The sequence below is a fragment of the Salvelinus fontinalis genome, chromosome 27 (genome assembly GCF_029448725.1).
Source record: "Salvelinus fontinalis isolate EN_2023a chromosome 27, ASM2944872v1, whole genome shotgun sequence".
Lineage (NCBI taxonomy): Eukaryota > Metazoa > Chordata > Actinopteri > Salmoniformes > Salmonidae > Salvelinus > Salvelinus fontinalis.
In genome coordinates this window covers 39,821,179-39,893,267 of record NC_074691.1, presented here as the reverse complement: position 1 = coordinate 39,893,267, position 72,089 = coordinate 39,821,179, and the positions used below count along the sequence as shown (strand labels likewise).

Sequence of the window (72,089 nt, the reverse complement as noted above, 5' to 3'; positions counted from 1 at the left end):
TGTGCAGAAATTCTTTAGTTGTGCAAACCCACAGTTTGCCAATTGTATGCTCCCTCAACACTTGAGATATCTGTGGCATTTAGAGTGGCCTTTTGTTGTCCTCAGCACAAGGTGCAGCTGGACATGTTTGATGGTTTGACCTAACTGATAATGTAGACAATACCAACTGAAGGGAACTAACTGATAATGTAAACTATACCAACTGAAGGGAACTAACTGATAATGTAGACTATACTAACTGAAGGGAACTAACTGATCATGTAGACTATACCAACTGAAGGGAGCTAACTGATAATGTAAACTATACCAACTGAAGGGAACTAACTGATAATGTAGACAATACCAACTGAAGGGAACTAACTGATAATGTAAACAATACCAACTGAAGGGAACTAACTGATAATGTAAACTATACCAACTGAAGGGAACTAACTGATAATGTAGACTATACCAACTGAAGGGAACTAACTGATAATGTAAACTATACCAACTGAAGGGAACTAACTGATAATGTAGACTATACCAACTGAAGGGAACTAACTGATAATGTAAACAATACCAACTGAAGGGAACTAACTGATAATGTAAACTATACCAACTGAAGGGACCTAACTGATAATGTAAACTATACCAACTGAGGGACCTAACTGATAATGTAGAAAATACCAACTGAAGGGAACTAACTGATAATGTAGACGATACCAACTGAAGGGAACTAACTGATAATGTAAACTATACCAACTGAAGGGAACTAACTGATAATGTAGACTATACCAACTGAAGGGACCTAACTGATAATGTAGACTATACCAACTGAAGGGAACTAACTGATAACGTAAACTATACCAACTGAAGGGAACTAACTGATAATGTAGACTATACCAACTGAAGGGAACTAACTGATAATGTAGACTATACCAACTGAAGGGAACTAACTGATAATGTAAACTATACCAACTGAAGGGAACTAACTGATCATGTAGACTATACTAACTGAAGGGAACTAACTGATAATGTAGACTTTACCAACTGAAGGGACCTAACTGATAATGTAAACTATACCAACTGAAGGGAACTAACTGATAATGTAGACTATACCAACTGAAGGGAACTAACTGATAATGTAAACAATACCAACTGAAGGGAACTAACTGATAATGTAAACAATACCAACTGAAGGGAACTAACTGATAATGTAAACAATACCAACTGAAGGGAACTAACTGATAATGTAAACAATACCAACTGAAGGGAACTAACTGATAATGTAGACTATACCAACTGAAGGGAACTAACAGTAAATGGAATGATAATGTAGACTATACCAACTGAAGGGACCTAACTGATAAAGTAGACTATACCAACTGAAGGGAACTAACTGATAATGTAAACTATACCAACTGAAGGGAACTAACTGATAATGTAGACTATACCAACTGAAGGGACCTAACTGATAATGTAGACTATACCAACTGAAGGGAACTAACTGATAATGTAGACTATACTAACTGAAGGGAACTAACAGTAAATGGAATGATAATGTAAACCAGGGGTGTCAAACTCATTCCACGGAGGGCCTTGTGTCTGCAGGTTTTTGGTCTTTCCTTTCAATAAAGCCCTAGACAACCAGGTGTGGGGAGTTCCTAACTAATTAGTGATGTTAATTCATCAATCAAGTACAAGGGTGGAGCGAAAACCCGCAGACACTCGGCCCTCCGTGGAATGAGTTTGACACCTGTGATGTAAACTATACCAACTGAAGGGAACTAACTGATAATGTAGACTATACCAACTGAAGGGACCTAACTGATAATGTAGACTATACCAACTGAAGGGAACTAACAGTCCATTTTCAGTTGAACATGTGTGGTTATTAGGCCTACTGACTGTTGATACTGATAGTGGCTAATATTTAACATGATATAAACGGGAAACAGAGAAAGTCGAGTATCCTCTCTAACAATGGAGCCTCTCTGATTGTCTCTCTACAGGTCAGTGGATCCTCTCTTATTGTCTCTCTACAGGTCAGTGGATCCTCTCTGATTGTCTCTCTACAGGTCACTGGATCCTCTCTGATTGTCTCTCTACAGGTCAGTGGATCCTCTCTGATTGTCTCTCTACAGGTCAGTGGATCCTCTCTGATTGTCTCTCTACAGGTCAGTGGATCCTCTCTGATTGTCTCTCTACAGGTCAGTGGATCCTCTCTGATTGTCTCTTTACAGGTCAGTGGATCCTCTCTGATTGTCTCTCTACAGGTCAGTGGATCCTCTCTGATTGTCTCTCTACAGGTCAGTGAATCCTCTCTGATTGTCTCTCTACAGGTCAGTGGATCCTCTCTGATTGTCTCTCTACAGGTCAGTGGATCCTCTCTGATTGTCTCTCTACAGGTCAGTGGATCCTCTCTGATTGTCTCTCTACAGGTCAGTGGATCCTTTCTGATTGTCTCTCTACAGGTCAGTGGATCCTCTCTGATTGTCTCTCTACAGGTCAGTGGATCCTCTCTGATTGTCTCTCTACAGGTCAGTGGATCCTCTCTGATTGTCTCTCTACAGGTCAGTGGATCCTCTCTGATTGTCTCTCTACAGGTCAATGGATCCTCTCTGTCTCTCTACAGGTCAGTGGATCCTCTCTGATTGTCTCTCTACAGGTCAGTGGATCCTCTCTGATTGTCTCTCTACAGGTCAGTGGATCCTCTCTGATTGTCTCTCTACAGGTCAGTGGATCCTCTCTGATTGTCTCTCTACAGGTCAGTGGATCCTCTCTGATTGTCTCTCTACAGGTCAGTGGATCCTAACTGATTGTCTCTCTACAGGTCAGTGGATCCTCTCTGATTGTCTTTCAACAGATCTAACTGTAGAGAGACAGAGGGTTCATTGAAGAGCTAGAAGGAAACACGGAGAAGGAGAGAGCGAGAGGGAGGGTGAGATAGAGGGAGACAGAGAGAGGAAGAAAGGAGAGAGAAAGAGAGAGAGAGAGAGAAAGGAAGAAAGGAGAGAGAGAGAGGAGAGAAGAAAGGAGAGAGAGGAACAAAGGAAAAAGAGAGGGAGAGAGTGGGGAAGAAAAGAGAGGGAGAGAGAGAGAGGAAGAGAGAGAGGAAGAAAGGAGAGAGAGAGAGGAAGAAAGGAGAGAGAGAAATGAGAGAGAGAGAGACAGAAAGAGAGAGAAAGAGAGAGAGAGATATGAGAGAGAGAGAGAGAGAGAGGGGAAGAAAGGAGAGAGAGACAGAGAAAGGAGAGAGAAAGAGAGAGAGAGGGGAAGAAATGAGAGACAGAGAAAGGAGAGAGAAAGAGAGAGAGAACGAAAGGAGAGAGGAAGAGAGCTACCTTCTCCAGCAGGAGGAGTGCAACACTGAAAAGGAAACTCCCTTTCTTTTCTGCCCACTCCTTTAATAAAACGTTTGTTTTTTTCATCAACTAAAGCAGAACCAGATGAGGTACCTCAGCCATGCCCCGAGGTACCACTGTAGGAGTACGTCCACATTTAGTACACTTAGTTGGACTAATTCACTGTGAGTGGCTATGTGCTAATGACAACACACACACACACACACACACACACACACACACACACACACACACACACACACACACACACACACACACACACACACACACACACACACACACACACACACACACACACACACACCATGTCCAGGTATACTGGAAAGCCTTGTTGAGCTGGGTCTCCGTATGGCCTTAACCCTTCTCCTGCCACGTATGCTGTCAGTGAAGCAGCAGAGTAAAAAGACAGCACGGAGATCTGTCGTTTCCCACTGGCAGTTAACCCACTGTTCCCCCCCGGGACGCCGAAGACGTGGATGTCGATTATGGCAACCTTCCGCACCTCTCTGATTCCCGAGGGGTTGGGTTAAATGCCGAAGACACATTTCAGTTCAATGCATTCAGTTGTACAACTGACTAGGTATCCCCCTTTCCCTTTACAACTGACTAGGTATCCCCCTTTCCCTTTCCAACTGACTAGGTATCCCCCTTTCCCTTTACAACTGACTAGGTATCCCCCTTTACAACTGACTAGGTATCCCCCCTTTCCCTTTACAACTGACTAGGTATCCCCCTTTACAACTGACTAGGTATCCCCCTTTCCCTATACAACTGACTAGGTATCCCCCTTTACAACTGACTAGGTATCCCCCTTTCCCTTTACAACTGACTAGGTATCCCCCTTTCCCTTTACAACTGACTAGGTATCCCCCTTTCCCTTTTCAACTGACTAGGTATCCCCCTTTCCAACTGACTAGGTATCCCCCTTTCCCTTTACAACTGACTAGGTATCCCCCTTTCCCTTTATAACTGACTAGGTATCCCCCTTTACAACTGACTAGGTATCCCCCTTTCCCTTTTCAACTGACTAGGTATCCCCCTTTACAACTGACTAGGTATCCCCCTTTCCCTATACAACTGACTAGGTATCCCCCTTTACAACTGACTAGGTATCCCCCTTTCCCTTTATAACTGACTAGGTATCCCCCTTTCCCTTTACAACTGACTAGGTATCCCCCTTTACAACTGACTAGGTATCCCCCTTTCCCTATACAACTGACTAGGTATCCCCCTTTACAACTGACTAGGTATCCCCCTTTCCCTTTACAACTGACTAGGTATCCCCCTTTACAACTGACTAGGTATCCCCCCTTTCCCTTTACAACTGACTAGGTATCCCCCTTTACAACTGACTAGGTATCCCCCTTTCCCTATACAACTGACTAGGTATCCCCCTTTACAACTGACTAGGTATCCCCCCCTTTCCCTTTCCAACTGACTAGGTATCCCCCCCTTTCCCTTTCCAACTGACTAGGTATCCCCCTTTCCCTGTACAACTGACTAGGTATCCCCCTTTCCAACTGACTAGGTATCCCCCTTTCCCTATACAACTGACTAGGTATCCCCCTTTCCCTGTACAACTGACTAGGTATCCCCCTTTCCAACTGACTAGGTATCCCCCTTTCCCTATACAACTGACTAGGTATCCCCCTTTCCCTGTACAACTGACTAGGTATCCCCCTTTCCAACTGACTAGGTACCCCCCCTTTCCCTTTCCAACTGACTAGGTATCCCCCTTTCCCTTTCCAACTGACTAGGTATCCCCCTTTCCCTTTACAACTGACTAGGTATCCCCCTTTCCCTTTACAACTGACTAGGTATCCCCCTTTCCCTTTCCAACTGACTAGGTATCCCCCTTTCCCTTTATAACTGACTAGGTATCCCCCTTTCTCTTTACAACTGACTAGGTATCCCCCTTTCCCTTTACAACTGACTAGGTATCCCCCCTTTCCCTTTCCAACTGACTAGGTATCCCCCTTTCTCTTTACAACTGACTAGGTATCCCCCCTTTCCCTTTCCAACTGACTAGGTATCCCCCTTTCTCTTTACAACTGACTAGGTATCCCCCTTTCCCTTTACAACTGACTAGGTATCCCCCCTTTCCCTTTCCAACTGACTAGGTATCCCCCTTTCCCTTTCCAACTGACTAGGTATCCCCCTTTCTCTTTACAACTGACTAGGTATCCCCCTTTCCCTTTACAACTGACTAGGTATCCCCCTTTCCCTTTACAACTGACTAGGTATCCCCCTTTCCCTTTATAACTGACTAGGTATCCCCCTTTCCCTTTATAACTGACTAGGTATCCCCCCTTTCCCTTTACAACTGACTAGGTATCCCCCTTTCCAACTGACTAGGTATCCCCCTTTCCCTTTACAACTGACTAGGTATCCCCCTTTTCAAACTTTTTGACTGGTACTGTATATACACATCAATTACACAAAACACAAAAATCAAAACACAGCCACATGACACATCCTACTGGTCACAAACTGGAAACCAACGCATCCTACTGGTCACAAACTGGAAACCAACACATCCTACTGGTCACAAACTGGAAACCAACACATCCTACTGGTCACAAACTGGAAACCAACGCATCCTACTGGTCACAAACTGGAAACCAACACATCCTACTGGTCACAAACTGGAAACCAACACATCCTACTGGTCACAAACTGGAAACCAACACATCCTACTGGTCACAAACTGGAAACCAACGCATCCTACTGGTCACAAACTGGAAACCAACGCATCCTACTGGTCACAAACTGGAAACCAACACATCCTACTGGTCACAAACCGGAAACCAACACATCCTACTGGTCACAAACTGGAAACCAACACATCCTACTGGTCACAAACTGGAAACCAACACATCCTACTGGTCACAAACTGGAAACCAACACATCCTACTGGTCACAAACTGGAAACCAACACATCCTACTGGTCACAAACTGGAAACCAACACATCCTACTGGTCACAAACTGGAAACCAACACATCCTACTGGTCACAAACTGGAAACCAACACATCCTACTGGTCACAAACTGGAAACCAACACATCCTACTGGTCACAAACTGGAAACCAACACATCCTACTGGTCACAAACTGGAAACCAACACATCCTACTGGTCACAAACTGGAAACCAACGCATCCTACTGGTCACAAACTGGAAACCAACACATCCTACTGGTCACAAACTGGAAACCAACACATCCTACTGGTCACAAACTGGAAACCAACACATCCTACTGGTCACAAACTGGAAACCAACGCATCCTACTGGTCACAAACTGGAAACCAACGCATCCTACTGGTCACAAACTGGAAACCAACACATCCTACTGGTCACAAACCGGAAACCAACACATCCTACTGGTCACAAACTGGAAACCAACACATCCTACTGGTCACAAACTGGAAACCAACACATCCTACTGGTCACAAACTGGAAACCAACACATCCTACTGGTCACAAACTGGAAACCAACACATCCTACTGGTCACAAACTGGAAACCAACACATCCTACTGGTCACAAACTGGAAACCAACACATCCTACTGGTCACAAACTGGAAACCAACACATCCTACTGGTCACAAACTGGAAACCAACACATCCTACTGGTCACAAACTGGAAACCAACACATCCTACTGGTCACAAACTGGAAACCAACACATCCTACTGGTCACAAACTGGAAACCAACACATCCTACTGGTCACAAACTGGAAACCAACACATCCTACTGGTCACATTTCAACGTGATTTGTCAACGTATTGTGATGTGGAAAAATACATTGGATTTGAAAAAAGGCATCAACTGTTGTTTTGAGGGTGACATTTCAACTGTTGTTTTGAGGGTGACATTTCAACTGTTGTTTTGAGGGTGACATTTCAACTGTTGTTTTGAGGGTGACATTTCAACTGTTGTTTTGAGGGTGACATTTCAACTGTTGTTTTGAGGGTGACATTTCAACTGTTATTTTGAGGGTGACATTTCAACTGTTGTTTTGAGGGTGACATTTCAACCACAGGATTATGTTATCATTGTAACCAATTTTCAACATAGACAAACCTTTGGTTTTTTTTGTAGCTTTGAAACAACGTCATATCCACTATCAAAAAAACCCCAAAACACAATAGTCTGGGCAGCACCTCCTGGAGAGTTGATCTCTCCATTGGTCTCCTATTCAGGCTTATAACCAAGTCCTGCTTAGCTTCTAGAGTTTTTGTGGACTACCGTGAGAAGGATTTTTTGAGAGAACGTCATAGCCCTTTCCTGTAGTCAATGACCAAAAGTGTGATGTCTTATTTTGTTATATTTCAGTCTTTTGTGATGTATAGGAAATGTAATATTGGGATGCAAACTCGAAATGGAATACATTTCAACTCTGTATATGACATGGTCCAGGTGTCTTCTTTTTAAGCCAGTAACCATGTGTGTGAGGTTTATACTTTTGTTTCAAAGTCTTTTTTTTTTTTTTAAGACTACCCAGAATCACTGTGTGCTAAATCCCTGATTTAGCTGCAGTCTAAATAGATACACAGTATATGTTATATTCCTTTTCTTTTAGCCATGTAGACTCATCTTCTTTTTTTATAATCTGCTAAACCGTTACAATTATAACTGGCTATACTTATTTCACCTCTTACCATAACTAGATACTATTCTCAGTCTAAATTGACCATAATTAGTGCTTGTAAAGTTACTGCCATCAGAGGTATTATGAAGGTCAAAACTAGAGCTTTCAAATGTCTGATATTTAGAATTCAAGAAATAAGTTCTAGCAATATTTGTTTTATTCCCTTGCCTGTTTGCCTGTGAGCCAATGCCACAGATGTTAGAAAATTGAGACAAGACATTATGTGTGTAGTAAATCCGATGTGCATGATATTGGATGTGATTTAGTGAGAGTGTGTACGATGTCTGTATAAGAGTAAGACTATAATGTGTGATGTCCAAATAAATAATAACCAATTTGCATGGTTGTGTGTCTATGTGTGTAACATGTAGTGCGTATAGCCTTAATATTCATTATGATAATTGTAATCCATATCGTAGCACCGTCATAGTTGCGTCATAATTACCTTTTAACATCATTGAAAAACACATCCCAGCATTTCCATAGCAATTGACGTTTCACATGATCATGAAAGAGACCTTGCATTACTCTAGAGACGGCTTCACTACAGTACACATGTATTCCATACAATATGTTATTATTCTCCAATGTCCCTATTCTGATATCTTCCCCATGCTTGTTGTAAACATATATAAACTTGTAGACAAATACATAAAAAAGATAAACAAACAATAAACACATGAAATTATAAAACAGTTCTCGACCATAGAGGGAGAGAAGAGAAGAGAGAGAAGAGAGCGAGATCAGGTGTGTGTGTGTGTGTGTATAAGTCCGTATGTGTAAGTGAGCATGTCATTGAGTATGTGTGTGTTCATATCCACTTCATAGTGTTCAGATATTTTTACAGTTCCAATACTTTCTTTTTATCGTAACCTGAAGTCCCTGTAGAATTTAGTACAGTCACGGTGTTATGGAGCTGTCTCGGAATAGCTGTCCATCTATAAAGAGTGTGTCTACAATGAGAAAGGCACGCTTACCCTTCTCCCTTTGTTGCCTTTGTACCAGATACAGTATCTTACGACGTTCGTTCATCTCCCTTGGAAATTGGTAATTGAGACAGAATATGGTCCCTTTAAGCTCCTATCCCCTGATTTTGATCAGCTCCTTTTGTTGGTTGTGTTCAAATTTCTGGGACCCTTGTTCTTGTCGCTCGTAGATCCAAGTCTGTGTACTCGGTGGAAAGCCACCTTGTTTACAGTCTCTATAGGAAGTTTCAAGGCGGATTGCATGAATTCTATGATCGCGCCCTCTGGATTATTGGATGCGTCCTCAGGAATCTCTGAAAAATAAATGATTTTCACGCATGCTACGACTTTGTACGTCTGGTAGCGACTCCTTCATCACCCTGTTTTCCCTGAGTAGATAATCCATGTTGGAATCGTGGACTTTTACCTTGGCTGTGAGTGACTTGTTTTCTCTTTGGAGCGTGAGAATTACACTCAGGCTGAACTCCAAGCTCCCCCTCTGCCCTGCTACCTCCTCACACATCTTTTCCAGTGTTGCATGGATTCCAGCCAGAGCACTAGCCTCTACTTTAACGGTAAGTAAATCGTCCGTGTCTGTAGATTATTCTGTTTTTTGTTTTTGTTTAAAGTTCTTTTGTGAGGTAGTCGGATCTTTGCATGATGGAGTATGTTGTTCCTACATAGCGGAAAGCTGTTGGTACTCGTTTATTTCCCTCAGGATCGCCTTAGTATCTAGGTTGGCCCTTTATTGCAACCAGTTGTTTTACAAAAAGATAACAATAATTATGATGATGTATCTGAGAAATTAGTAATATGCCACAAGCCTGGACGGCAGTGAATGAAACAGTCTGTTATACAGTTAGCATATGTTTTGTGTTTGCAAATTTTATCTGCCTATCTACTCTGATTTCAAAGCACTCTCATCTGTGTGCAGAACTGATCACCTGGTACAATCTGTATTTAATGTGTCTGTATCTATAGTATCCTTGGACATCGTCACGGGCATCCCTTCGTCAGATGGCAACACCACAATCAAAAAAGATTTTCCAAAACCACCCATTTTATTCCCTTTCCTAAATTTCCCTCAGCTAAGGAGACGGCCCAGCTCATGGTGCAGCACGTCTTCCGGTTTTCTGTTTGTCTGTGGCCAGTTCGTCTTGTCCCATCAAGTCCTACCAGCGTGTTCCCTGTGTTTCCTGTGCTCTAGTTTTAGGGTTTTCTTAGTCTTCCCAGTTCTGACCTTTCTGCCTGTCATGACCCTCATCCTGACTGCCGTCCTGTCTTGTACCTGCCTGACTCTGATTTGGATTATGACTCTTTACCTGCCTTACCTTTTTCCTGCCCTTTGAACTATAATACACTCAGAGACTCATACTATCTGCCTCCTGTGCATCTTCGTCTTAGTCTGAGCTGTGATACCGGATGCATTGGACGCAACTTCCCCTTTTTGGACTTTAACAAGATGATGCTTCATCTTAACTCCTCCTCCACGTTTACTGGATTGGTTGAACAGTGCAGAAGAGAACTTCCCCCGACTGTTTTGTTGTCAGGACCAGATAGAAAGAAAAGACACTCAGGTACGTCAGGTACGTCAGGTTAGTATCTGTGTAATGTTGTAATGTTTTTTTGCACCATGGAAATTAGGGACCACAACGAAAATAATTCTCCAATTTTTTTTTGTGAAATCCTTGTAATGTTTTTAAAATGTACAGTGTGTGTATCAATCAATCAATCAATCCAACAATCAGACCACAGGGATGTTTGCTGTTTGTGTTTAGTTAACACAATACTGTGGAGCTGTACGGTACTGGTTACAGGAGAGAAGGAACCGCTCCCTCAACACTAGATCACAGGGTTGGTTAATGATGGAGACGCCACGTGTATCCACAGAGTTGGTTAAATCTGCCTTTTTCTACCAGGCCCCTGTCATGTGGAATAATCTCCAGGTAACGTTTCATTTGGATGTGTTGTCGTCTCTGGGTCAGTTGAGGAGAAAGGCTAGGGATTTATATATTGATACATGTGTTTGTTTTGTTTATGAGAGAGAGAGACAGAGACAGAGACAGAGACAGAGACAGAGAGAGAGAGAGAGAGAGAGAGAGAGAGAGAGAGAGAGAGAGAGAGAGAGAGAGAGAGACCCACACTATGTTATGACTTTATAAGTGAACATCTGGCCAAATTACACAACAAAGGGAATAGCCCTGGGTCATTCCATTTACTGTCAATAACCAAGGTTTTATGCTATCTTCTATATCCCATTCTCTATAAACGAGTCTCTATATCCTAGCCTCAATACCCTATATCTTCTATATCCTAGTCACTATATCATATACTATATTTCCTAGTCTCTATATCCTAGTCTCTATATCATATGCTCTATTTCCTAGTCTCTATATCCTAGTCTCTATATCCTAGTCTCTATATCCTAGTCTCTATATTCTCTATATCCTAGTCTCTATATCCTAGTCTCTATATTCTCTATTTCCTAGTCTCTATATCCTAGTCTCTATATCATAGTCTCTATATTCTCTATTTCCTAGTCTCTATATCCTAGTCTCTATATCCTAGTCTCTATATCCTAGTCTCTATATCCTAGTCTCTATATTCTCTATATCCTAGTCTCTATATCCTAGTCTCTATATCCTAGTCTCTATATTCTCTATTTCCTAGTCTCTATATCCTAGTCTCTATATCCTAGTCTCTATATCCTAGTCTCTATATTCTCTATATCCTAGTCTCTATATCCTAGTCTCTATATTCTCTATATCATAGTCTCTATATCCTAGTCTCTATATTCTCTATTTCCTAGTCTCTATATCCTAGTCTCTATATCCTAGTCTCTATATTCTCTATATCCTAGTCTCTATATCCTAGTCTCTATATCCTAGTCTCTATATCCTAGTCTCTATATTCTCTATTTCCTAGTCTCTATATTCTAGTCTCTATATCCTCTCAATCCAAGTCTCTATATTCTAGTCTCTATATCCTCGTCTCTATATTCTAGTCTCTATATCCTCGTCTCTATATTCGAGTCTCTATATCCTCGTCTCTATATCCTAGTCTCTATATCCTAGTCTTTTGCCTAGTCGCTATATCCTAGTCTCTATATGCTAGTCTCTATATCCTAGTCTTTTTATTCTAGTCTCTATATCCTAGTCGCTATATCCTAGTCTCTATATGCTAGTCTCTATATCCTAGTCTTTTTATTCTAGTCTCTATATCCTAGTCTATATATCCTAGTCTTTTTAATCTCGTCTCTAAATCCTAGTCTCTATATCCTAGTCTTTTTCATCTAGTCTCTATATCCTAGTCTCTATATCCTAGTCTATATATCCTAGTCTTTTTAATCTCGTCTCTATATACTAGTCTTTTTAATCTAGTCTATATGTCCCAGTCTCTATATCCTAGTCTTTTTAATCTAGTCTCTATATCATAATCTCTATATCCTAGTCTTTTTAATCTAGTCTCTATATCCTAGTCTCTATATCCTAGTCTTTTTAATCTAGTCTATATGTCCTAGTTTCTATATCCTAGTCTTTTTAATCTAGTCTCTATATCCTAGTCTCTATATCCTAGTCTTTTTAATCTAGTCTATGTCCTAGTCTCTATATCCTAGTCCTTTTAATCTAGTCTCTATATTCTAGTCTCTATATCCTAGTCTTTTTAATCTAGTCTCTATATACTAGTCTTTTTAAACTAGTCTCTATATCCTAGTCTCTATATCCTAGTCTCTATATCCTAGTCTCTATATCCTAGTCTTTTTAATCTAGTCTCTATATCCTAGTCTCTATATCCTAGTCCTTTTAATCTAGTCTCTATATCCTAGTCTTTTTAATCTAGTCTCTATATCATAGTCTCTATATCCTAGTCTCTATATCCTAGTCTTTTTAATCTAGTCTATATGTCCTAGTCTCTATATCCTAGTCTCTATATCCTAGTCTCTATATTCTAGTCTCTATATCCTAGTCTCTATATCCAAATCTTTTTAATCTAGTCTATATGTCCTAGTCTCTATATCTGTCACGTCCTTACCAGAGTTCTTATGTGTTGTGCTTGTTTTAGGGTTGGTCAGGACGTGAGCTGGATGGGCATTCTATGTTGTGTGTCTAGTTTGTCTGTTTCTGTGTTCAGCCTAATATGGTTCTCAATCAGAGGCAGCTGTCAATCGTTGTCCCTGATTGAGAATCATATATAGGTGGCTTGTTTTGTGTTGGGGATTTGTGGGTGGTTGTTTCCTGTGTCAGTGTTTGTGCCACACGGGACTGTGACGGTTAGTACGTTTGTTGTTTTGTGTTTTGTCTAGTTTTCTTGTCATTAAATCATGGAAACTTACCACGCCGTACATTGGTCCTCCGATCCTTCTCGCCTCTCCTCGTCTGAGGAGGAGGACGACTTAGACTGCCGTTACAGAACCACCCACCTAACTCGGACCAAGCAGCGTGGCTACGGGCAGCGACAGCAGCAGCAGCGGCCAGCTACAAAGGACTTCTGGACATGGGAGGAAATTTTGGAGGGAGAAGGACACTGGGCTCACATTGGAGAATATCGCCGCTCTCGGGAAGAGATGGAGGCAGCTAAAGCCCAGGAGCGGTGGTATGAGGAGGCGGCATGGAAGCGTGGCCGGAAGCCAGTGACAAAAATTTTCTTTTGGGGGGGGGGGGAGATAAAGGGTAGTGGGGCTAAGACAGGTAGGAAACCTGCGCCCACTTCCCATGCTTACCGTGGAGAGCGGGAGTACGGGCAGACACCGTGTTATGCGGAAGAGCGCACGGTGTCTCCTGTACGTGTGCATAGCCCGGTGCGGGTTATTCCACCTCCCCGCACTGGCCGGGCTAGATTGAGCATTGAGCCAAGTGCCATGAAGCCGCCTCCCGGGGGACGCAGTGGTCTAGGGCACTGCATCGCAGTGCTAACTGCGCCACCAGAGTCTCTGGGTTCGCGCCCAGGCTCTGTCGCAGCCGGCCGCGACCGGGAGGTCCGTGGGGAGACGCACAATTGGCATAGCGTCGTCCGGGGTAGGGAGGGTTTGGCCGGTAGGGATATCCTTGTCTCATCGCGCTCCAGCGACTCCTGTGGCGGGCCGGGCGCAGTGCGCGCCAACCAAGGGGGCCAGGTACACGGTGTTTCCTCCGACACATTGGTGCGGCTGGCTTCCGGGTTGGAGGCGCGCTGTGTTAAGAAGCAGTACGGCTGGTTGGGTTGTGCTTCGGAGGACGCATGGCTTTCGACCTTCGTCTCTCCCGAGCCCGTACGGGAGTTGTAGTGATGAGACAAGGTAGTAATTACTAGCAATTGGATACCACGAAAATTGGGGAGAAAATGGGATAAAAAAAATAAAAATAAAAATAAAAAAAAAGTGCCATGAAGCCGGCTCAACATATCTGGCCTCCAGTACGTCTCCTCGGGCCGGTGTACATGGCACCAGCCTTAAGTATGGTGGCCCCGGTTCGCCAACACAGCCCAACATTCAACCTTACCTGGTTGAATGCTCACCGTAGCCCGACCAGTGCGGGGAGGTGGAATAACCCGCACTGGTCGGGCTACGGGGAGCATTCAACCAGGTAAGGTTGGGCAGGCTCGGTGCTCAAGGGAGCCAGTACGCCTGCACGGTCCGGTATATCCGGCGCCACCTTCCCGCCCCAGCCCAGTACCACCAGTGCCTACACCACGCACCAGGCTTCCTGTGCGTCTCCAGAGCCCTGTACGCACTGTTCCTTGTCCCCGCACTCGCCCTGGGGTGCGTGCCCTCAGCCCGGTACCACCAGTGCCGGTACCACGCACCAGGCCTATAGTGCGCCTCGAGAGTCCAGTGTGCCCTGTTCCTGCTCCCCGCACTAGCCTTGAGGTGCGTGTCTCCAGTCCGGTACCACCAGTTCCGGCACCACGCACCAGGCCTACTGTGTGCCTCAGCAGGTCAGAGTCGGCCGTCTGCCCAACGCCGCCTGCACTGCTCGTCTGCCTAGCGCCGTCTGAGCTGCCTGCCTGCCCAGCGCCGTCTGAGCCATCCGTCTGCCCAGCGCCATCTGAGCCATCCGTCTGCCCAGCGCCATCTGAGCCATCTGTCTGCCCAGCGCCGTCTGTCCCGAGCCTTTAGAGCCGCCTGTCTGTCCCGAGCCATTAGAGCCATCCATCAGTCAGGAGACGCTAGAGCCGTCCGCCAGTCATGAGCTGCCCTCCAGTCATGAGCTGCCTTCCAGTCATGAGCTGCCCTCCAGTCATGAGCTGCCTTCCAGTCATGAGCTGCCCTCCAGTCATGAGCTGCCCTCCAGTCATGAGCTGCCCTCCAGTCATGAGCTGCCCTTCAGTCATGAGCTGCCCTCCAGTCATGAGCTGCCCTCCAGTCATGAGCTGCCCTGCAGTCATGAGCTGCCCTCCGGAGCTGCCACTAGTCCGGAGCGGTCTTTCAGTCCAGAGCTGCCTCTCTGTCCGGAGTTGCCCTTCAGTCCGGAGTTGCCCTTCAGTCCGGAGTTGCCCTTCAGTCCGGAGTTGCCCTTCAGTCCGGAGTTGCCCTTCAGTCCGGAGTTGCCCTTCAGTCCGGAGTTGCCCTTCAGTCCGGAGTTGCCCTTCAGTCCGGAGTTGCCCTTCAGTCCGGAGTTGCCCTTCAGTCCGGAGTTGCCCTTCAGTCCTGAGCTACCTCTCTGTCTTGAGCTACCTCTCTGTCTTGAGCTACCTCTCTGTCTTGAGCTACCTCTCTGTCTTGAGCTACCTCTCTGTCCTGAGCTACCTCTCTGTCTTGAGCTACCTCTCTGTCTTGAGCTACCTCTCTGTCCTGAGCTACCTCTCTGTCCTGAGCTACCTCTCTGTCCTGAGCTACCTCTCTGTCTTGAGCTACCTCTCTGTCCTGAGCTATCTCCTCTATCTAGGGGGGAACTTTGTGAAGGTTCCTAGACCAGGGTCGAGGGTCGCCACTCAAAGGACGCTAAGGAGGGGGACAAAGATAATGGTGGAGTGGTGTCCTCGTCCTGCGCCGGAGCCGCCACCGCGGACAGATGTCCACCCAGACCCTCCCCTTGAGTTTTAGGGGTGCGTCCAGAGTCCGCACCTCAGGAGGGGGGTACTGTCACGTCCTGGCCAGAGTTCTTATGTGTTGTGCTTGTTTTAGTGTTGGTCAGTATCCTAGTCTCCATATCCTAGTCTTTTTAATCTAGTCTCTATATCATTGTCTCTATATCATAGTCTTTTTAATCTAGTCTATATCTTAGCCTCTTATCCTCTCTCTACCAGGTCCCACTTGCTGTCCCATATTTGTGGTGTGTGTGTGTGTGTGTGTGTGTGTGTGTGTGTGTGTGTGTGTGTGTGTGTGTGTGTGTGTGTGTGTGTGCGTGTGCGTAGTGTATGTCTGTTTGTATGTGTGTGTGTGTGTGTCTCTATATCCTAGTCTCTATATCCTAGTCTCTATATTCTAGTCTCTATATTCTCTATACCCTAGTCTCTATACCCTAGTCTCTATATGCTAGTCTCTATATTCTCTATATCCTAGTCTCTATACCCTAGTCTCTGTATTCTCTATATCCTAGTCTCTATATCCTAGTCGCTATATTCTAGTCTCTATATCCTAGTCTCTATATTCTCCATATCCTAGTCTCTATATCCTTGTCTCTATATCCTAGTCTCTATATCCTTGTCTCTATATCCTAGTCTCTATATCCTAGTCTCTATATCCTAGTCTCTATATCCTAGTCTCTATATCCTTGTCTCTATATCCTAGTCTCTATATTCCAGTCTCTATATCCTAGTCTCTATATCCTAGTCTCTATACCCTAGTCTCTATATTCTCTATATCCTAGTCTCTATATCCTAGTCGCTATATTCTAGTCTCTATATCCTAGTCTCTATATTCTCCATATCCTAGTCTCTATATCCTTGTCTCTATATCCTAGTCTCTATATCCTAGTCTCTATATCCTTGTCTCTATATCCTAGTCTCTATATCCTAGTCTCTATATCCTAGTCTCTATATCCTAGTCTCTATATCCTAGTCTCTATATTCCAGTCTCTATATCCTAGTCTCTATATCCTAGTCTCTATATTCTAGTCTCTATATCCTAGTCTTTTTAATCTCGTCTCTATATCCTAGTCTCTATATCCTAGTCTCTATACCCTAGTCTCTATATCATAGTCTCTATATCCTAGTATTTTTAATCTAGTGTCTATATTCTAGTCTCTATATCCTAGTCTTTTTAATCTCTAAATCCTAGTTTCTATATCCTAGTCTCTATATCCTAGTCTTTTTAATCTAGTCTCTATATCCTAGTCTTTTTAATCTAGTCTCTATATCCTAGTCTTTTTAATCTAGTCTCTATATCCTAGTCTCTATATCCTAGTCTCTATATTCTAGTCTCTATATCCTAGTCTCTCTATTCTAGTCTCTATATCCTAGTCTTTTTAATACAGTCTCTATATCCTAGTCGTTTTAATCTAGTCTCTATATCCTAGTCGTTTTAATCTAGTCTCTATATTCTAGTCTCTATATCCTAGTCTTTTTAATCTCTAAATCCTAGTCTCTATATCCTAGTCTTTTTAATCTAGTCTATATGTCCTAGTCTCTTTATCCTAGTCTCTATATCCTAGTCTCTATATCCTAGTCTCTATATCCTAGTCTCTATATCCTAGTCTCTATATCCTAGTCTCTATATTCCAGTCTCTATATCCTAGTCTCTATATCCTAGTCTCTATATTCTAGTCTCTATATCCTAGTCTTTTTAATCTCGTCTCTATATCCTAGTCTCTATATCCTAGTCTCTATACCCTAGTCTCTATATCATAGTCTCTATATCCTAGTCTTTGTAATCTAGTCTCTATATCCTAGTCTTTTTAATCTAGTCTATATGTCCTAGTCTCTATATCCTAGTATTTTTAATCTAGTGTCTATATTCTAGTCTCTATATCCTAGTCTTTTTAATCTCTAAATCCTAGTTTCTATATCCTAGTCTCTATATCCTAGTCTTTTTAATCTAGTCTCTATATCCTAGTCTCTATATCCTAGTCTCTATATCCTAGTCTTTTTAATCTAGTCTCTATATCCTAGTCTTTTTAATATAGTCTCTATATCCTAGTCTCTATATCCTAGTCTCTATATTCTAGTCTCTATATCCTAGTCTCTATATTCTAGTCTCTATATCCTAGTCTTTTTAATACAGTCTCTATATCCTAGTCGTTTTAATCTAGTCTCTATATCCTAGTCGTTTTAATCTAGTCTCTATATTCTAGTCTCTATATCCTAGTCTTTTTAATCTCTAAATCCTAGTCTCTATATCCTAGTCTTTTTAATCTAGTCTATATGTCCTAGTCTCTTTATCCTAGTCTCTATATCCTAGTCTCTATATCCTAGTCTCTATATCCGAGTCTCTATATCCTAGTCTCTATATCCGAGTCTCTATATCCTAGTCTTTTTAATCTAGTCTCTATATCCTATTCTTTTTAATCTAGTCTCTATATCCTAGTCTCTATATCCTAGTCTTTTTAATCTAGTCTATATGTCCTAGTCTCTATATCCTAGTCTTTTTAATCTAGGCTCTATATCCTAGTCTCGATATCCTAGTCTTTTTAATCTAGTCTATATGTCCCAGTCTCTATATCCTAGTCTTTTTAATCTAGTCTCTATATCCTAGTCTCTATTATCTAGTCTCTATATCCTAGTCTTTTTAATCTAGTCTCTATATCCTAGTCTCTATATCCTAGTCTCTATATCGTAGTCTCTATATCCGAGTCTTTTTAATCTAGTCTATATGTCCTAGTCTCTATATCCTAGTCTCTATCTCCTAGTCTTTTTAATCTAGTCTCTATATCCTAGTCTTTTTAATCTAGTCTCTATATCCTAGTCTCTATATCCTAGTCTCTATATCCTAGTCTTTTTAATCTAGTCTATATGTCCTAGTCTCTATATCCTAGTCTCTATATCCTAGTCTTTTTAATCTAGTCTATATGTCCTAGTCTCTATATCCTAGTCTCTATATCGTAGTCTCTATATCCGAGTCTTTTTAATCTAGTCTATATGTCCTAGTCTCTATATCCTAGTCTCTATATCGTAGTCTCTATATCCGAGTCTTTTTAATCTAGTCTATATGTCCTAGTCTCTATATCCTAGTCTCTATATCCTAGTCTTTTTAATCTAGTCTATATGTCCTAGTCTCTATATCCTAGTCTCTATCTCCTAGTCTTTTTAATCTAGTCTCTATATCCTAGTCTTTTTAATCTAGTCTCTATATCCTCATCTCTATATCCTAGTCTCTATATCCTAGTCTTTTTAATCTAGTCTCTATATCCTAGGCTTTTTAATCTAGTCTATAAATTAGCCTCTTATCCTCTCTCTACCAGGTCCCACTTGCTGTCCCACATTTGTGGTGTGTGTATAGTGTGTGTGTGTGTGTGTGTGTGTGTGTGTGTGTGTGTGTGTGTGTGTGTGTGTGTGTGTGTGTGTGTGTGTGTGTGTGTGTGTGTGTGTGCGTAGTATATGTCTGTTTGTATGTTTGTGTGTGTGTGTGAGTGTGTAGTGGGATCTCTAGAGGGGAACTAGAGGGGACCACCCATGTTGGTTACAGTGTGGACAGGGTTACAGCATTACAGTTATTATGCACTACAGTAAATCATTCTGTCTGTGTGGTGTGTTTGTGTGTGTGTGTGGGTGGGTGGATGGGTGTGTGCATGTTTGTCATAGGGTGGTTCCTCAAATAATGGATTTTTTCAGCTTACAGTGTGGCAAATTTGGGGTTTAAAATTCAATTAAGCTGCTTTATTTTAGGTGTTTAGTGAAGGCAGGTCCTTTTTGAGTATACAGAATGTTAAGACTACACAAGGGTTAAACAGGAGAACGGCAAAATGACAGCAATCTGTAAGTTATTGAGAGATGACATCAGTTCTGTATGTGAATCCATGATAACAGTGAGGGAAATAATCTCGGAGAAACTGAAGATGGACCACAGGGCGATTAAGGTGGAGTGGAAAACCCACCGCCAGCCAGGGTGACAGGCCCAGGCCAATAGTGGTCACGTTTCTGACGTTCAAGGACAAAGTAGCTGTTCTGGAAAGAGTCAAGAACTTGAGAGGAACGTATATCTTCCTCAATGAGGACTATCCTGAAGCTGTGCGCCAGAAGAGGAAAGAACTTATCCTCTAACGAGCCTAAACCCAGCCATGAAAGCTGCCGGAGAGCGTGGTGACATTGCTTACATCCGCTATGACAGGCTCATTTTCCACGCTCCCTCCCAGAAAGATTGGAAGGGATGAGAGAGCCAAGCCTATGGGCTCGTAGCTTCAACCCCACAGCACACACAAACTGATTAATGGACCGCTGAATGTATATTTTCTTCTCTTACTTTGTTTGCTCTTTTCCATAGTATGTCTATCTCTGATAAGCTTCCCAGGAAAGGGCTGGAAATAGCCCATACTAATATGTAGCCTTAGCAATAAGATTCATTAAATCAATAACTTGCTAACATCAGATAACATTCATATATTAGCCATTTCTGAGACTCACCTAGATAAATAATTTGATGATAGTAGCAATACAATTACAAAACATCTTGTTTTTATAATATCATGCATAAACATGAATGTGTTGGAAATTCCTAATTATTTTCATTGTGAATTTACACACAGCACTGACACACAAACGTATCCCACCAGACATGCCACCAGGGGTCTTTTCACAGCCCCTAAATCCAGAACAAATTCAAGGAAGCATACAGTATTATACAGAGTCATGAGTCCATGGAACTCCCTTCCATCTTATATAGCGCAGGTGAACAGCACCTCTCCCTCATGTGAGCTACTTGTTGTGTGTATGTATTGACATGTACAGTACGTGTAACTAATAGACGCACACATAATGACTTTCTGAGAGGGGAAGGTCAATGAGCCATAAAGACTTTCTGAGAGGGGAAGGTCAATGAGCCATAATGACTTTCTGAGAGGGGAAGGTCAATGAGCCATAAAGACTTTCTGATTGGGGAAGGTCAATGAGCCATAATGACTTTCTGAGAGGGGAAGGTCAATGAGCCATAATGACTTTCTGAGAGGGGAAGGTCAATGAGCCATAATGACTTTCTGAGAGGGGAAGGTCAATGAGCCATAATGACTTTCTGAGAGGGGAAGGTCAATGAGCCATAATGACTTTCTGAGAGGGGAAGGTCAATGAGGATTGTCAGCTTTTGATCCACATTCCAACTCGAGGGATTACATGTACACAGCAATGGAGGCTGGTGGGAGGAGCTATAGGAGGACGGGCTCATTGTAATGGCTGGAACGGACTTAATGGAACGGTATCAAACCAATGGAAACCATTACTCCATTCTGATTGATTCCATTTCAGCCATTACAACGAGCTCGTCCTCCTATAGCTTGGTATATCCTAGTCTCCCACCAGCCTCCACTGGTACACAGTAAGACCTACAGCAGCCAATGGCCCATACAGCTGCCAACTAAAGCAGTCAAGAGGTCTCGCTTTTAAATTGTGTCTGTGTGTGTTTCTGTGTGTGTGTGTTTGTCCTGTTGTTATTATAACAAATACAATGATGTTGGCAGGCTCCAGACTCTTCCTGTGATTACATTTTTTATTTCCATCCTAGATTTGTAATGGTAGAAAATCCTTCAGGATACAAGGACAAATACCTGTTTATACCCTGCCTGTCCTGGAGTCTGCTCTCATATACGCACGCACGCACGCACGCACACACACACGCACACGCACGCACACACACGTACACACACACACACACACACACACACACACACACACACACACACACACACACACACACACACACACACACACACACACACACACACACACACACACACACACACACACACACACACACACACACACACAGCTCTGAAGACAACTCCCTGCTTATAGTGTCTGTGCAGTAGGTTACGATGGAGACTTAGGTTTGAATAACAGTCTGAGGAGGAGATGGAGCCCTCATCAACCGAGTTCATGTGTTTAGGAGTAGCAACCAGTGTTATCATTACCAAGAGGCTCATTGCCAAGATAACATTTACCAAGATAACCATTACCAAGAGGCTCATTGCCAATATAACATTTACCAAGATAACCATTAACAAGAGGCTCATTACCAAGAGACTCATTACCAAGATAATCATTATCAAGACAACCCTTACCAAGAGTACCCTTACCCAGAGGCTCATTACCAAGAGACTAATTACCAAGAGCCTCATTACCAAGAGCCTCATTACCAAGAGGCTAATTACCAAGAGGACCCTTACCAAGAGAACCATTACCAAGAGGCTCATTACCAAGAGACTCATTACCAAGAGACTCATTACCAAGAGACTCATTACCAAGAGAACCCTTACCAAGAGTACTCTTACCAAGATAACCAATACCAAGACAACCATTACCAAGAGCCTCATTACCAAGAAACTCATTACCAAGAGAACCACTACCAAGAGGGTCATTACCTAGAGAACCATTACCAAGATAACTATTACCAAGAGGACCCTTACCAAGATAACCATTACCAGAGACTCATTACCAAGAGACTCATTACCAGATAATCATTATCAAGAGGGCCCTTACCAAGAGACTGATTGCCAAGAAAACCCTTACCTAGATAACCATTACCAAGAGAACCCTTACCAAGATAACCATTACCAAGAGGCTCATTACCAAGAGAATCCTTACCAAGATAACCATTACCAAGAGAATCCTTACCAAGATAACCATTACCAAGAGGCTCAATACCAAGAAATAATTACCAATACAAACATTACTTAGAGGCTCATTACCAAGAGGTTCATTACCAAGAGGCTCATTACCAAGAGATTCATTACCAAAAGACTCATTAACAAGAGACTCATTACTAAGAGAACCATTACCAAGAGAACCATTACGGAGAGACTCATTACCAAGAGGCTCATTACCAAGACTCTCCTTACTAAGAGGCTCAATACAAAGAGAACCATTACCAAGAGGCTCATTACCAAGAGAACCATTACCAAGAGGCTCATTACCAAGAGGCTCATTACCAAGAGAACCATTACCAAGAGACTCCGTACCAAGAGAACCCTTACCAAGAGGGTTAATGTTCTCATCCAGTGGTATCATTACCAAGAGGCTCATTACCAAGAGGAGCATTACCAAGAGGCTCATTACCAAGAGAACCATTATCAAGAGGCTCATTACCAAGAGGATCATTACCAAAGGATCATTACCAAGAGAAGCATTACCAAGAGGGTCTTTACCAAGAGACTCTTTACAAAGAGGATCATTACCAAGAGGCTCATTACCAACAGGCTACTTACCAGGACGACTCTTACCAAGAGGACCCTTACCAAGAGGCTCATTACCAAGAGGGTCATTACCAAGAGGCTCCCTACCAATAGAACCATTACAAGAGGCTCATTACCAAGAGAACCCTTACCAAGAGTACCCTTACCAAGATAACCAATAGCAAGACAACCATTACCAAGAGCCTCATTACCAAGAAACTCATTACCAAGAGAACCAGTACCAAGAGGCTCATTACCTAGAGAACCATTACCAAGATAACTATTACCAAGAGGGCCCTTACCAAGATAACCAATACCAAGAGACTCATTACCAGATAATCACTATCAAGAGAGCCCTTACCAAGAGACTGATTACCAAGAAAACCCTTACCAAGATAACCATTACCAAGAGGCTCATTACCAAGATAATCCTTACCAAGATAACCCTCACCAAGAGAACCCTTACCAAGAGAACCCTTACCAAGAGGCTCAATACCAAGAGATAATTACCAATACAAACATTACTTAGAGGCTTATTACCAAGAGGTTCATTACCAAGAGGCTCATTACCAAGAGATGCATTACCAAAAGACTCATTAACAAGAGACTCATTACCAAGAGAACCATTACCAAGATAACCATTACGGAGAGACTCATTACCAAGAGGCTCATTACCAAGAGGCTCCTTACTAAGAGGCTCAATACAAAGAGAACCATTAACAAGAGCCTCATTACCAAGAGGCTCATTACCAAGAGAACCATTACCAAGAGGCTTATTACCAATAGGCTCATTACCAAGAGAACCATTACCAAGATAACCATTACGGAGAGACTCATTACCAAGAGGCACATTACCAAGAGGCTCAATACCAAGAGATAATTACCAATACAAACATTACTTAGAGGCTTATTACCAAGAGGTTCATTACCAAGAGGCTCATTACCAAGAGATGCATTACCAAAAGACTCATTAACAAGAGACTCATTACCAAGAGGCTCATTACCAAGATAACCATTACCAAGAGGCTCATTACCAAGAGGCTCCTTACTAAGAGGCTCATTACCAAGAGATGCATTACCAAAAGACTCATTACCAAGAGGCTCATTACCAAGATAACCATTACCAAGAGGCTCATTACCAAGAGGCTCATTACCAAGAGGATCATTAAAAAGAGGCTCATTACCAAGAGGGTAATTACCTAGACAACCATTAACAAGAGCCTCATTACCAAGAGGCTCATTACCAAGAGAACCCTTACCAAGAGGGTTAATGTTCTCAACCAGTGGTATCATTACCAAGAGGCTCATTACCAAGAGGCTCATTACCAAGAGAACCATTACCAAGAGACTCCGTACCAAGAGAACCCTTACCAAGAGGGTTAATGTTCTCATCCAGTGGTATCATTACCAAGAGGCTCATTACCAAGAGGAGCATTACCAAGAGGCTCATTACCAAGAGAACCATTATCAAGAGGCTCATTACCAAGAGGATCATTACCAAAGGATCATTACCAAGAGAAGCATTACCAAGAGGGTCTTTACCAAGAGACTCTTTACAAAGAGGATCATTACCAAGAGGCTCATTACCAACAGGCTACTTACCAGGACGACTCTTACCAAGAGGACCCTTACCAAGAGGCTCATTACCAAGAGGGTCATTACCAAGAGGCTCCCTACCAATAGAACCATTACAAGAGGCTCATTACCAAGAGAACCCTTACCAAGAGTACCCTTACCAAGATAACCAATAGCAAGACAACCATTACCAAGAGCCTCATTACCAAGAAACTCATTACCAAGAGAACCAGTACCAAGAGGCTCATTACCTAGAGAACCATTACCAAGATAACTATTACCAAGAGGGCCCTTACCAAGATAACCAATACCAAGAGACTCATTACCAGATAATCACTATCAAGAGAGCCCTTACCAAGAGACTGATTACCAAGAAAACCCTTACCAAGATAACCATTACCAAGAGGCTCATTACCAAGATAATCCTTACCAAGATAACCCTCACCAAGAGAACCCTTACCAAGAGAACCCTTACCAAGAGGCTCAATACCAAGAGATAATTACCAATACAAACATTACTTAGAGGCTTATTACCAAGAGGTTCATTACCAAGAGGCTCATTACCAAGAGATGCATTACCAAAAGACTCATTAACAAGAGACTCATTACCAAGAGAACCATTACCAAGATAACCATTACGGAGAGACTCATTACCAAGAGGCTCATTACCAAGAGGCTCCTTACTAAGAGGCTCAATACAAAGAGAACCATTAACAAGAGCCTCATTACCAAGAGGCTCATTACCAAGAGAACCATTACCAAGAGGCTTATTACCAATAGGCTCATTACCAAGAGAACCATTACCAAGATAACCATTACGGAGAGACTCATTACCAAGAGGCACATTACCAAGAGGCTCAATACCAAGAGATAATTACCAATACAAACATTACTTAGAGGCTTATTACCAAGAGGTTCATTACCAAGAGGCTCATTACCAAGAGATGCATTACCAAAAGACTCATTAACAAGAGACTCATTACCAAGAGGCTCATTACCAAGATAACCATTACCAAGAGGCTCATTACCAAGAGGCTCCTTACTAAGAGGCTCATTACCAAGAGATGCATTACCAAAAGACTCATTACCAAGAGGCTCATTACCAAGATAACCATTACCAAGAGGCTCATTACCAAGAGGCTCATTACCAAGAGGATCATTAAAAAGAGGCTCATTACCAAGAGGGTAATTACCTAGACAACCATTAACAAGAGCCTCATTACCAAGAGGCTCATTACCAAGAGAACCCTTACCAAGAGGGTTAATGTTCTCAACCAGTGGTATCATTACCAAGAGGCTCATTACCAAGAGGAGCATTATCAGGAGGGTCATTACCAAGAGGATCATTACCAAGAGGCTCATTACCAAGAGGAGCATAACCAAGAGACTCATTACCAAGAGGCTCATTACCAAGAGAACCATTACCAAGAGTGCCCTTACCAAGATAACCAATACCAAGACAACCACTACCAAGAGCCTCATTACCAAGAAACTCATTACCAAGAGAACCATTATCAAGAGGCTCATTACCAAGAGAACCATTATCAGGAGGGTCATTACCAAGAGGATCATTACCAAGAGGCTCATTACCAAGAGGAGAATAACCAAGAGACTCATTACCAAGAGGCTCATTACCAAGAGAACCATTACCAAGAGTGCCCTTACCAAGATAACCAATACCAAGACAACCATTACCAAGAGCCTCATTACCAAGAAACTCATTACCAAGAGAACCAGTACCAAGAGGCTCATTACCTAGAGAACCATTACCAAGATAACTATTACCAAGAGGGCCCTTACCAAGATAACCATTACCAAGAGACTCATTACTAAGAGACTCATTACCAGATAATCATTATCAAGAGGCCCTTACCAAGAGACTGATTACCAAGAAAACCCTTACCAAGATAACCATTACCAAGAGAACCATTACCAAGAGGCTCATTACCAAGAGAATCCTTACCAAGAGAATCCTTACCAAGAGAACACTTACCAAGAGAACCATTACCAAGAGGCTCAATACCAAGAGATAATTACCAATACAAACATTACTTAGAGGCTCATTACCAAGAGGTTCATTACCAAGAGGCTCATTACCAAGAGATTCATTACCAAAAGACTCATTAACAAGAGACTCATTACCAAGAGAACCATTACCAAGATAACCATTATGGAGAGACTCATTACCAAGAGGCTCATTACCAAGAGGCTCCTTACTAAGAGGCTCAATACAAAGAGAACCATTAACAAGAGCCTCATTACCAAGAGGCTCATTACCAAGAGAACCATTACCAAGAGGCTAATTACCAGGACGACTCTTGCCAAGAGGACCCTTGCCAAGAGGCTTATTACCAATAGGCTCATTACCAAGAGAACCCTTACCAAGAGGGTTAATGTTCTCAACCAGTGGTATCATTACCAAGAGGCTCATTACCAAGAGGAGCATTAACAAGAGAACCATTATTAAGAGGCTCATTACCAAGAGGCTCATTACCAACAGGCTAATTACCAGGACGACTCTTGCCAAGAGGACCCTTACCAAGAGGATCATTACCAAGAAAAGCATTACCAAGAGAATCATTACCAAGAGACTCATTACCAAGAGAAGCATTACCAAGAGACTCATTACCAAGAGAAGCATTACCAAGAGGATCATTTCCAAGAGACTCATTACCAAGAGAACCATTATCAAGAGGATCATTACCAAGAGGCTCATTATCAACAGGCTAATTACCAGGACGACTCTTACCAAGAGGACCCTTACCGAGAAGATGAATGTTCACGTCTGCTTGATTTCGGACATGCTCTCTGTTGCTGATACATTATACATACGTATGCAGGAGTGTGAATGAACACACACACACACACACACACACGCACACGCACACGCACACGCACACGCACACGCACACACACACACACACACAAACAAACATGTACTCCACAGGATGATTTGCAGCATGCTTCACTTAGTTTGAGCTCTTCCCTTACCCTATACGGTATATTCCCCTGTTCACTGTACGTGTATATGTGGGAGGCTAAGCATTACTGTCTAACCTTTAGGTAATGGAGTCAGTGTTCACTACTAAACATAGACAAAATGGCGGCTGGAGAGAAGGAAGAGGTAAACCTAAACCAACTGTTGGCAGAGTAATGGGCCTCGGAGGACAATGGAAGCCGTTTCTATGGTTTTACGGGGGAGGCCCTGTGTGTGTGTGTGTGTGTGTGTGTGTGTGTGCGTGCGTGCGTGCGTGCGTGCGTGCGTGCGTGTGCGTGTGCGTGCGTGTGTGTAGGTTACATGTTGATAGGAGAGACGGCCTCAGAAGATCACCTCTCTGTGTTATTGTATTTTTGGTTAAATCAGAATGGTTTCGAAAGCACACAATTGTATTTTATTGCAATAAATTAGCTAACTTGTTTGTGGTGTTTGTGTCCTTGAGTGTGATGCAACAGGCTGGCTTGACTTCTTCATGGGTTTGTCAGTTATGTAACGGCAGTGATAGTAAGGAAATGTCTGCATCCCAAATGGCACCTTATTCCCTATATAGTGCACTTCTTTGGACCAGGGCCTATAGGGCAGTATAGATGTTATAGGGTGTCATTTGGTTGTTCCCTTGGTGACGCGCCAAGCCAGCTGGCCCCCGTTATTCCCTTGGTGACGCTCCAAGCCAGCTGGCCTCCGTTATTCCCTTGGTGACGCTCCAAGCCAGCTGGCCCCCGTTATTCCCTTGGTGACGCTCCAAGCCAGCTGGCCTCCGTTATTCCCTTGGTGACGCTCCAAGCCAGCTGGCCTCCGTTATTCCCTTGGTGACGCTCCAAGCCAGCTGGCCCCCGTTATTCCCTTGGTGACGCTCCAAGCCAGCTGGCCTCCGTTATTCCCTTGGTGACGCTCCAAGCCAGCTGGCCTCCGTTATTCCCTTGGTGACGCTCCAAGCCAGCTGGCCTCCGTTATTCCCTTGGTGACGCTCCAAGCCAGCTGGCCTCCGTTATTCCCTTGGTGACGCTCCAAGCCAGCTGGCCTCCGTTGTTCCCTTGGTGACGCTCCAAGCCAGCTGGCCTCCGTTATTCCCTTGGTGACGCTCCAAGCCAGCTGGCCCCCGTTGTTCCCTTGGTGACGCTCCAAGCCAGCTGGCCTCCGTTATTCCCTTGGTGACGCTCCAAGCCAGCTGGCCTCCGTTATTCCCTTGGTGACGCTCCAAGCCAGCTGGCCTCCGTTGTTCCCTTGGTGACGCTCCAAGCCAGCTGGCCTCCGTTATTCCCTTGGTGACGCTCCAAGCCAGCTGGCCCCCGTTGTTCCCTTGGTGACGCTCCAAGCCAGCTGGCCTCCGTTATTCCCTTGGTGACGCTCCAAGCCAGCTGGCCTCCGTTATTCCCTTGGTGACGCTCCAAGCCAGCTGGCCTCCGTTGTTCCCTTGGTGACGCTCCAAGCCAGCTGGTGGTTTTGAGTCGCAGCGTTACATACTGTACAGAGCATGCCCCGAGATGCAGGTGCTGTGTGTGTGTAGTTGAGTGTGTGTATGTGTGTGTGTGTGTGTTTGAGTTACACAACTCTTTCCACCCTGGTGCATGAGAACTGGGCTGAAAGCACCTGATGCTTGTGTATGCAACAGTCATATTGAACAGTTTGTCTCTCTTTCTCTCTCTCTCTCCCCCCTCTTTCTTTCTCTCTCTCTCTCCCCCCTCTTTCTTTCTCTCCATGTATCTCTACTTCCATCTCGCTCACTCTCTCTCTCCCCCCTCTTTCTTTCTCTCTCTCTCTCCCTCTCCTTCCTCTCTATTGCTCTCCCTTTTCTCTCTCGTTCCATCTTTGTCTCTCTCTCCCTCCCTCTCTTTTTCATTTTGTTCTCTCTCTCACCATCTGTTAATGTGGTCAGTGTGATTTCTGCAGACAGACTTTTCCAAACCTTGGTTCATTTTACATGTCACGTAATTCATCATCGTTGAGTGAGTCTTGGAAGAGTTGAGCTTCTTAGAAACATAGAAACCCAAACAGATCTGGATCTAAACTCAAACTCTAACTCTAGGTTCTTCATTCAGTAGCGGGAGGGTTGGGGGTGTTTGTGTGTGTGTTGGATGTGGGGTCCGATCTAAGCCCAAAAGGAGCAGTCACCATATTCTCACAAAGCTGAGTAGCAGGAATTTTTCCTTGCGCCTGATGAAAAAAATGAGGGAAAGATTGTGAAGGAGGGATTCTGAGGGGGGGGGTGGGGATTCTGAGGGGGGGGATTCTTTTTCATTTATTTTCTTCCTCCTTTCTTCTCAGGATAGTTTGTGTGAACAAAATAACCTAAACCTGATCTTACCAGACAGCTCCTGAATTTCATAAATGTGTGGGTTTATTTTTCACGGGATAAGGGGGTGTAGGCATTGGGGGGGGGGGGGAGGGTTTAGGGTTAGGGTTAGGGGGGGGGGGGGGGGGGGGGTGTTAATGGGATGGAGGGGGGGGGTTTGGCTCCAGGATTATTTTGGTTTAGTATTAAAAAGGAAGAAAGGAACATGAGAGTTGCGGGGAGAGGAGTTGGTTTCAGGCACTAGCTGTCTTTTTATAATATTGTTCTATTTGGAGTTCTATAGGGTTCTATTTAGAGTTTTATAGGGTTCTATAGGGTTATATTTAGAGTTCTATTTGGGGTTCTATAAGGTTCTATTTAGAGTTCTATAAGGTTATATTTAGAGTTCTATCTGGGGATCTATTTAGAGTTCTATTTGGAGTTCTATAGGGTTCTATTTGGAGGTCTATAGGGTTCTATTTACAGTTTTATAGGGTTCTATAGGGTTCTATTTAGAGTTCTATTTGGGGTTCTATTTAGAGTTCTATAGGGTTCTATAGGTGTTCTATAGAGTTCTACTTGGGGTTCTATTTTGGGGTTCCAATAGGAGTTATATTAGGGGTTCTATTAGGAGTTATATCGAGTTCTATTTGGGGTTCCGTTTGGGGTTCTGTTTGGGGTTCTATTTAAAGTTATATTTGGAGTTCTATAGGTGTTCTATTTGGGGTTCTATTTCGAGTTTTATTTGGAGTTCTATCGGGTTCTATTTAAAGTTCTATTTGGAGTTCTATTTGGGGTTTTATAGAGTTCTATTTGGAGGTCTATGTGGTTCTATTTAGAGTCCTATAGGGCTCTATTTGGGGTTCTATTTAGAGTTCTATAGGGTTATATTTAGAGTTATACAGGGTTCTATAGGGTTATATTTAGAGTTATACAGGGTTCTATAGGGTTATATTTAGAGTTATACAGGGTTCCATTTGGAGTTCTACAGGGTTCTATAGGGTTATATTTGGGGTTTTATCTGGTGTTCCTTGGGGTTCTATAGGGTTCTATTTAGAGTTATACAGGGTTCCATTTGGAGTTATACAGGGTTCTATAGGGTTATATTTAGAGTTATACAGGGTTCTATAGGGTTCTATTTAGAGTTATACAGGGTTCCATTTGGAGTTCTACAGGGTTCTATAGGGTTATATTTGGGGTTTTATCTGGTGTTCCTTGGGGTTCTATAGGGTTCTATTTAGAGTTATACAGGGTTCCATTTGGAGTTATACAGGGTTCTATAGGGTTATATTTAGAGTTATACAGGGTTCTATAGGGTTCTATTTAGAGTTATACAGGGTTCCATTTGGAGTTCTACAGGGTTCTATAGGGTTATATTTGGGGTTTTATCTGGTGTTCCTTGGGGTTCTATTTGGGGTTCTTACCGTGAGTTTCAGGACCAACCATGCATGTATTGAGCATGGCTATTCTTCAACAGGGGCTGTTAGGTTAGGGATGTTTTGTCTGGCGGTGAAACCATTGAGCACCACCACCCGTCTTCATCTTATTTGATCCAACAGCACTGGGGCTTGTCTGCAAATCCATTCGATGCCAAACGTTCTCAGCTGTCTGCAAATCCATTGAACGCCGTCACGTTCTCAGCTGTCTTCAAATCCATTGAACGCCGTCACGTTCTCAGCTCCTGAGACCCAGATGACCGGCCTTTGTGTTATTTGTGGCCTTTTTCCTTTGTCATCATGACTCCACTCTCTGATAGGCTCTGACAGGGAGCGATAGCAGAGCCCCATAGAGACCACATTCTCCCTGATCACTTGTCAGTACACATTAGCCCCATTCACAGCTACGTAGCTAACGGTATGGGCCATTCCCATTCACCACTAATGCTATGGGCCATTCCCATTCACCACTAATGCTTTTGGCAACTCCCATTCACCAGTAATGCTAAGGGTTATTCCCATTCACCACTAATGCTATGGGCCATTCCCATTCACCACTAATGCTATGGGCAATTCCCATTCACCACTAATGCTATGGGCAATTCCCATTCACCACTAATGCTAAGGGCAATTCCCATTCACCACTAATGCTATGGGCTATTCCCATTCACCACTAATGCTAAGGGCAATTCCCATTCACCAGTAATGCTAAGGGCAATTCCCATTCACCACTAATGCTATGGGCTATTCCCATTCACCACTCATCCTATGGGCAATTCCCATTCACCACTAATGCTATGGGCAATTCCCATTCACCACTAATACTAAGGGCTATTCCCATTCACCACTAATGCTACGGGTTATTCCCATTCACCACTAATGCTTTTGGCAACTCCCATTCACCACTAATGCTAAGGGCTATTCCCATTCACCACTAATGCTATGGTTCATTCCCATTCACCACTAATGCTAAGCGCTATTCCCATTCACCACTAATGCTAAGGGCTATTCCCATTCACCACTAATGCTAAGGGCTATTCCCATTCACCACTAATGCTAAGGGCTATTCCCATTCACCACTAATGCTAAGGGCTATTCCCATTCACCACTAATGCTAAGGGCTATTCCCATTCACCACTAATGCTAAGGGCTATTCCCATTCCCAAAACTTACTGTGTCCCAAATGGCAACCTATTTCCTATATAGTTCCCATAGGGCTCTGGTTAAAAGTAGTGCATTATATAGGTATTAGGGATGTCATAAGTCTGATGGTGCTAACTCTCCTGTTTGTTGAAGCTGCCCCACTGATGGCATTACAACCTGTCTAAACTGTTCTCTGCGCAGTTCACTGAAGATGAGATAAATGATTTTAAAACCACCTTCTGTATTATTATATATATTTTTAAAGGTAGTAGGGCTAGAAATGGTCTGGTCTGGGAAAGCTGTTAGGGAGAAAACCAGCCAAATGGGAATTTATTGGAGTGAGAACGAAAATAAACCCGCGTCCGGGTTTGTATTATGTGTTGAGAGGAAAGTCAGGTGGAGGAGGAGAGACCCTGAGAAAGAGGAGGGTGAGACTTAAATGAACATTTTCACCAAGGCTACTGTAGGCCTTTCTGTTGTTTAATAAAGTGTGACCATTTATTATTAAAAGCATCCCATTGCTTCATATCTAGCCCATCGACCTTCTCATTTTCCATTGGAACAAGTGTTGTTGTACGGTTTCTTTTCCTGTTTAGTCATCTCAAGGCTAGAGAAAATACCTCCTCACTATGGCTGGGCTGGGGCTAGGGTGGAGAGAGATGACAGGGGAGCCAATAAGAGAGAAAGGGGAGATGGAGTGAGGGATGGTTGGTCTTCACAACACTCTTACTGCTGACTTGGAGAAAGACTGTCTAGCTGCTGTCATGTCACTCCTCCGTCTCCTCCCCTCCTCCCACTCCTCCCTCTCCTCCCCACTCCTCCCTCTCCTCCCCTCTTCTCCCTCTCCTCCCTCTCCTCCCCACTCCTCCCTCTCCTCCCTCTCCTCCCACTCCTCCCTCTCCTCCCCACTCCTCCCTCTCCTCCCTCTCCTCCCCTCTTCTCCCCTCCTCCCACTCCTCCCTCTCCTCCCCACTCCTCCCTCTCCTCCCTCTCCTCCCCTCTTCTCCCTCTCCTCCCACTCCTCCCCACTCCTCCCTCTCCTCCCCACTCCTCCCACTCCTCCCCACTCCTCCCTCTCCTCCCCTCTCCTCCCCAGTCCTCCCTCTCCCCTCTCCTCCCTCTCCCCCCCACTCCTCCCTCTCCCCCTCTTCCACCGGGCCTCAAAACAAACAGATGATAGAGAGGAGAAAAGGTAAGGAGGGAGGAATGAAAGAGTGCAGTGTGTGGAAGCCCAGAGTGCTCTTGGAATTCCAAGATGATGGGTAAGACGATACGAGGGCAGGATGAGGTCACCACGAAGCGTCTGAGACCCGGTGAACCACAGCCTCACCCCCAACAACGCCCTCGGAGGCCCCTCTGTTGTCACGTGTTGCTGACTTCCAGAGAGTGGCGACGAGGGATCAATAAACCCCCAACAACAATAAACCCCTATAGAACACCTATAGAACTCCAAATCGAACCCTATAGAATCAAAATATAACTTTAAATAGAACCCCAAACAGAACCCCAAATAGAACTCGATAGAACTCCTAATAGAACTCTAAATAGAACCCCAAAATAAAACCATATATAACTCCTATTGGAACCTCTAATAGAACTCGAAATAGAACCCCAAGTAGAACTCTATAGAACACCTATAGAACCCTATAGAACTCGGAGGCCCCTCTGTTGTCACGTGTTGCTGACTTCCAGAGAGTGGCGACGGGGGATCAATAAATCCATCAACTTCGGGACACACTTGTGATTTGAATGATGCAATTCATGTTCCCACTTGTAAATAATAAAATGAGCATGAAATTAAAATGAACGAATCCCCTGTCGTCTACGAAATATACACCTCAGTAACCGTTAAAGATTGATTTACATGTGTCAAGTTTCCACATCAGACATAAACAAATGCACATGCCATATAATTAGGTACGCCTCTCCATTCATTTTGTGTGAAATTGCGCAAACTCAAAAATAACACAGTGCCTTATGGGATTCCACCTTGCTATGAAGCCGGGCAGCGTTGCAGGCTAATTAGCCCCTACACCATCGATCATTTTCACTCCCTTAGCTTTGGGACACGTGTTCAAAATAGAGGAGGTGGAAGGGGCGAGGGGGATTTAACCGCTCTGTTTTCTTCATAATGCATAGAGATATTTAGAGGACACAACATTGTATCTGTCTGTGACATTATGTCGCCATCGAGGCCATCTCCCTGCTTGATATAGTACATTTTCTTCTTCTACGTCTATGAGTTGGTAAACAAACTGAAAGGGTGCATACTGCCACATGGAGTGTGCTGTTTAAACAGTAATAAAGTCAATGTTTGCATAGGAAGTCCCACCCAGTTGACCACTTTAAAATAGCGAACTTCCTCAATGGCACTGCGCATGCTATAAATGTGCTTTTGGGTCCTGGAGTCCTCTTTCTCTAAGTCGTAATGTGACTGTTGCATTGTGGGCGGTAACTTCTAGGCACTTTAACAAACCCTAACACGGTTTGTGATTTGGTTTGGTGTTGAGGCTTCGCTACAGGAGAGATAATAACTCTGATGAAGTACTCCGGATTATTATTTGACCATGCTGGTCATTTATGAACATTTGAACATCTTGGCCATGTTCTGTTATAATCTCCACCCGGCACAGCCAGAAGAGAACTGGCCACCCCTCATAGCCTGGTTCCTCTCTAGGTTTCTTCCTAGGTTTTGACCTTTCTAGGGAGTTTTTCCTAGCCACCGTGCTTCTACACCTGCATTGCTTGCTGTTTGGGGTTTTAGGCTGGGTTTCTGTACAGCACTTCGAGATATTAGCTGATGTACGAAGGGCTATATAAAATAAACTTGATTTGATTTGCTGACTACTCTGACGGATTATTTTTATTTTTATATATATTAAAAAATACAAGACGATCAAGCTATCATGCCTTTGCTTAATCTTTCATCTTCTCATAAATAGCAAACCTGGCATGACCATAGAGTAATGTCTTCAAAATCACCAGTAAAACAATATGATGAGGATCATGGTGTAATATAATAGACAGATACACATTAACATGACATCAATCATATGACACCACCAGAGAATATTTGCCATTTTAAAGAAAAATATATATCTCACAAAATCTGTTACGTAATAGTTTTTCAGATCAGTGTTTTCCAGCATATTGTGTTTAGGTCCCTTTTTTATTTTATTTTTTTATTCAAACCTATCAAGAAAGTCTTCAAAGAGAGCAGCTTGTTGGTTTTTTGAGGTTTGTTATTAAAAGGTCCCCCCTCCCTCCACTCCAGTTGCCATAGAAGCAAACAAAGAAAATGGTCACTGCTGTGTCAGCCCCCTCCCCCCCAAAAAATAAGCCAGTCTTTTCTATCTCTTTGTCACAGTCTGTCTTTCTCCTTCCCCTCTGCCTGAATAAAACTACTCTACCGTTCAAAAGTTTGGGGTCACTTAGAAATGTCCTTGTTTTTTAAAGAAAATGTCCTTGTTTTTTTATTTAATTACATTTTTTAAAAGAAAAGCACATTTTTTGGGTCCATTAAAATAACATCCAATTGATCAGAAATACAGTGTAGACATTGTTAATGTTGTAAATTACTATTGTAGCTGGAAACGGCAGATTTTTTAATGGAAAATCTACATAGGCGTACAGAGGCCCATTATCAGCAACCATCACTCCTGTGTTCCAATGGCACGTTGTGTTAGCTAATCCAAGTTTATAATTTTAAATGGCGAATTGATCATTAGAAAACCTTTTTGCAATTATGTTAGCACAGCTGAAAACTATTGTTCTGATTAAAGAAGCAATAAAACTGGCCTTCTTTAGATTAGTTGAGTATCTGGAGCATCAGCATTTGTGGGTTCGATTACAGGCTCAAAATGGCCAGAAACAAAGAACTTTCTTCTGAAACTCATCAGTCTATTCTTGTTCTGAGAAATGAAGGCTACTTCATGTGAGAAATTGCCAAGAAACTGAAGATCTCGTACAACGCTGTGCACTACTCCCTTCACAGAACAGCGCAAACTGGCTCTAACAAGAATAGAAACGTCAACACTTTGAGACTGATGTTTTGCGGGTACTATTTAATGAAGCTGCCAGTTGCGGACTTGTGAGGCGTCTTTCTCAAACTAGACACCAATGTACTTGTCGTCTTGCTCAGTTGTGCTCCGGGGCCTCCCACTCCTCTTTCTATTCTGGTTAGAGACAGTTTGCGCTGTTCTGTGAAGGGAGTAGTGCACAGTATTGTATGAAATCTTCAGTTTCTTGGCAATTTCTCACATGGAATAGCCTTCATTTCTCAGAACAAGAATAGACTGACGAGTTTCAGAAGAAAGTTCTTTGTTTCTGGCCATTTTGAGCCTGTAATCGAACCCACAAATGCTGATGCTCCAGATACTCAACTAGTCTAAAGGCCAGTTTTATTGCTTCTTTAAATCAGGACAACATTTTTAAGCTGTGCTAATATAATTGTAAAAGGTTTTTCTAATGATCAATTAGCCTTTTAAAATGATAAACTTGGATTAGCTAACACAACGTGCCATTGGAAAACAGGAGTGATGGTTGCTGATAATGGGCCTCTGTACATCTATGTAAATATTCAATATTTCTTTTAAATCAGCCATTTCCAGCTACAATAATGTCTACAATGTATTTCTGATCAATTTGATGTTATTTTAAATGGACTAAAAGTGTTTTTCTTTAAAAAACAAGGACATTTCTAAGTGACCCCAAACTTTTGAACGGTAGTGTATGTCTTTGGATACGGCAGCTAGTCTGTCCTTTCTCCTTTGTGTTATGATAATAATGCCCACTGTATGTAGGAAGGGAAGGAACCCAGTTTGTTTGTAGGAAGGGAAGGAAGGAACCCCAGTTTGTTTGAAGGAAGGAACCCCAGTTTGTTTGTAGGAAGGAAGGAAGGAACCCCAGTTTGTTTGTAGGAAGGGAAGGAAGGAACCCCAGTTTGTTTGTAGGAAGGGAAGGAAGGAACCCCAGTTTGTTTGTAGGAAGGGAAGGAAGGAACCCCAGTTTGTTTGTAGGAGGGGAAGGAAGGAACCCCAGTTTGTTTGTAGGAGGGGAAGGAAGGAACCCCAGTTTGTTTGTAGGAAGGAAGGAACCCCAGTTTGTTTGTAGGAAGGAAGGAACCCCAGTTTGTTTGTAGGAAGGGAAGGAAGGAACCCCAGTTTGTTTGTAGGAAGGGAAGGAAGGAACCCCAGTTTGTTTGTAGGAGGGGAAGGAAGGAACACCAGTTTGTTTGTAGGAAGGGAAGGAAGGAACCCCAGTTTGTTTGTAGGAAGGAAGGAACCCCAGTTTGTTTGTAGGAAGGGAAGGAAGGAACCCCAGTTTGTTTGTAGGAAGGAAGGAAGGAACCCCAGTTTGTTTGTAGGAAGGAAGGAAGGAACCCCAGTTTGTTTGTAGGAAGGGAAGGAAGGAACCCCAGTTTGTTTGTAGGAAGGAAGGAACCCCAGTTTGTTTGTAGGAAGGGAAGGAAGGAACCCCAGTTTGTTTGTAGGAAGGAAGGAAGGAACCCCAGTTTGTTTGTAGGAAGGGAAGGAAGGAACCCCAGTTTGTTTGTAGGAAGGAAGGAACCCCAGTTTGTTTGTAGGAAGGGAAGGAAGGAACCCCAGTTTGTTTGTAGGAAGGGAAGGAAGGAACCCCAGTTTGTTTGTAGGAAGGGAAGGAAGGAACCCCAGTTTGTTTGTAGGAAGGGAAGGAAGGAACCCCAGTTTGTTTGTAGGAAGGGAAGGAAGGAACCCCAGTTTGTTTGTAGGAAGGAAGGAACCCCAGTTTGTTTGTAGGAAGGAAGGAACCCCAGTTTGTTTGTAGGAAGGAAGGAACACCAGTTTGTTTGTAGGAAGGAAGGAACCCCAGTTTGTTTGTAGGAAGGGAAGGAAGGAACCCCAGTTTGTTTGTAGGAAGGAAGGAACCCCAGTTTGTTTGTAGGAAGGAAGGAACCCCAGTTTGTTTGTAGGAAGGAAGGAACACCAGTTTGTTTGTAGGAAGGAAGGAACCCCAGTTTGTTTATAGGAAGGAAGGAACCCCAGTTTGTTTGTAGGAAGGAAGGAAGGAACCCCAGTTTGTTTGTAGGAAGGGAAGGAAGGAACCCCAGTTTGTTTGTAGGAAGGAAGGAAGGAACACCAGTTTGTTTGTAGGAAGGAAGGAACCCCAGTTTGTTTATAGGAAGGAAGGAACCCCAGTTTGTTTGTAGGAAGGAAGGAAGGAACCCCAGTTTGTTTGTAGGAAGGGAAGGAAGGAACCCCAGTTTGTTTGTAGGAAGGAAGGAACCCCAGTTTGTTTGTAGGAAGGAAGGAACCCCAGTTTGTTTGTAGGAAGGGAAGGAAGGAACCCCAGTTTGTTTGTAGGAAGGGAAGGAAGGAACCCCAGTTTGTTTGTAGGAAGGAAGGAACACCAGTTTGTTTGTAGGAAGGAAGGAAGGAACCCCAGTTTGTTTGTAGGAAGGAAGGAAGGAACCCCAGTTTGTTTATAGGAAGGGAAGGAAACCCAGTCTGAAAACTGTAAAAGGAAACTACTAACTCTAAACTGAACAAATCAAAAAGAATGAAGAAGTTCGGATCCCAAAGTCTAGCATAGTATGTCCTCCTTACACAAGGATGGGGCCCTTCAGTTCAAGTGGTGTAAAGCGCTAGGCCACGTAGTTTGTTGATTAATACAAATAGCCTGGATGTTGGTAGTCTAGTCCTCCACAGGTAGGCAGGCCGACTTGCTCGAGTGTCCCAATACAGGTCACCTACGTGGGCCATTCCCCCCTACCCTACTCCCAGGCTTCAGACCTACTCCTGGCCTCCTCAGCTGCATTTGCAGGACTTGACGATCATGTTGGATAGCTGCTCTACTTTAGGAGTGCGTCCAGAGTAGTAGAGAATGGTAAGAGGCTCCAGGTCCTGGGGAACGCAGCAGGGAGAAGCTGAGGCCTCTGGGTTCAGAGTGTTATACAGGCTCAGCAGCTATGGAGGAACAGGAAAGAGAGGAGGGTATAAAATATACTTTTTTGGTCCACAAGCCATTCAGATTTTTTACCAGGCAAAATATTTTTTGGGGCTTTTAATTTTTTTAACAAAACAGAAAACAAAAACAAATGGACATGCTCTCTAATGTTTCTAAAATAAATATATTACTAGTAAGAAGTAAATGTGGTCTATTGAATAATTACATTTTTTTGTGACCTGAGTTTAACCAAAATATCACAGACGAGACAAATGTTCACCTGCCCCTTTAAGGTTACCATGGTAACGTGACTCCAGTCATGTTTGTACCTGTGAGATTGAGTCTGACTAGTAGAAATGTTGTCTCTTCTCTAGCAGTTGAAACTCAAACATAGAAAAACAATCTAGCTTGTGAACAAAATAATGTAGATAGCTAAGAAAAACAAGGACAAAGTCTCACTTCAGTAGACTTTAGTTTAAAGTAAATTAAACCTATTTTCATGCCTGAGCGCAGCTCTTCTAAAACTCAATCTTTCACTCAGCTCTTCAGGTGCGCACAGCTCCCAGCCAGACAGAGCTGCAGCACGAGGTGGAATAGGCTATATAGGATTTGTAGTTTAGATTGTGAGATTAATTTACCAGCTATGAAACAAAATGGCGGAAATACTTTGAAAACAGATACTGCAGCATTTATTTTTACTGTAAATGTGATCATATTTCACTATTTTTATTCACAAACACAAGTGAAACGCTCGCACAGTAGAGCCCTGACTTCCCACCAACAAGGCTGGTGAAATAGACATCTTACACGCCAAAATCTACCCGCAGGTGACAGGTGACAGGTGTTAATTTTAGGCTGTGAAAGAGACATTTTGATGTTTCTGATGTGGAAGCTGAAATGTGGATTAATGTTGATTAATGTGCAACTGTCCCGGTCTACTAAATTGCGTAAATAAATAAATCCTGGCAGATCTGAATTTTATTCTGGTTGAGTCCTGTGTATGATGTAATTTTGCTGAGTCTCACTGTACCTTAGCTACCGTACATGGGCTATTGAGCAGCTACCTAGCTAGCCTGTATTTTTATGTCATTATAGCCTTGGCGCAAATAACAACAATTGCCCTCACCTGTGTGTGTGGTGTCAGAATGCCCTCACCTGTGTGTGTGTGTGTGTGTGTGTGTGTGCGTGTGTGTGTGTGTGTGTGGTGTCAGATTGCCCTCACCTGTGTGTGTGTGTGTGGTGTCAGATTGCCCTCACCTGTGTGTGTGTGTGTGGTGTCAGATTGCCCTCACCTGTGTGTCTGTGTGTGGTGTCAGATTGCACTCACCTGTGTGTCTGTGTGTGGTGTCAGATTGCCCTCACCTGTGTGTGTGTGTGTGTGTGTGTGTGTGTGTGTGTGTGTGTGTGTGTGTGTGTGTGTGTGTGTGTGTGTGTGTGTGTGTGTGTGTGTGTGTGTGTGTGGTGTCAGATTGCCCTCACCTGTGTGTGTGTGTGTGTGTGTGTGTGTGTGTGGGGTGTCAGAATGCCCTCACATGTGTGTGTGTGTGTGTGTGTGTCAGAATGCCCTCACCTGTGTGTGTGTGTGTGTGTGGTGTCAGAATGCCTTCACCTGTGTGTGTGTGTGTGTGTGTGTGTGTGTGTGTGTGTGTGTGTGGTGTCAGAATGTCCTCACTTGTGTGTGTGTGTGTGTGTGTGTGTGTGTGTGTGTGGTGTCAGAATGCCCTCACCTGTGTGTGTGTGTGTGTGTGTGTGTGTGTATGTGGTGTCAGAATGCCCTCACCTGTGTGTGTGTGTGTGTGTGAGCGTGTGGGGTGTCAGAATGCCCTCACCTGTATGTGTGTGTGTGTGTGTGTGTGTGTGTGTGTGTGTGTGTGTGTGTGTGTGTGTGTGTGTGTGTGTGTGTGTGTGTGTGTGGTGTCAGAATGCCCTCACCTGTGTGTGTGTGTGTGTGTGTGTGTGTGTGTGTGTGTGTGTGTGTGTGTGTGTGTGTGTGTGTGTGTGTGTGTGTGTGTGTGTGGTGTCAGAATGCCCTCACCTGTGTGTGTGTGTGTGTGTGGTGTCAGAATGCCCTCACCTGTGTGTGTGTGTGTGTGTGTGTGTGTGTGTGTGTGTGTGTGTGTGTGTGTGTGTGTGTGTGTGTGTGTGTGTGTGTGTGTGTGTGTGTGTGGTGTCAGAATGCCCTCACGTGTGTGTGTGGTGTCAGAATGCCCTCACCTGTGTGTGTGTGTGTGTGTGTGTGTGTGTGTGTGTGTGTGTGTGTGTGTGGTGTCAGATTGCCCTCACCTGTGTGTGTGTGTGTGTGTGTGTGTGTGTGGTGTCAGATTGCCCTCACCTGTGTGTGTGTGTGTGTGTGTGTGTGTGTGTGTGTGTGTGTGTGTGTGTGTGTGTGTGTGTGTGTGTGTGTGTGTGTGGTGTCAGAATGCCCTCACCTGTGTGTGTGTGGTATCAGAATGCCCTCACCTGTGTGTGTGTTATCAGAATGCCCTCACCTGTGTGTGTGTGTGGTGTCAGAATGCCCTCACCTGTGTGTGTGTGTGGTGTCAGAATGCCCTCACCTGTGTGTGTGTGTGGTGTCAGAATGCCCTCACCTGTGTGGGTGTGGTGTCAGAATGCCCTCACCTGTGTGTGTGTGTGTGTGTGTGTGTGTGTGTGTGTGTGTGGTATCGGAGCTCCTCACCTGTGTGTGTGTGTCAGAATGCCCTCACCTGTGTGTGCGTGGTGTCAGAATGCCCTCACCTGTGTGTGTGTGTGTGTGGTATCGGCGATCCTCACCTGTGTGTGTGTGTGTGTCAGAATGCCCTCACCTGTGTGTGTGGTATCAGAGCCATTCACCTGTGTGTGTGTGTGTGTGTGTCAGAATGCCCTCCCCTGTGTGTGTGGTATCGGAGCTCCTCACCTGTGTGTGTGTGTGTGTGTGTCAGAATGCCCTCACCTGTGTGTGTGGTATCGGAGCTCCTCACCTGTGTGTGTGTGGTATCGGAGCTCCTCACCTGTGTGTGTGTGGTATCAGAATGCCCTCACCTGTGTGTGTGTGTGTGTGTGTCAGAATGCCCTCACCTGTGTGTGTGTCAGAATGTCCTCACCTGTGTGTGTGGTATCAGAGCTCCTCACCTGTGTGTGTGTGTGTGTGTCAGAATGCCCTCACCTGTGTGTGGTATCAGAATGCCCTCACCTGTGTGTGTGTGTGGTATCAGAATGCCCTCACCTGTGTGTGTGTGTGGTGTCAGAATGCCCTCACCTGTGTGTGTGTGTGGTGTCAGAATGCCCTCACCTGTGTGTGTGTGGTATCAGAATGCCCTCACCTGTGTGTGTGTGTGGTATCGGAGTTCCTCACCAGTGTGTGTGTGGTATCGGAGCTCCTCACCTGTGTGTGTGTGGTATCAGAATGCCCTCACCTGTGTGTGTGTGGTATCAGAATGCCCTCACCTGTGTGTGTGTGGTATCAGAATGCCCTCACCTGCGTGTGTGTGGTATCAGAATGCCCTCACCTGTGTGTGTGTGGTATCAGAATGCCCTCACCTGTGTGTGTGTGGTATCAGAATGCCCTCACCTGCGTGTGTGTGGTATCGGAGCTCCTCAGGTAGGGGCAGGGTCCAGAACAGTAGTTAGCGAAGTATCCTTTAGGTTCGTGGATCCACTTCCAGTCCAGGTCCCGACGGAAGTCGATATAGAGACGACGGACACAGCAGTTCTCCTCAACAGTGCTGGGAAAGGGGCACAACAAACTATGGTGAATCACTCATACCTTCTCACTTACACAACAATGAGCTAGGTAGTCCGCTTTGATAACTGTTCAGTTACAACTCAACAATGTTCTTTTTAACAACAACAAAAAACTTTAGTTTGAGTCAGTTGAAGTTGCAATTAAGTTTCTTGTCTTGATCAACCGACACATGAATGGTTTCAGATTGCACATATGGGAAGGTTAGCTGGCTCGTTGATCCTTCGTCTGCTATTGTTGTTTTATGTTACAACAGATGTACCAGAAACCACTTCTAAAAGGCGCCTTTCAGGACATGACAACCGATAGGTGGAAACAGAAGTGCTAAAAGTTTCAGTCCTCACGAGAAGCAGTAGTCGGTGTCCAGGGCGCGTTTGCGTCTGCGTGGCTGTGAGTCGAGGCGGTGAGGAGGGATCATCATGAGGATGAGGTGAGGCAGGTACTCCTCCTTCTGCTTCTTCTTCTGCTTCTTCTTCTTCAGACGACCCAGGTCCCAGCGACCCAGCTCCTCGTACTCCCCTTCCATACCTGCAGCAGAGAGAGGTCAGACATTACATATCAGCCAGTACATGTTACAGGGCACAGGTCAGACATTTTGTACGTTTCTCCCCTGCAGCAGAGAGAGAGAGAGGTCAAAAGGTCAGTGATTACAATTACAACTTTATTAATCCCCGAGGTGCGATTTGTTCAGGGCTGATAGGATGCTTTCAAATTAGGACAACTGTAAACATTACACAAAAATACAATATCAACATTTAAGGCATCAATAAAAAATGTGCACGATGCAATTTAAGAAACTAAAAGTTCACGGAAGCCACAGTTGTTAATTCATGTCAGGGCTAAACTATCTCTAGAATAGTTCCTTATATATTCCGTGATGGCCCTGTTAACCAGGTGGATGGCCTCGGGCTCAAACGAGGCCCTGCTCCTATTGGTGGAGCACTTCAGACAGAGCAGGTGGCGTCCCAATGGGGAGCAGTTTGAACTGCGGGTTGAGGACAACGGGTGCTCTCCCCCAGGACGCCTTCCTCCTCAGTTACTGAGCTAGTCCACTTGTGACTTTGTGTCTTATAAAGCCTTTTTAAAAATGTTTAGTGTTTATTAAAAATTTCAATGTCAGTTCAAAATGGACCACACAAAGAAGATAATGTTATGCCTACTGACCTTTGAACTTGACCTCCAGCACTTCGTTCACATTATCGATGATGTCACCGTTGGGGTTGAAGGTGTGGCAGGGGCAGTGTACGCTGATCTCCAGACCCAGGTTGGTCTCTGACAGGAGAGAGGCATCATGTCAATCAATTAGTGCTGAGCGATTAATTAACCTAAATATTATTATTTTTTAAAAGAATTGGTTCAATTATTTGAATTCCATTTAGTTCGTTTTTTTCTTCTTCTGTGAGCTCGATGTGTAGTTTCTGTAGAGATAAATCAGATCCAGCCTGAACTGTGTGATGTAGTAGGGAGTTGTAGTTTCTGTAGAGATAAATCAGATCCAGCCTGAACTGTGTGATGTAGTAGGGAGTTGTAGTTTCTGTAGAGATAAATCAGATCCAGCCTGAACTGTGTGATGTAGTAGGGAGTTGTAGTTTCTGTAGAGATAAATCAGATCCAGCCTGAACTGTGTGATGTAGTAGGGAGTTGTAGTTTCTGTAGAGATAAATCAGATCCAGCCTGAACTGTGTGATGTAGTAGGGAGTTGTAGTTTCTGTAGAGATAAATCAGATCCAGCCTGAACTGTGTGATGTAGTAGGGAGTTGTAGTTTCTCTAGAGATAAATCAGATCCAGCCTGAACTATGTGATGTAGTAGGGAGTTGTAGTTTCTCTAGAGATAAATCAGATCCAGCTTGAACTGTGTGATATAGTAGGGAGTTGTAGTTTCTTTAGGGATAAATCAGATCCAGCCTGATCTATGTGATGTAGTAGGGAGTTGTAGTTTCTGGCCAATAGTCTATACTGAACAAAAATATAAATGCAACACATGTAAAGTGCTGGTCCCACGTTTCAGGAGCTGAAATAAAAGATCCCAGAAATGTTCCATTCGCACAAAATATTAATTCTCTCAAATGTTATGCACACATTTGTTTACATCCCTGTTAGTGAGCATTTCTCCTTTGCCAAGGTAATCCATCCACCTGACAGGTGTGGCATGTCAGGTGGATTAAACGGCATGATCATTACACAGGTGCACCTTGTGCTGGGGATAATAAAAGGCCAGGCAGTTTTGTCACACAACACAATACCACAGACGTCTCAACTTTTGAGGGAGCGTGCAATTGACATGCAGACTGTAGGAATGTCCACCAGAGCAGTTGCCAGAGAATTTAATGTCAATTTCTCTACCATAAGCCGCCACCAACGTTGTTTTAGAGAATTTGGCAGTACATTCAACCGGCCTCACAACCGCAGACCACGTGTAACCACGCCAACCCAGGACCTCCACCTCCGGTTTCTTCACCTGCGGGATGGTCTGAGACCAGCCAACCAGACAGCTGATGAAATTGAGGAGTATTTCTGTCACATTGAAGGAGAACCATTGTAATAAAGTCCTTTTGTGGGTAAAAACGTATTCGATTAGCTGCCCAGTCATGTGAAATCCATAGATTAGGGCCAAATTAATCTAGTTCAATTGACTGATTTCCTTATATTAAATGTAACTCAGTAAAATGAGTTGAAATTGTTACATGTTGCGTTTATATTTTTTTGCAGTATTTTTGTTTAGTGCAGAAAATGTGGTAATTAACTACAATGACCAGAATCCATTGCATGGGCGCTTAAACTTAACATGGAGACAGAGAGAAGATGGAGGGGGATAGAAAGCAGTTGGGTTACGAGCCTGAAAATACATGAAGTTATTGCCAGGTGGTATTCAGCAGTCATTAAAAGTATGCCTTATTTACTTTGAAGAACTACTAAAATAGTGAATATGTCAGACAGCAGCTCTATAGAGATGAGATGATGACTTGGGAACTAAAATAATAAAGTCATTAAATAAAACAAATGTAATATACACAACAGCTGACATTTAATATTAAAGTAATGTGAATAAATGATGGTCAATAAGTGATCAGCAGTAATGGACAGTCACTACCATCATGGGACTTTTATTCATTGTTTTATTCTGTTTTACAGCATTCAACCCACATAATGCATTTCATGTACCGGTATTATAATTGTTTATATTTTTTTATCTCGCTGAAACCCAAACCGACCTCAAAATGCACTAAATTGCTCAACACTACAATCAATTAATTAATCAAATCGTGGCATCCTCACCTCTGTACATCAACCATTCCCGTACCGTCTCTGTCACGTCGAAGGAGACCCATTCTGGCGTTCCCTTGGTCAGCATGTTCTTGGCTCCGATGTAGCGCTGCTTAGCTATGTGCTCATCTGGCCTCAGGATCTGAAAACCAAGAGTAGGTGAGTTACTGTATATCAACGACACAGAGTCACTATTCTGATGCTGTTGCAACTAGTGGAGACTTGTGAGAGGCATAAATAAACTCTACAATAAGGACATCATTACTGCCATGGCACTGCATGTCATATTCTAGAGCAGAGGCTTTAGAGAGAGATGCTTGTAGAATGTTTTGGTAAAAAAAGTTAAAAAAAAAAGTGAATCGGCATCCCAAAACAGACTCAATTAAAATACTCAAACAGTGGAGGCTCATCAGAGGATATTGTGGTGTATTCATTCTGCCGATTCTGTTAACAAGTTTCTTAAACGGAAGCAAACTGAACAAAACAAGGATAAACATTCCTGAATTTGTCCAATTTAAACTCTCGTTTTCAACTGTTGGACTAATGATTCAACCTGATGCAGGCAAGAGTGTCCAGGACACACTAGCGTTACCCTGCCCTGAGCCAGACCCTGTACACATCCTCCAGGCCTGGTGAGCTGGAGTTAGGTTCTGGCGGCTGTCCACCTCCAAAACCACAAGCTGGATATCATCGTCTCTCTCCCCCTTCCTCATTTAAAACATGGGGATGTGGAATAGGAGGCAACTTGTTTTTGTTGTCAATGTCAGTATGGTAAACCCATCTAAACTAAAGTTTCTGGCCATATGAAAATGTAAAAAGTCCAATACTGATCATGCTCCTTAGCAAAACAAAAGCTATTGAATTGTAGATATTTTTTTTAAAATAATGTCTGGCAGGTGACGCTGCTGTGCATGAAACATCATGGGACACTGTGTTACCTCTACCAGGACCCTCCCTCACATCTTGGGACACTGTGTTACCTCTACCAGGACCCTCCCTCACATCTTGGGACACTGTGTTACCTCTACCAGGCTCCTCCCTCACATCTTGGGACACTGTGTTACCTCTACCAGGACCCTCCCTCACATCTTGGGGCACTGTGTTACCTCTACCAGGCTCCTCCCTCACATCTCAGAGCACTGTGTTACCTCTACCAGGCTCCTCCCTCACATCTTGGGACACTGTGTTACCTCTACCAGGACCCTCCCTCACATCTTGGGACACTGTGTTACCTCTACCAGGCCCCTCCCTCACATTTTGGGACAATGTGTTACCTCTACCAGGCTCCTCCCTCACATCTTGGGACACTGTGTTACCTCTACCAGGCCCCTCCCTCACATCTTGGGACACTGTGTTACCTCTACCAGGCTCCTCCCTCACATCTTGGGGCACTGTGTTACCTCTACCAGGCTCCTCCCTCACATCTCAGAGCACTGTGTTACCTCTACCAGGACCCTCCCTCACATCTTGGGACACTGTGTTACCTCTACCAGGCTCCTCCCTCACATCTTGGGACACTGTGTTACCTCTACCAGGCTCCTCCCTCACATCTTGGAGCACTGTGTTACCTCTACCAGGCTCCTCCCTCACATCTTGGGACACTGTGTTACCTCTACCAGGCCCCTCCCTCACATCTTGGGACACTGTGTTACCTCTACCAGGCTCCTCCCTCACATCTTGGGACACTGTGTTACCTCTACCAGGCCCCTCCCTCACATCTTGGGACACTGTGTTACCTCTACCAGGCTCCTCCCTCACATCTTGGGACACTGTGTTACCTCTACCAGGCTCCTCCCTCATATCTTGGAGCACTGTGTTACCTCTACCAGGCCCCTCCCTCACACCATGGGACACTGTGTTACCTCTACCAGGCTCCTCCCTCATATCTTGGAGCACTGTGTTACCTCTACCAGGCTCCTCCCTCATATCTTGTAGCACTGTGTTACCTCTACCAGGCTCCTCCCTCATATCTTGGAGCACTGTGTTACCTCTACCAGGCCCCTCCCTCACATCTCAGAGCACTGTGTTACCTCTACCAGGCTCCTCCCTCACATCTTGGGACACTGTGTTACCTCTACCAGGCTCCTCCCTCACATCTTGGGACACTGTGTTACCTCTACCAGGCTCCTCCCTCACATCTTGGGACACTGTGTTACCTCTACCAGGCTCCTCCCTCACATCTTGGGACACTGTGTTACCTCTACCAGGCTCCTCCCTCACATCTCAGAGCACTGTGTTACCTCTACCAGGCCCCTCCCTCACATCTTGGGACACTGTGTTACCTCTACCCGGCTCCTCCCTCATATCTTGGGACACTGTGTTACCTCTACCAGGCCCCTCCCTCACATCTCAGAGCACTGTGTTACCTCTACCAGGCTCCTCCCTCACATCTTGGGACACTGTGTTACCTCTACCAGGCTCCTCCCTCACATCTTGGGACACTGTGTTACCTCTACCAGGCCCCTCCCTCATATCTTGGGACACTGTGTTACCTCTACCAGGCCCCTCCCTCACATCTTGGGACACTGTGTTACCTCTACCAGGCTCCTCCCTCACATCTTGGGACACTGTGTTACCTCTACCAGGCCCCTCCCTCACATCTTGGGACACTGTGTTACCTCTACCAGGCTCCTCCCTCACATCTTGGGACACTGTGTTACCTCTACCAGGCTCCTCCCTCACATACTCTTTCACCCCCTGCTTAAAGAGCACGACTTCTAGCAGTATTAATTGACAACTGTTACATCCCAAATGGTACCCTAGTCCTTTTACAGTACACTACCTTTTGATCAGGGCCAATAGGGATATGGTCTAAAGTAGTGCACTATATAGGGAATAGGGTGCAATAGGGATATGGTCTAAAGTAGTGCACTATATATAGGGAATAGGGTGCCATAGGGATCTGGTCTAAAATAGTGCACTATATATAGGGAATAGGGTGCCATAGGGATCTGGTCTAAAGTAGTGCACTATATAGGGAATAGGGTGTCATTTGGAACACACATCCCATGTTGATGCCTGATGATATGGATGTTTCTTTGCAGGCCTTTGTGTTCCACGCCTCTACATGAAACTAGGAGGAAAGACTTATCATTGTCAAATCACATTTTATTGGTCACATACACATGGTTAGCAGATGTTAACGCGAGTGTAGCGAAACGCTTGTGTTTCTAGTTCCCGACGATGCAGTAATATCGAACAAGTAATCTAACAAATTCACAACAACTACCTTATACACACAAATGTAAAGGGATGAATGAGAATATGTACATATAAATATATGAATTAGCGAAGGCCGAACGGCATAGGCAAGATGCAGTAGATGGTATAAAATACAGTATATACATATAAGATGAGTAATGTAGGATATGTAAACATTATTAAAGTGCCATTATTTAAAGTGACTTGTGATCCATTTATTAAGTCAATTTATTTAAGTGGCCAGAGATTTGAGTCTGTATGTTGGCAGCGGCCACTAAATGTTAGGGGTGGCTGTTTAACAGTCTGATGGCCTTGAGATAGAAGCTGTTTTTCAGTCTCTCGGTCCCAGCTTTGATGTACCTGTACTGACCTCGCCTTCTGGATGATAGCGAGGTGAACAGGTTCCGATGCAACCATCTCTGAGATGGCCGCCTCGCTTCAGGTCCTTAGAAAACTATGCAGTTATTTCTTGGGGGTCAGGTGGAGTTAAAGATCTCTTGAAGGACATGGGGAGACGGAGGGGTACCTTTACATACCTGGTAGAGCTCGACCCTCTGTTCGTTCCTATTGGCAGCAGAGTTTGGAACCCTGAGAACACGGAACTCGGCTCGGAACAGGTTGGTGGAGTTCCTCTCCATGGCCGACACGTTGAAACGGAACACTTTGGAGGTGATGCCTTTAGGACAGTAGGGAAGGTCATCTGTAGGACAGAGAGAAGAGACCACAGTCAGTAACAATGAACCAGATTATGGGGTGATGGCATTGGGAGAGTAGGGCACGTTGTTGGATTCAGAGAGGAGACAGTGGAGCAGGTTTTTGGAGACAGAGGAGACAGTAGGGCGGGTTGTTGGCGACAGAGAGGAGACAGACAGTAGGGCAGGTTGTTGGAGACAGAGAGGAGACAGACAGTAGGGCAGGTTGTTGGAGACAGACAGTAGGGCAGGTTGTTGGAGACAGACAGTAGGGCAGGTTGTTGGAGACAGACAGTAGGGCAGGCTGTTGGAGACAGACAGTAGGGCAGGTTGTTGGAGACAGACAGTAGGGAAGGCTATTGGAGACAGAGAGGAGACAGACAATAGAGCAGGCTGTTGGAGACAGACAGTAGGGCAGGTTGTTGGAGACAGACAGTAGGGCAGGTTGTTGGAGACAGACAGTAGGGCAGGTTGTTGGAGACAGACAGTAGGGCAGGTTGTTGGAGACAGACAGTAGGGCAGGTTGTTGGAGACAGACAGTAGGGCAGGCTGTTGGAGACAGACAGTAGGGCAGGTTGTTGGAGACAGACAGTAGGGCAGGCTGTTGGAGACAGACAGTAGGGCAGGTTGTTGGAGACAGACAGTAGGGCAGGCTGTTGGAGACAGACAGTAGGGCAGGCTGTTGGAGACAGACAGTAGGGCAGGCTGTTGGAGACAGACAGTAGGGCAGGTTGTTGGAGACAGACAGTAGGACAGTTTATTTGTAAGAAACAGGCATAGGAGGACAGAGCTCAGTAATGCTTGCACACTGATGTTAATACTCTTAGCACAGCCGGTCAGGTCTTCTGTAAGAGAGACAGGAGACAGAAGAAAGAGATGCTTGATCACTTTGGAGGCGATGTCCCCCGGGCCGTAGGGAAGGTCACCTATTACAGTCAGAGGAGGAAAAGGAAGTACTGCTACAATGTGAGGTCATCTATACATTTTGGTGAATGCCTATTTTTATCCAAACATTGATGAAGGCTGTCACCCAAATGAATCCGTTTGCTCTGACCTCTGCTGCTTGAAAATAAAAACTAAATAATATCTCACTGTAGGATTTCCCTTTTTCCCCAGTATATGCCTTATGAACCCAGCACACAAAAACTTTGTTATTACAGCATATTTAGTTGAACACGCCAATTCCTCTTTCTACAGACAGAAGAGACCCAGCTCAGTAACAATGTTGCTTTCAAACCAACATGCAGATGACTGTAAGTTTAGCACAACGCTAAACCAGTGGACTCCAGACTGGTTTTTAACCACAAGTTATCATTGCAAACTTCACAGGGGTGAGGGTGCCGCTAACAGCTAGCCTCCCCGCTGTCCGACTGCTGGCTCAAATCAGGGCGGTTCTGCCTCGCAACACATGTGACCGCCCTGTTTCGCCAACATAACCAATGGGTTGAGACACTCAAAAATGGGTACTTCTTGAGGGACCCCATCCGCGACATTTCAAGGTAGCTGTCGAGTGACCTTACGTCACGTTCTTACCTCCGTTACAAAAAAATGTCCGCTTTGTACAGAATGAATGTCAACGTGAATCTAATACCTTCTCAGACAAGTAATTGATGCCCTTATAAAAAAATTACGTCAGAAAACTTCCTACCCATTGATCAAAATTGGTTGAAAGACATCTTTTCAAACCACAAATATGTATTTTCAAAGCCTTTTCAAACCACAAATATGTATTTTCAAAGCCTTTTCAAACCACAAATATGTATTTTCAAAGCCTTTTCAAACCACAAATATGTATTTTCAAAGTCTTTTCAACATCTTGTGCGCGTAGATACACATTGAATCACCGCTGATAAACCAAGAGTTGACTCGGTAGATACTTCCCCTGCATAGTTCAGTAGACACCACATTTCCTCCTTAACGTAGTTCATCTCTTCAGACACGTTGTTTTCCCGCGTCACATTTAGCCGCAGCTCACATTGTTATTCGTCCCAAATGGAACCCCATTTCCTATGTAGTGCACTACTTTTGACCACTACCCATAGAGCTTTGGTCAAAAAAGGAATTGCACTATATAGGAAATATGATTTCCATTTGTGACACAGCCAGTAATTATTAAGGATGTAATGCAGTCCATGCTCTCAAACGACTTTACTACTTTCCTGAATGGACCACTTACGCATGGCTTCGGCATGGAACCTGATAACACGCTTCTGTTATCAGCTGAAGTCAAGGGGGCTAGAAGCGTCTGGGGGTGGGGGGTGGGGGCGGGGGTGGGGGGGGTACATTTATTTTCTCAGTGAAGTAGTGTCCCTGTTTGACTTGAAGTGACTTGACCTCTCTGGTATTCGGCGTATCAAAAACCTTGCTGTCCTCAGTGGGCTGGGATTGACCCCTACACCAGCTCTACGACCATATTCAGAGTGCTGATATAAGATCAGGTCCTCTCTGTCCATATTAATATTATTCAACATGATCTAAAAGGTCAAACGAATCCTAGAATCAGCTCTCCTACTACTCTGGGTTTGTGAATACAGGGATAGCCCAGCCCAAACCAGTACAGACCAGCCCAGTACAGACCGGACCAGCCCAGACCAGAGTTGGTGGTTGAAGTTATCCCTCTAGGGGGCTGTGCTTTGGCAAAGTGGGTGGGGTTATATCCTTCCTGTTTGGCCCTGTACTGGGGGTATCATCGGATGGGGCCACAGTGTCTCCTGACCCCTCCTGTCTCAGCCTCCAGTATTTATGCTGCAGTAGTTAATGTGTCGGGGGGCTTGGGTCAGTCTGTTATATCTGCAGTACTTCTCCTGTCTTATCCGGTGTCCTGTGTGAATTTAAGTATGCTCTCTCTAATTCTCTCTTTCTCTCTTTCTTTCTCTCTCTCGGAGGACCTGAGCCCTAGGACCATGCCTCAGGACTACCTGGCATGATGACTCCTTGCTGTCCCAAGTCCACCTGCTGCTGCTCCAGTTTCAACTGTTCTGCCTGCGACTATGGAACCCTGACCTGTTCACCGGACGTGCTACCTGTACCAGACCTGCTGTTTTCAACTCTCTAGAGACAGCAGGAGCGGTAGAGATACTCTTAATGATCGGCTATGAAAAGCCAACTGACATTTACTCCTGAGGTGCTGACTTGCTGCACCCTCGACAACTACTGTGATTATTATTATTTGACCATGCTGGTAATTTATGAACATTTGAACATCTTGGCCATGTTCTGTTATAATCTCCACCCAGCACAGCCAGAAGAGGACTGGCCACCCCTCATAGCCTGGTTCCTCTCTATGTTTCTTCCTAGGTTTTGGCCTTTCTAGGGAGTTTTTCCTAGCCACTGTGCTTCTACACCTGCATTGCTTGCTGTTTGGGGTTTTAGGATGGGATTCTGTATAGCACTTTGAGATATCAGCTGATGTAAGAAGGGCTATATAAATAAATCTGATTTGATCCAGTACTCACAGCCCTTCAGCTCCGACCACATGATGACTTCTCTACAACACCTACCCTCCGCTCCTCCATCCCTGACCTCAAATTACCCTGTCCATCCCTTTCTTTCCCTTTAACTTTCTTTCATTTGCACCTGTCAGGGATTTGAAGCGGTGCAGACGCTAGCCTTAGATCCGCCAAATGTCAACAGTGTACCTAAAGCCTTTCAGCAGAGCTGTCAGGAGCTAACGTGTTTGTCCACACCACACTAAAGAGGTGGGAAAGGAAAGGAGTGATGTCACTGGCTCGGGATGTCAACAGCAGATCCACCGAAAGCGAAACTTCTCCAGAAAGAGAGAAAAGACAGAAACAGAGACAGAGACAGAGAGAGACAGAGACAGAGACAGAGACAGAGACAGAGACAGAGAGAGCGAGAGAGAGAGAGAGAGAGAGAGAGAGAGAGAGAGAGAGAGAGAGAGAGAGAGAGAGAGAGAAAGAGAGAGAGGAGAGACAGAGAGACAGAGACAGAGAGAGAGAGAGAGAGATAGAGAGAGTGACAGAGACAGAGAGAGAGAGAGAGAGAGAGAGAGAGGAGAGACAGAGAGAGAGAGAGATATATATATATAGAGAGAGAGAGAGAGAGTGACAGAGACAGAGAGAGAGAGAGAGAGAGAGAGAGAGAGACAGAGAGAGTGACAGAGACAGAGACAGAGACAGAGACAGAGAGAGAGAGAGAGAGAGAGAGAGAGAGAGATAGATAGAGAGAGAGGAGAGACAGAGAGAGAGAGAGCGAGAGAGAGAGAGAGAGAGAGAGAGAGAGAGAGAGAGACAGAGACAGAGAGAGAGACAGAGAGAGAGGAGAGACAGAGAGAGAGAGAGAGAGAGACAGAGACAGAGACAGGGACAGAGACAGAGACCTATGCTCTGTCCCAAATGGCACCCTATTCCCTACCTTTGATGAGAGTCTAGTCGTGCACTGTTTTGGGTTCTTTTTGCTGTATCTGTCCACCAGTTAGGTCTTGACCGCAGTACTTTCTGGGAAATACGCCTCTCTGCAAACACAGGAAGCCAGTCCTCTCAGTCTCTCACCTCCCTCTAAAACACTTATTCTGGTGTGACTCACAGTTACTCTGGTCTGAAGAAGTAGAGAGGTCTGGTCTGAAGTAGGAGGGGTCTGGTCTGGTCTGAAGTAGGAGGGGTCTGGTCTGAAGTAGGAGGGGTCTGGTCCAAAGTAGGAGGGGTCTGGTCTGAAGTAGGGGTGGTCTGGTCTGAAGTAGGAGGGGTCTGGTCTGAAGTAGTAGAGGTCTGGTCTGAAGTAGGAGGGGTCTGGTCTGAAGTAGGAGGGGTCTGGTCTGAAGTAGGAGGGGTCTAAAGTAGGAGGGGTCTGGTCTGAAGTAGGAGGGGTCTGGTCTGAAGTAGTAGAGGTCTGGTCTGAAGTAGGAGGGGTCTGGTCTAAAGTAGGAGGGGTCTGGTCTGGTCTGAAGTAGGAGGGGTCTGGTCTGAAGTAGGAGGGGTCTGGTCCGATGCAGGAAGATACGGGTCTGAAGTAGGAGGGGTCTGGTCTGAAGTAGTAGGGGTCTGGTCTGAAGTAGGAGGGGTCTGGTCTAAAGTAGGAGGGGTCTGGTCTGGTCTGAAGTAGGAGGGGTCTGGTCTGAAGTAGGAGGGGTCTGGTCTGAAGTAGGAGGGGTCTGGTCTAAAGTAGGAGGGGTCTGGTCTGAAGTAGGAGGGGTTTGGTCTGAAGTAGGAGGGGTCTGGTCTGAAGTAGGAGGGGCCTGGTCTGTAAAGTAGGAGGGGTCTGGTCTGAAGTAGGAGGGGTCTGGTCTGAAGTAGGAGGGGTCTGGTCTGAAGTAGGAGGGGCCTGGTCTGCAGTAGGAGGGGTCTGGTCTGAAGTAGGAGGGGTCTGGTCTGAAGTAGAAAAGGCTTTGAACAGATCTAGTAAGGTGGAAAGCACCTTGATCAAGGGATATATCTTTAAAGATGTTCTTTATATGAGGAAGTTTGCCAGTTGGACTTCACCAGGTGCACAAAGGGAGGTTCGTCATAACACTAATATAATGGCATCATGATATGTGCACTCTTTATTTACACAATCAGGGGTACCATATTGGCCAGTGGCTCTACAGTGGCAAGAAAAAGTATGTTAACCCTTTGGAATTACCTGGATTTCTGCATATATTTGACATAACATTTGATCTGATCTAAGTGACAACAATAGACCAACAGTGTGTTTAAACTAATAACACACAAATTATTTTATTTTTCTTGTCTATATTGAATACATCATTTAAACATTCACACTGTAGGTTGGAAAAAGGATGTGAACCACTAGGCTAATGACTTCTCCAAAAGCTAATTGGAGTCAGGATTCAACTAACCTGGAATCAAATCAATGAGACGAGATTGGAGATGTTGGTTAGAGCTGCCCTGCCCTATAAAAAACACTCACAAAATTTGAGTTTGCTATTCACAAGAAGCATTGCCTGATGTGAACCATGCCTCAAACAAAAGAGATCTCAGAAGACCTAAGAGTAAGAATTGTTGCCTTGCATGAGGCTGGAAAGGGTTACAAAAGTATCTTTAAAAGTCAGTCCACGGTAAGACAAATTGTCTATAAATGGAGAAAGTTCAGCACTGTTGCTACTCTCCCTAGGAGTGGCCGTCCTGCAAAGATGACTGCAAGAGCACAGCGCAAAATGCTCAATGAGGTTAAGAAGAATCCTAGAGTGTCAGCTAAAGACTTACAGAAATCTCTGGAACATGCTAACATCTCTGCTGAGTCTACGATATGTAAAACACTAAACAAGAATGGTGTTCTTGGGAGAACACCACGGAGAAGCCACTGCTGTCCAAAAAAACATTGCTGCACATCTGAAGTTCGCAAAAGAGCACCTAGATGTTCCACAGCACTTCTGGCAAAATATTCTATGGACAGATGAAACTACAGTTGAGTTGTTTGGAAGGAACACATAACACTATGTGTGGAGAAAAAAAAGGCAAAGCACACCAACATCAAAACCTCATCCCAACTGTAAAGTATGGTGGAGGGAGCATCATGGTTTGGGGCTGCTTTGCTGCCTCAGGGCCTGGACAGCTTGCTATCATCGACGGAAAAATGAATTCCCAAGTTTATCAAGAAATTTTGTTGGAGAATGTAAGGCTATCTGTCCGCCAATTGAAACTCAACAGGAGGTAGGTGATGCAACAGGACAACGACCCACAAGACAGATGTAACAACAGAATGGCTTCTGGAGCGGCCCAGTCAGAATCCTGACCTCAACCCGATTGAGATGCTGTGGCATGACCTCAACAGAGCAGTTCACACCAGACATCACAAGAATATTGTGGAACTGAAACAGCTTTGTAAAGAGGAATGATCCAAAATTCCTCCTGACCGGTGTGCAGGTCTGATCCGCAACTACAGAAAACGTTTGGTTGAGGTTATTGCTGCCAAAGGAGGGTCAACCAGTTATTAAATCCAAGGGTTCACATACTTTATCCAACCTGCACTGTGAATGTTTACATGGTGTGTTCAATAAAGACATGAAACATTATAATTGTTTGTGTGTTATTAGTTTAAGTAGACTGTGTTTGTCTATTGTTATGACCTAGATGAAGATCAGATAAAGGTTTATGACCAATTTATCCAGGTCATTCTAAAGGGTTCACATACTTTATCTTCCCGCTGTATAACAATGTTCAACCGGTGTGCACTATTTTCTTGAGTAATTCAAGCCACTAGAAATTCTCAGGTATAAAGACTCACTCCCACAACAGTGTGAAGACGGTCATCCTGGCATTGAAAGACCTTTCAAAAACGTAGCTCTCTTCCTCTCTGAGGTAAGTGGAAATCTAAAAGTCTGTAGCCAGCTGAGGGAAAGGGCGATGTGCACAACAGAGAATATATAAAAACCATCCTCCATGTTTGCTGCTGGCTCCTTCCAGAAAGCAGCATATGCTGAAGTCATTATTCCCATTGGGGGGAATTCTGTCTATGCATGTGTAACGGATGTGAAATGGCTAGCTAGTTAGCGGGTGCGCGCTACTAGCGTTTCAATCAGTTACGTCACTTGCTCTGAAACCTAGAAGTAGTGTTGCACCTTGCTCTGCAAGGTGTGCAGCGATGGGTAACGATGCTTCGTGGGCGACCGTCGTTGATGTGTGCAGAGGGTCCCTGGTTCGCGCCCGTGTCGGGGCGAGGGGACGGTTTAAAGTTATACTGTTACACATGATGACGCTATTGACAACAGACAAGTGTACCCAGCTCTTTTAAGCTCTCTTATGCACTTTGCACTGTTTTTTAACTTTCATTTATAGTTATGTTGTATTGTATCTCATGTGTATGCAGCTCTCTTGGTCAGAGCTCACCTGGAAGAAACTTCACCTATACTGTTACAGATGACTATTGTCACCTATTGTCACTTATTGTCACCTAACAGTAACCTATACTGTTACAGATAACTATTTTTCTATACACTATAAGGGATAATAGTTTATTATGATGAGCCAAGTGGCTAAAGAGGAAGATCATCAATCAATATCAATATTGATCGAGATCATTAAGATAGTTTGACCTTTGACCCCCAGGGAAAACTGTAACGTTATAGAGTTTTGTAAACCAGAGAAAGGGTGTACCCTAAATGGGAGCAGGGTGAAGTTTCCCCTAGACACTGATCTTGGGTCAGTTTGACTTTTACCCCACTCATGGATAAGGTTAGTATTGGGGGGAGGGGAAGCTGATCCTAGATCTGTGTCTAGGGGTAACTTCACCCCGGAGCCAGTTTTGTGAAGTTGCCCCTAGACACTGATCTTGGGTCATTTTTGCACCCCCCCCCCCCCCCCCCCCCACTAATTGTTAAAGTTAGGCTTGAGGGAGGGAGAAGCTGATCCTAGATTTGTCCCTAGAGGAAACTTCACCCCTGGAGCCTCCTCAATATTCATTACTCATTATGATTGTTTACATTGTGCTTTTAACTGGGCTTCAGGACGTAGTAGGGGAGCTGAAAGGCAGCAATCTGTCCTCGCTGTGTTGCTTTTTGTCAGGACCTCTTTATATGATCCAACACAGAGCTATGGGGAAGGGAGAGGCATTTTACTACAGCACTTGTTGATTTCAAAGGGACCATGATGCAATGGGCTTTGCGTCGACCCACAAGGCCTTCTTCCAATTCTTCCACACTTAAGAACACTATACCTCCCTCTCCCTCTCTACCCCTCCCTCTCTTTCTACCCCCCCCCCCCTCCCTCTCACGTCTCTTCTCAGAAATTGTGACTCAGACATCACAGACAGTGTGTGGTGGGGAGTGGCTCTCTATAAAGGTGATATGTAGGTGAGATAGGGAAACGGGAGATAGTGGGGAGTGGGGAGTGGATCTCTGGCTAAGGAGTGGAGGAGGTCCTCCCCTCAGCTAAGTTTTCCTGTCTCCATGTTAACTTTCCCTGTCCTCCCCCTCAGCTAAGTTTTCCTGTCTCCATGTTAACTTTCCCTGTCCTCCCCCTCAGCTAAGTTTTCCTGTCTCCATGTTAACTTTCTGTCCTCCCCCACAGCTAAGTTTTCCTGTCTCCATGTTCACTTTCCCTGTCCTCCCCCTCAGCTAAGTTTTCCTGTCTCCATGTTAACTTTCCCTGTCCCCCCCCTCAGCTAAGTTTTCCTGTCTCCATGTTAACTTTCCCTGTCCTCCCCCTCAGCTAAGTTTTCCTGTCTCCATGTTAACTTTCCCTGTCCTTCCCTCAGCTAAGTTTTCCTGTCTCCATGTTAACTTTCCCTGTCCTCCCCCTCAGCTAAGTTTTCCTGTCTCCATGTTAACTTTCCCTGTCCTCCCCCTCAGCTAAGTTTTCCTGTCTCCATGTTAACTTTCCCTGTCCCCCCCCTCAGCTAAGTTTTCCTGTCTCCATGTTAACTTTCCCTGTCCTCCCCCTCAGCTAAGTTTTCCTGTCTCCATGTTAACTTTCCCTGTCCTTCCCTCAGCTAAGTTTTCCTGTCTCCATGTTAACTTTCCCTGTCCTCCCCCTCAGCTAAGTTTTCCTGTCTCCATGTTAACTTTCCCTGTCCTCCCCCTCAGCTAAGTTTTCCTGTCTCCATGTTAACTTTCTGTCCTCCCCCACAGCTAAGTTTTCCTGTCTCCATGTTCACTTTCCCTGTCCTCCCCCTCAGCTAAGTTTTCCTGTCTCCATGTTAACTTTCCCTGTCCCCCCCCTCAGCTAAGTTTTCCTGTCTCCATGTTAACTTTCCCTGTCCTTCCCTCAGCTAAGTTTTCCTGTCTCCATGTTAACTTTCCCTGTCCTTCCCTCAGCTAAGTTTTCCTGTCTCCATGTTAACTTTTCCTATCTCCCCTCAGCAAGGCTTCCCCTTCCCTTCCTCAGCCCTGTTCCAATCAGCTTGTGCAGATGTCCCTCTCATTTGGGCCTGGCTGAAACTAAAACAGACACATCTGGTGAGAGGGACTGGGTCCATGGTGGAAAAAGAGGGAGGGAAGAGGAGGAGTGGGAAGGAGGAGTGGGAAGGACTTTACACAAAACACCAGTCTTCTGGATTGAAATAGGTTGGGGGAAAGAGCCGAGGCAACTTCCAGGTTAAATCCACAACATAGCTTCTACTAGTCCCACGTCTCACGGAAGTCATAGACACATTCCTGAACATAAGGCCAATAAAGTGAACTGAACAGAAGTTAGCACATCTAAGGCGATCTTAAACAGATCGTTTCTGACACATTCCATCTGTGTACTCGCAGGGTTTCCCAAACTCAGTCCTCATGACCTCAAAGGGGTGCACGTTTTGGTTTTTGCCCCCAGCACTACACAACTGATTCAAATAATTTAACTTTTCATCAAGCTTTGATCATTTGACAATCAGCTGTGTCGTGTTATGGAAATTACACAAAACGACTACCCATTGGGGTCCCGAGGACCGAGTTTGGGAAACGCTGGTCTAATGTATCCTATCCACACACTCCATATATGCAACATACAGAGTTGATTGGTTCCTATCCGTTGTCAACTGTCAACTATGTAAAGCCCAGATAGAACCCATCATTATCATGATAAATAGATAAACCACTAATTTTGAAGTTTTCAAAATTACGCATTTGGCACGCTCTCTATTCATTGATCTGGTGCGTAATAGAGCACCCAACTACCATCAAAAAGAGTTTCACCAAAAATAACAATAGAAAATAGCTTATCAACCAAAAGAGCATTAAGATGAATATAACATAACACGACTTAGCCTACTATTTTCTGGCGGTCCCTGGACCATGTTGAATTTGTATATCTCTTTGGCATAATATTCGGTCTCCGTGTTGTCTTGGCCGCAACTTTGCTGCCGGTCTCTCCCCAACTCCTCAAGCAGCTCCCGGGTACTGTTATACAACGACTGGATCTGGTAGGAGACCTGACTGGGTCCCAGGGAGTGTGGCGGGCTGGTCAGCCGGAGCTTACTCAGTATCTGTCCCCGTATCGCCTCGAACCTCTTCCGCTTCACATGATCGATATCCACCGTGGCGCAGGTTGACAGAGACAGACTGGTGGTCGTGTAGTTTAGGAGAAGGACCAACAGAAGAGCTTTACCGAGATACATGTTTCTGTTGCTCAATTATGCACTTGGTTTGTGAAGCACTTAGGTGAACAAATGTAGTCTAATAACGGATTCACACCGGTGACTATTTCCCAAGTTTCCTACGCGTAAAAGTATGTTTAAACTTTCAAAATCAACTTCATAGCAGTTTACAAAAAACTATTTTCTCGCACTTTCCTTTGGCTTCTTCATACACGTATGTCCTCTCCCGAGGAAATCCATTTTCGCTGGTTTGTGATCCATGGAAATCCAGGTGTGTATTCAGCCATCAGACATCTATCGCCCAGCGGTTCCAAATGAATCAATTTCCAAGCGCAGGTCAAACTAAAATCTACTCAGCGCAATAACGGTCTCAATCATCATTCTAGTAGCTGAACGCATACCGCCTATGGACTTTTCTTTCTCGTTCTTCTATTTAACCCTTTTCGTTCACTTAGGTCGCCCGACTCGCCGTACAACTGTGCATCCTTCCTTTTTGTATTTTCTAATTGTCATGAACAACTTCGTGCCACTGACCCGCACGCACCTTCTCCTGACAGTGCCCGACTAACTTCACGTTGCAGAGCTGTGCGCCCTCCAGCACCGGCTCACGTTTGTTTTATACGGACGGCTGTGACGTTTTGATGGAGGAAGGACCACAGGTCATCTATCCCATGACCATAACTCTATTCTGTGGAGAAGTTCTCAAATCTCAAATATAACTTATTATCAGTTCAATATAATGTGTCATATCATATGTAATTCTAAACGTTTATCATATTTTATATATTTTTTTAATAGTTTAAAATGATAAAGTTTAGTTGTATATCATTACTTGTCCAAGGATCAATGTCGCTTGTAGGCTATTTTGATAGCATGCAATTACTCTTGAGGTGATTTTATTGATCTGATTGCGTTAATCACTGTTGTTAGAGGAACATGTTAGAATAGCGGCATCAGTAATTAACTTGGTAACGAAGGTGGACAGATCAACTGCTGCTCCTGTCCTTTTGAAATAGACAGTACTCCCTCTAGTGGAACATCAACGGTATTGTACATTGAAACATGTCTGACACAAACCAGACCCAAGCAATGCCTGCTATCACATCCCTGTCTTATCCTTGTTATCGCTGCTCATAATGCATTTATTTCATTTCTAGATAAATATAGTACATGATACACCATCATTTGCACCATCGAGGATAGATGGACTTGTTCCATAACAGCTGAACCAAAGTCTGAGTCCCAAGTGACACCCATGGGCTCTGATCAGACGTAACGCACTATATAGGGAATAGGGTGCCAGTAGTGCACTATATAGGGAATAGGGTGCCAGTAGTGCACTATATAGGGAATAGGGTGCCAGTAGTGCACTATATAGGGAATAGGGTGCCAGTAGTGCACTATATAGGGAATAGGGTGCCAGTAGTGCACTATGTAGGGAATAGGGTGCCATTTGGGATGCAGAACAAAATCCACTTTACTAGAAATTCCAGGGACATTACTCCAATAGAGAGTTTCCAAAGTAGTCCGTCTTTCAAACCCCCCGTTCCGTCAGGATTCCCGCACACTCAGGAACCTCAAACCATGATCCCTGATGAAATCCATTCTTCCGCCATGTTTATTTTGTAGGTCCTCTTAAGTTGTTGTATTTACAGGACGGCTTTTTTTTTTCTTCTCAGCATCGTTTCATTTTTATTCCTAGAATATACTGTATCCACTGGCTGGTTACATTTCTCAGATCCCTTCTACGGGTCAAAGGTCATATTGAACTTTAGTTTAGACCCAATCATGGGGCAGGAATGGCGTTTCACTAGCTATAACGTTTACCACCGGTATGCATAGTGATATGAAACATTCATCAATGTCCAAATAAGTACTGTATGTTTGTTTAGGCATGAGTACAGTTTCTCAGATATGCTTAAAGAAAAATAAATATTTCAGTATTTTTTTTCTCAAATAAATTAGCAAAAACAAAATGTTTAAGTCTTTCCACTTTGTCGCTATTGTCTGCTGCTATCCTTCTCTCTCTCTCATCTGTCTGCTGCTATCCTTCTCTCTCTCTCATCTGTCTGCTGCTATCCTTCTCTCTCTCTCATCTGTCTGCTGCTATCCTTCTCTCTCTCTTATCTTTCTGCTGCTATCCTTCTCTTTCTCTCATCTTTCTCGTGCACAGAGTGTCGTCTCCTTTATCTCTGTAGTTATCTGGGAAAGGAAAGTTAAACCACAGTTATCTGGGAAGGAAAGTTAAACCACAGTTATCTGGGAAAGGAAAGTTAAACCACAGTTATCTGGGAAGGAAAGTTAAACCACAGTTATCTGGAAAGGAAAGTTAAACCACAGTTATCTGGAAAGGAAAGTTAAACCACAGTTATCTGGAAAGGAAAGTTAAACCACAGTTATCTGGGAAAGGAAAGTTAAACCACAGTTATCTGGGAAAGGAAAGTTAAACCACAGTTATCTAGGAAAGGAAAGTTAAACCACAGTTATCTGGGAAAGGAAAGTTAAACCACAGTTATCTGGGAAAGGAAAGTTAAACCACAGTTATCTGGGAAAGGAAAGTTAAACCACAGTTATCTGGAAAGGAAAGTTAAACCACAGTTATCTGGAAAGGAAAGTTAAACCACAGTTATCTGGAAAGGAAAGTTAAACCACAGTTATCTGGGAAAGGAAAGTTAAACCACAGTTATCTGGGAAGGAAAGTTAAACCACAGTTATCTGGGGAAGGAAAGTTAAACCACAGTTATCTGGGAAGGAATGTTAAACCACAGTTATCTGGGAAAGGAAAGTTAAACCACAGTTATCTGGGGAAGGAAAGTTAAACCACAGTTATCTGGGGAAGGAAAGTTAAACCACAGTTATCTGGGGAAGGAAAGTTAAACCACAGTTATCTGGGAAAGGAAAGTTAAACCACAGTTATCTGGGAAGGAAAGTTAAACCACAGTTATCTGGGAAAGGAAAGTTAAACCACAGTTATCTGGGAAGGAAAGTTAAACCACAGTTATCTGGGAAGGAACGTTAAACCACAGTTATCTGGGAAAGGAAAGTTAAACCACAGTTATCTGGGAAGGAAAGTTAAACCACAGTTATCAGGGAAGGAGAGTTAAACCACAGTTATCTGGGAAGGAAAGTTAAACCACAGTTTTCTGGGAAAGGAAAGTTAAACCACAGTTATCTGGAAAAGGAAAGTTAAACCACAGTTATCTGGGAAGGAGAGTTAAACCACAGTTATCTGGGAAGGAAAGTTAAACCACAGTTATCTGGGAAGGAAAGTTAAACCACAGTTATCTGGGAAAGGAAAGTTAAACCACAGTTATCTGGGAAGGAAAGTTAAACCACAGTTATCTGGGGAAGGAAAGTTAAACCACAGTTATCTGGAAAGGAAAGTTAAACCACAGTTATCTGGGAAAGGAAAGTTAAACCACAGTTATCTGGGAAGGAAAGTTAAACCACAGTTATCTGGGAAGGAAAGTTAAACCACAGTTATCTGGGAAGGAAAGTTAAACCACAGTTATCTGGGAAAGGAAAGTTAAACCACAGTTATCTGGGAAAGGAAAGTTAAACCACAGTTATCTGGGAAAGGAAAGTTAAACCACAGTTATCTGGGAAGGAAAGTTAAACCACAGTTATCTGGGAAAGGAAAGTTAAACCACAGTTATCTGGAAAGGAAAGTTAAACCATGCTGATTTCTCAAGGAGTCTCTCTGTGTTGACATACTGTAGCTCCTTAGCCAGTCTCTGCAGGATCTTGCAATGTTTTTTGTTGTTGTTTGTGGTACTATTGTAGTGATCAGTCGTCTACATAAAATAATACTTTCCTCCTTGTGTGGTCGTCGTCCATCTAGGTATCTGGGTCCTCCGCTGTCCCACCATGTACGTTATGGGAACACTCCCCTGATTCCGTATATATATCATTTTCCACATTCATTTCCTTTTTAGTTGCTCCAACCGCTTGATCCCAGGAATGTCTTCTTTCATAAGTTTGGCTCTTTGCTTTGTGCCGGTTGGAATGATCACAACTGAAATTGGCCCCAAAATGGGCCTGGGAACTATTTTGAGAACCTAAAAAAAAATGAGAAGAGGGAATGAGATCTCTTTGTCTTTTCCCTCATGCTGAGATATTTTAGGTTGTTAACTCAGCCCCTGGCATCCCTCAATGATGTTCCCTCCCTTCCTCAATGGGTAATTGCATGCATGCACGCACACAGAAGAGCTTGTGAAGACAGTGACAGCATTACAGAGACATGTCCTATCAGAGGCATGTCCTATCAAGAGTTATGTCCTATCAGAGGCATGTCCTATCAAGAGTTATGTCCTATCAGAGGCATGTCCTATCAAGAGGTATGTCCTATCAGAGGTATGTCCTATCAGAGGCATGTCCTATCAAGAGTTATGTCCTATCAAGAGGTATGTCCTATCAGAGGTATATCCTATCAAGAGGTATGTCCTATCAGAGGTATGTCCTATCAGAGGTATGTCCAATCAGAAGTATGTCCTATAAGAGGCATGTCCTATCAAGAGGAATGTCCTATCAAGATGTATGTCCTATCAAGATGTATGTCCTATCAGAGGCATGTCCTATCAGAGGCATGTCCTATCAGAGGCATGTCCTATCAGAGGTATGTCCAATCAGAAGTATGTCCTATCAGAGGCATGTCCTATCAAGAGGTATGTCCTATCAGAGGCATGTCCTATCAGAGGCATGTCCTATCAAGAGGTATGTCCTATCAGAGACATGTCCTATCAGAGGTATGTCCTATCAGAGGAATATCCTATCAGAGGCATGTCCCATCAAGAGGTATGTCCTATCAGAGGTATGTCCTATCAGAGGCATGTCCTATCAGAGGCATATCCTATCAGAGGTATGTCCTATCAAGAGGTATGTCCTATCAAGCAGCATGTCCTATCAGAGGCATGTCCAATCAGAAGTATGTCCTATCAGAGGTATGTCCTATCAGAGGTATGTCCTATCAGAGGTATGTCCTATCAGAGGTATGTCCTATCAGAGGTATGTCCTATCAGAGGTATGTCCTATCAGAGGCATGTCCTATCAAGAGGTATGTCCTATCAGAGGTATGTCCTATCAGAGGTATGTCCTATCAGAGGCATGTCCTATCAAGAGGTATGTCCTATCAGAGGTATGTCCTATCAGAGATATGTCCTATCAGAGGCATGTCCTATCAAGAGAAAGAGACCATTTTGGACTTGAGATCACACGATTCAGTACTAACCAACAAGCGATTCAGTACTAACCAACAAGCGATTCAGTACTAACCAACAAGCGATTCAGTACTAACCAACAAGCGATTCAGTACTAACCAACAAGCGATTCAGTACTAACCAACAAGCGATTCAGTACTAACCAACAAGCCCAAAATTTTCAAAATCAGAAGTTTCTCAATCATACTGTTTGAAATGATAAAGATGTTAACTATGTATCCTCTATTGGGCTGGAGAAGCAAAGGCCTCTGGGAAATGGCGAGGAGGACCTTTCTGCTCAATGCCACCTCTCTCTCTCTCAGGTGGTAGGTATTTTTTTTACGTGAGGAAATCTCTGAGAAGAAACTTTAAAAAGTTGACTGATCTTAACTCTGTGCTACTCTTGGGTCCAAAACCTCTGTAGTCATCTCCCAGCATCTGTATGTAATCCCAGGTAGTAATCAAGTTAGAACGTTCTCAGTCGAGCCACTAGAGGGTGCTGTAGCCCAACAGACAGATGTGAGAGACACTTCAACTTTGCCCAAAATCTCATCCCAACATAACGTTGTAAAATGTTAAGAGTATAGAGTACGGAATATACTCTCTGGCAACAGTTCCATGGAATTAGATGTTTTCACTAACAAACAAAAAAAAGACTGGCTGACTTGACATAAAGCTCTAATTGTGAAGCGTTTGTTTGGAGTCTGGCTCTGTGGTCGTCTACTGCTGTCTGGATGAGAGGAGCATCAGCACTCAGACAGCAGCCAGGGTAGACAGACGATAGCAGACAAAAGGTCCATGTGTTAGGCTCATCATCATCATCATCATCATGGTACATAAAAGCCTCTGAATGGTCTAGCAGATATCGAGTCTGTTCTCTCTGAAAGGATTACTGAAGACAGTTGTAAGTAGATAATGTAATGCAGTTGTAATTTCCTTAATATATTCGGCAGTCATTGTTGAAATACTATATAATACTATAATGCTATGAAGGCTATGGTGTCTTTGTGTGTACAGTAGAGCAGAGCTCAGTACAGTAGAGTCTCAGAGTAGCGTCCAGTAGAGTAGAGTAGCGTACAGTAGAGTAGAGTAGCGTACAGTAGAGTAGAGTAGCGTACAGTAGAGTACAATAGAGTACAGTAGAGTAGAGTACAGTAGAGTACAGTAGAGTAGAGTACAGTAGAGTACAGTAGAGTAGAGTACAGTATAGTAGAGTAGAGTAGAGTACAGTAGAGTACAGTAGAGTAGAGTACAGTAGAGTACAGTAGAGTAGAGTACAGTAGAGTACAGTAGAGTAGAGTACAGTATAGTACAGTAGAGTACAATAGAGTAGAGTACAATAGAGTACAGTATAGTAGAGTAGAGTAGAGTACAGTAGAGTACAGTAGAGTAGAGTACAGTAGAGTACAGTAGAGTAGAGTACAGTAGAGTACAGTAGAGTAGAGTACAGTATAGTACAGTAGAGTACAATAGAGTAGAGTACAATAGAGTACAGTATAGTACAGTAGAGTACAGTAGAGTACAATAGAGTAGAGTAGAGTATAGTACAGTAGAGTACAATAGAGTACAGTATAGTACAGTAGAGTACAGTAGAGTACAGTAGAGTAGAGTAGAGTATAGTACAGTAGAGTACAGTACAGTAGAGTACAGTAGAGTACAATAGAGTACAGTAGAGTATAGTACAGTAGAGTACAATAGAGTACAATAGAGTAGAGTACAGTAGAGTACAGTAGAGTACAGTAGAGTACAATAGAGTACAGTAGAGTAGAGTAGAGTACAGTAGAGTAGAGTAGAGTAGAGTACAGTAGAGTACAGTAGAGTTGAGTACAGTAGAGTACAGTAGAGTACAGTAGAGTACAGTAGAGTACAGTAGAGTAGAGTAGAGTACAGTAGAGTACAGTAGAGTACAATAGAGTAGAGTACAGTAGAGTACAGTAGAGTACAATAGAGTAGAGTACAGTAGAGTAGAGTACAGTAGAGTACAGTAGAGTACAATAGAGTACAGTAGAGTACAATAGAGTACAGTAGAGTAGAGTACAGTAGAGTACAATAGAGTACAGTAGAGTAGAGTACAGTAGAGTACAGTAGAGTACAATAGAGTAGAGTACAGTAGAGTACAGTAGAGTACCATAGAGTAGAGTAGAGTAGAGTACAATAGAGTAGAGTAGAGTACAGTAGAGTACAGTAGAGTAGAGTACAGTAGAATACAGTACAATACTGTAGAGTCTCAGAGTAGAGTACAGTAGAGTACAGTACAATACTGTAGAGTCTCAGAGTAGAGTACAGTAGAGTAGAGTACAGTAGATTACAGTAGAGTACAATAGAGTAGAGTACAGTAGAGTACAGTAGAGTAGAGTACAGTAGAGTACAGTAGAGTACAATAGAGTAGAGTACAGTAGAGTACAGTAGAGTACAATAGAGTAGAGTACAGTAGAGTACAGTAGAGTACAATAGAGTAGAGTACAGTAGAGTAGAGTACAGTAGAGTACAGTAGAGTACAATAGAGTACAGTAGAGTACAATAGAGTACAGTAGAGTAGAGTACAGTAGAGTACAGTACAATACAGTACAGTAGAGTAGAGTACAATAGAGTACAATAGAGTAGAGTACAGTAGAGTACAGTAGAGTACAATAGAGTAGAGTAGAGTACAGTAGAGTACAGTACAATACTGTAGAGTCTCAGAGTAGAGTACAGTAGAGTAGAGTACAGTAGATTACAGTAGAGTACAATAGAGTAGAGTACAGTAGAGTACAGTAGAGTAGAGTACAGTAGAGTACAGTAGAGTACAATAGAGTAGAGTACAGTAGAGTACAGTAGAGTACAATAGAGTAGAGTACAGTAGAGTACAGTAGAGTACAATAGAGTAGAGTACAGTAGAGTAGAGTACAGTAGAGTACAGTAGAGTACAATAGAGTACAGTAGAGTACAATAGAGTACAGTAGAGTAGAGTACAGTAGAGTACAGTACAATACAGTACAGTAGAGTAGAGTACAATAGAGTACAATAGAGTAGAGTACAGTAGAGTACAGTAGAGTACAATAGAGTAGAGTAGAGTAGAGTACAATAGAGTAGAGTAGAGTACAGTAGAGTACAGTAGAGTAGAGTACAGTAGAATACAGTACAATACTGTAGAGTCTCAGAGTAGAGTACAGTAGAGTACAGTACAATACTGTAGAGTCTCAGAGTAGAGTACAGTAGAGTAGAGTACAGTAGAGTACAGTAGAGTAGAGTACAGTAGAGTACAATAGAGTACAGTAGAGTAGAGTACAGTAGAGTACAGTAGAGTAGAGTACAGTAGAATACAGTACAATACAGTAGAGTCTCAGAGTAGAGTACAGTAGAGTACAGTAGAGTATGGTAGAGTACAGTAGAGTACAGTAGAGTACAACAGAGTACAGTAGAGTAGAGTACAGTAGAGTACAGTACAATACAGTAGAGTACAGTAGAGTACAGTAGAGTACAACAGAGTACAGTAGAGTAGAGTACAGTAGAGTACAGTACAGTGCAGTAGAGTACAGTAGAGTACAGTAGAGTAGAGTACAACAGAGTACAGTAGAGTAGAGTACAGTAGAGTACAGTACAGTGCAGTAGAGTACAGTAGAGTACAGTAGAGTAGAGTACAACAGAGTACAGTAGAGTAGAGTACAGTAGAGTACAGTACAGTACAGTAGAGTACAGTAGAGTGCAGTGCAGTAGAGTGCAGTGTAGTAGAGTGCAGTGCAGTAGAGTACAGTGCAGTAGAGTGCAGTGCAGTAGAGTGCAGTGCAGTAGAGTACAGTGCAGTAGAGTGCAGTGCAGTAGAGTACAGTACAGTATAGTACAGTGCAGTAGAGTACAGTACAGTGCAGTAGAGTACAGTACAGTGCAGTAGAGTGCAGTGCAGTAGAGTGCAGTGCAGTAGAGTACAGTGCAGTGCAGTAGAGTACAGTGCAGTGCAGTAGAGTAGTAGTTATTTTGAAGCATGACAGTAGGTAGAGCAGACAGGCCTTCTGGCAGGGGCTTTCCAGTGATGTCATCATGTCACCACATGCCAGGGGTGCTTTGTAACTGTCACGGGCCAGAAGTACCGTGAAACACACACACACAGGTTTTATGACAGAATGGAAGCTGATGATTATAGTTTTTTAACTCCGCTGGTCTGGGGAAGAAATTACGAGTCCTCACTGTCCGAAACCTAGTACACATGTATCTGACCAAGACAAGACCGAGACACTCGATATGTGGTCTCTAGACTGGTCTCGAGTAATACAACACTGGTCATAATATAACGATTGAAATGGCTCTGTTTCTTTGAAACGGTTGTGAGTGTAATGTTCACTGTTCATTTCTTATTTTTTGTTTATTTGAGAGAGAGAGAGAGAGAGAGAGAGAGAGAGAGAGAGAGAGAGAGAGAGAGAGAGAGAGACAGAGAGAAAGAGAGAGACAGAGACAGACAGAGACAGACAGAGACAGACAGAGACAGACAGAGACAGAGACAGAGACAGAGACAGAGACAGACAGACAGACAGAGGCAGGCAGGCAGGCAGGCAGACAGACAGACAGACAGACAGACAGACAGACAGAGGTTGATAAAATACTTTGTTTTTGTCCATCACTTTCCAAGAGATAAAGCTCTGCATTGACTGCCAAATAACTGAGACGTCAACACAAAAACTCATGGGTAAAACATGACATCACGGCTAGGCTGATGGCCATGACAACACGCTGATGTGGTAAACAGGTGAACTACCTCACTATCTACGATCTCCTATTCCCATCAATCACCATCCCAGACCATCTAGTGGAAAAAATAAACATGCCTATTTTCCATTGACTGTATTTTTTAATTGATTGATATTTGAACAACAATGTTTAGCCAATGACAGCCATAATCAGAGTGTGAATTTATGCATCAACATGGCTGTATAGTAGTAGAGCATCTGTTTAATAGTGAATAAAAAAGGCCAGAGGGGATAAAGGGCCTTCGGAAAGTATTCAGATCCCTTGACTTTTTCCCAAATAATGTTACGTTACAGCCTTATTCTAAAAATGGATGAAATAAAATAAAATTGTATTTGTCACAAGCGCCGAATACTACAGGTGTAGACCTTACAGTGAAATGCTGAATACTACAGGTGTAGACCTTACAGTGAAATGCTTACTTACAAGGCCTTAACTAACAACGCAGTTTTACTCACAATCTACACACGATACCCCATAATGACAAAGTGAAAACTGTTTTTTTGACATTTTTGCAAATTTCTAAAACCAACAATAACACCTTATTTACATAAGTATTCAGACCCTTTGTTGTGAGACTTTATATCTTTTTAGTGACAGGGGGCAGTATTCTGAAATTTGGATGAATGAGGTGCCCAAAGTAAACTGCCTGTTACTCAGGCCCAGAAGCTAGGATATGCATATAATTGGTAGATTTGGATAGACAACACTCTAAAGTTTCCAAAACTGTTAAGAAATTGTCTGTGAGTATAACAGAACTGATATGGCAGGCGAAAACCTGAGGAA

General features: G+C 43.8%; 1 protein-coding gene across 1 annotated transcript; it reads right to left on the bottom strand.

Moving 5' to 3' along the window:
* Positions 1-38,918: 38,918 nt before the first annotated feature.
* On the bottom strand, positions 38,919-61,962 carry LOC129825563 (transforming growth factor beta-3 proprotein-like). The gene is made up of 7 exons (XM_055885747.1): positions 61,065-61,962; positions 50,260-50,423; positions 46,535-46,664; positions 44,422-44,529; positions 43,602-43,785; positions 43,087-43,240; positions 38,919-39,556 (listed from the first exon to the last, which is right to left on the bottom strand). The coding sequence occupies exons 1-7, from the start codon at positions 61,408-61,410 to the stop codon at positions 39,398-39,400; spliced, it is 1,245 nt and encodes a 414-aa protein (XP_055741722.1). The 5' UTR covers positions 61,411-61,962; the 3' UTR covers positions 38,919-39,397.
* Positions 61,963-72,089: the final 10,127 nt, after the last annotated feature.

Excerpts from the sequence above, each read along its gene's own strand:
- LOC129825563 (XM_055885747.1), bottom strand. The coding sequence starts at position 61,410 with ATGTATCTCGGTAAAGCTCTTCTGTTGGTCCTTCTCCTAAACTACACG. Across the intron at positions 43,786-44,421 it reads GCTGGAGGTCAAGTTCAAAG|GTATGGAAGGGGAGTACGAG; the intron begins GTCAGTAGGCAT and ends TCTCTGCTGCAG. Across the intron at positions 39,557-43,086 it reads CCGATACCACACACACGCAG|CTGCTGAGCCTGTATAACAC; the intron begins GTGAGGGCATTC and ends GTTCCTCCATAG.